General features: G+C 38.9%; 1 protein-coding gene across 1 annotated transcript in view; it reads right to left on the reverse strand.

The window, feature by feature from the left end:
* Positions 1-71,688: 71,688 nt before the first annotated feature.
* LOC142163968 (uncharacterized) overlaps positions 71,689-72,089 on the reverse strand; it is a 2,390-nt gene continuing 1,989 nt past the window's right edge. The window contains exon 3 of the mRNA XM_075221124.1: positions 71,689-72,089. This exon is cut by the window's right edge and continues 64 nt beyond it. Within this exon, the coding sequence (XP_075077225.1) occupies positions 71,689-72,089 (401 nt within the window).

Consider the following 72,089-nt stretch of genomic DNA (forward strand, 5'->3'; position numbering starts at 1 on the left):
TTTTCCTAATACAGGTTCGATGAATATTGGAATTCTCATGCTATCTACGAAAAAGCTGAAATTAAATAAAAAGATGAAAGCAGTTTCTTAGGCACAATTGTGTACTATAATTTTTCGTATGCAATTTTGAACAGTTGCGTATGATAATTTTTCATAAGCACAAGCGCGCCTAAACAAAGTGGATGGCCTAAAGTCAAACTTAATATTATTCTAGAAGCGATATTGTTGTGTTTTAAAAGGACGTGAGGCGGGGCATTTTGCTTGATACGGGGCGAGCCATAAGCCTCGAGACATGGGGTGTAAGTGTCACGACCCAAAATTCCACCATAGGTGTCGTGATGGTACCTAGTCTCTAAGACTAGGTAAACCGATTGCTAACAACGATTAAACCAGTTTTAACAATGAGAATTTGAAACAGAGTTTAATATGAATACTGAACAAAGCGAAATACGTCTACGCAGCAATAATCATAACAACCTCCCAAGGCTAGGTAATACAGAGTCAAGAACCCTACCTGAATACATGGAAAGATCTCAAAGATCGAAATAAAATACTATTCAAATAACAAACTGACAGTACAATAAAAGGAAAAGACTCCAAGAGATTGCGACGACCAAGCACCTCTACCTTGAATCCTCATGATCAATAAGCTAACTTTACCTGAGTCTGATATCTCCAATACCTGGATCAGCATAAAAATGTGCAGAAGTGTAGTATGAGTATCCCACAGTCAGTACCTAGTAAGTAATAAAACTAACTTTTGTGGAGTAATGATGAGGTACAAGTCAAGGCACCTACTAGTCAAATTAACATGTGTAGTATAGAATTATAAAGCTAATAATGAGAGCAGGAATATGTCAACAACAACAAGGATCAACATGTGATATAAAAAGTAAAGTAATAAGATGTCATGCCCCGAATCTGGGCCTGGACGTAACACGGCACCCGGTGCCTGACTACATGCTACCGAACGAACCAACTGGCTGGATGAATAAACATGTGATATCATAACATATTGAATATGGAAGATAAACTAACACATGTTGATATACTGAAAGTCTGGATGATATAAATCAAAGTGCAGAAATATTAATACAATTCTGAAATATATTTGTAACCACATAGCTTAATATGAAAAGCTTGCGACTCTGTCTAGCTGTTACTCTAGTCTATGAAGCCTATAATGAAGTACTGAAAATACTGATTGTTTGATAATATTAAAGACTGTAGGGTAATGATAATGCCCGAAATAACTAGGGATCACCAAATAGCTGGTACTAGAATCCTAGTGCTCTGAATCGTCAACCAGTAAATTATTACTTGCATCGTGAGATGCAAGCCCCGGGCAAAAGGGACGTTAGTACATTTGAATTGCACTGGTATGTAAAGCAACTGAAAGAAAGAACTATAAATGCTGAAACTGATACTGAACTGATAATTTAGAATTGATAATTGATAACTGAAATGATAACTGATAATTGATAATTGATAACTAAACTGAACAAAGGAAGTAAGGATATGAATACTCCCTCTTCTGAATGATGAACAACATGTTTATCTAAATAAATAAATTGCAGCCTCAGACCTAATATATATATATATATATATATATATATATATATATATATATATATATATATATATATATATATGCATGTGTGTGTTGTTTGTGTGTGTGCGCGTGCATAAATTGTGGCCTCGGGCCCAAGAATACGTATACATAACTGCGGCCCCAGGCCCAAATATGGATAAAGCACAAACTGTGGCCTCAGGCCCAAAGATGCATAGAACATAAATTGCGGCCTCGGGCCCAAAGATGCATAAAGCATTAACTGCGGCCTCAGGCCAAATACAGGTGTCCAACATTTAGGGATTTAAAATTAGGAACTGAGAATCATATTGGAATACATGATAGTGAAATACTGAATCACACTGAGTTACATGATACTGGAATAATGGATCATACTGAGTTACATAATACTGTAATACTGAATAGGACTAGACTGAGACATGTGTTCTTGAACTGATTATGAACACTGGAACTTCAACTGTTTATGGAATATTGAGTAATCTATACTAAGACTCGGGGGCATCAAACCCAAGTCTATATTGAATACGCGCTGAGCTCACAACATTCAGAATGAAAGTCATGAACGAGTTATGAAGCTAAAGAATAGAAGTTCTACAACTATTCAAGGAACTAGGCTAAACTATATTTCTGAGGCAATTAGTAACGTCGTAAAAGAAATGTAGTGTAGGGAGAATCATTAACATTCCCAAACATAGAAAGTTAGCCTCACATACCTTAACTTCCTGCTCTTGAGCGTAATACAACATTCGGCAACCGTTTCAATTTTAATCTATATTAATACAAGTCAAAGGGATTCCATATTCTAATAATATTCATATTTTGGTCACTTAGGCATTTTATCAAACACTTGGTGAGAATAAATCTTTATAGTCCTTATTAATGGTGTCTCTATACCCAATAACTCATTATCTTGCTCCTAGATAAATTCTAAAGCCTCAAATGGTTATAATCAACATCATTCTTTTTCACCCATAAGGTAAACAACACCCTTAACCAATAATCAACAATCAACAACTCAAACCTATAACCGTTCATGCTTTTCTATCAAACCCATCAACTCATATCTCATGAACTAGAGTCTGTAATCATTAATCCAATGCTAGAATCAATTAGAGGGTGAAAACATTACCTTTTTGAAGTTCAATCCCCTTGAATTCGAGTTCTAGGGTACCTTCTCTCAACAATGATGTCCCAATCGAATATCTAATGATATAAAGGGTTTACCCATGTTAATAAGATATTGGAAAATTGAAATTAACTTAGAATCACCATTAGAACTTACCTTGGATGGTGGAGGAACCCTTATGGAGTTATGTTTTTGAGAGCTCCCCTTTCTAGAGCAAGTTTTTGTGTTTTGGTGGTTCGGGGGACGAAGTAGGGCTTTAAAATGACCCCCAAGTGCGCCCCCCGCGCACCTGAAGGCCTGACCGCGCACCTAGCCGCACAAAATGGTAGTAACACTGCCACAAGTGCGTGGCCGCGCACTGGGCGCATATATGGCGCACTGTTAGGTAAAACTCATATAACGTTTGCAAAGAGATCCGTTTGGGTTCCACAATATATCATTGGAAAGATATTTTAAAGGTCTACAACTTTTGTGTTTTTAGTTTTCCCAAATTCCTTATAAAATTTCATTATATTCTGCTTAAATACAGATCTTTCATAAACTTAGCCGATTTTGTCGAATCTTATGCACCTCTCTCTCCATCTTAATTCTAAAAAACTATTTTCACCCATACTCATCCCGTTAGGACTTCATATGCCTAAAATATTAAATTAATACCCATTTAACATATTTACACCTAATTTAAATGTACTGGGTGTTACATTATCTCCCTGGGATCATTCGTCCTCGAATGGTTGCCTTGATTGTAACTTATTCTAACTCAGGACCTTAAACGGGCCTAGTGGAAACATGAACTTTCATTAACACTTGCATACTAAACTAAATGAATACATGATTACTGAACTATTGAGATACTTAACTGAGTGATTACTACATTGACTGAATATTGGTCTACCATGGATACGTGAATACTGAACTAACATGGATATATGAATATTAATCTGGCACGAATATTTGAGTATGGAACTAACATCAATATAAGAGTACTAAGCTGGCATTAATATCTAAGTATTGGACTGACATGAGTAGCTGAGTATTGAATTGATATGAGTATCTAAGTACTGAACTGACATGAGTATCTGAGTACTGAACATACATGAGTATCTGAGTACTGAACTGACATAAGTATCTAAGTACTGGAAACTTGAATGTCTTAACATGACACTTGCAATACTGGCTATACCACCGCTAATTCTAGTGGAAACTCCAACTCATTAGCTAATTGACCGATCCTTCGTAAGATTCTTTATGGCCCAATATAGTAGGGACTATGCTTCCCCTTCTTCCTAAATCTCATAAAGCCTTTTATAAGCGAAAATTTCAAAAACACCCAATCATCAACTTTAAACTCTAGGTCTCTATGCTGCATACTCGAATAGGACTTTTGGTGGCTCTGAGTCGTCTTTAAATGCTCTTGAATCAACTTAACTTTCTCCATTGTCTGATAGACCAAATTTGGTCCCAAAAACTCTGCTTCATCAACTTTGAACCAACCAATTGGCGATCTACACATTAGCCAATACAGAGTCTCGCATGGTGCCATCTTGATACTAGAATGGTAGGTGTTATTATTAGAAAACTCAATGAGAGATATGTGATCATCCCAATTTCCTTTAAAAATCAAGGATATCCTCAAGAGTTTGAATAATGCGCTCTGTTTGTCCATCTTTCCGAGGATGGAAAACTTGTGCCTACTCCTTTCTAAAATGACTTCTAAAATTTTATTGTAAATTGAGCACCACAGTCCGAAATGATGGATCACAGAGTCTGATGCAATCAGACGATTTCCTGAATGTATAACTTGGTATAATCTTCTGTTGAATCTGTAGTCTTTACTGGCAAGAAATGTGCTGACTTGGTAAGTCGATTTACTATCACCCTATCAAATTATGCTTTCAAGATGAGCAAGAGAATCATGTTATAAATTCCATATTTACCATCTCCACTGAAAATATATGTAAACTATAGTAAAACAATGGGCTTTCTGTTGCTTCACTTTCATTTGCTGATACTTCAAACACTTGGTCACAAAGTCTGTGACGTTCTCTCTCTCTCTCTCTCTCTCTATCTCTCTCTCTCTCTCTCTTTATTTGTGTGTGTTTCATTCCACCAATAAGTCTCCTTGAGATCATGATACATCTTTGGGGAACCTGGGTGGATAGAATACCTGGAATTATGGTCTTCTAACATCTTCCTCTCTCACTAAGTCCATCTATGGTTGGAACACACAATCTATTGTGGTACCTCAAAGTACTATCATCCCCCCTTGTTTAAAATCCACCATCTTATGCATGTGAATCCCCTCTTTCAGCTACAACAAGTAGGTATCATCAAACTATTTCTCCTTCACTTCGGCTACTAAGGAGGAACAAGTCATATTCTAGACAACAATGCTACTATCTTTGGAGTACGCAAATTGAACTCCTAGCTGGGCTAAGCAGTGAACTTCTTTCACCATAGTTCTCGTGCAATGGTACTACCCTTGTGATACATAACTGGGCATGATTTTATGGTTTTTATATCCCATGCTAACTATGTGGGTTTCAAATCTCCAACTGGACTTACTGACAATTTTCACATCTCTCCCTTAGAACAAAGGTTAAGGTCGTGTACATGCGGATCCTTCTCTTTTGTTAGGATCCGAACAACTTTTCTTGTCTTCTACAATATTTTGCACTTTATATCAATGAGAACTCATCTTTCAACTTACTTCTGAGCAATATTTCTTACTAGGAAAAATTAAAGTACTTATATAAATGGAAGGCTAATGTATTCACAACTATCAAACACATACTTAATGATTTAACTCTGCTCACTCTATCAATCTTGGGGAAACCTTTTTTCGGTAACTCTTAAAGGCTATTCTTCTGTAGTTTGCACTCTTACTGCTAGCTGATTTTCCTTTCTTCCAATGTCACTATACTTCGTGTTTAACTTAAACTCTTTGGGTTCAAATACATGTTCGGCATTCCAAACTCTCATCCACTCACTAGAGTTAACCTGGCTAAATGAATCAAATTGTGCCTCTACCAGCTCTGCTGAAACTGCTAATTTACTATATTTACTCAAAACTTACTTACTATCCTTTTACTAACCACCTGCTAGCATCATGTCTTCTTATTTTACTTTGAATGACTAAAGTGAAACATAAGGTTACTCCTAACTTTCCTCACCATCTTACCCGATTCTACGGTCGCATACTATGTTTTTTTGAACTGTATGCATGGATCACACTTAGGGAATTCATCCGTCTTAAACGAAATTAGAATATCTAACCCCAAACTTTATATACACTTCAAAATTATATCAGACTATAAATATCTAGGGCAAACACTTAGTCACATAATGTAAGGGAGAACTGTCATATATTTTATCTCACAATAATAGCTATCTCATATAGTAACTTACAAACATGGTACTTCTAGTTCTAATTTGAATAAATATGAGCAACTTAAAATCATTCCCTGAAATTCACTATTGGCTACTCTTGGTTCTTATTGCATACATCATATCTTCTAGTCATTTGTATGAGTTGTACGAAATCACATGTTTGGTAATAACAAATGTTTCTGACTCCTAGGTACTTTACACTTAGGCTCTTTTATGTCCAAAACTATAGTGACCAATGTTAGGGTCTAACATCTGAACTATCATCATCCAACTTGTGGCTCCATTTCCAAGAATTAAATGAAGTTTTTCTAGGAGGTAAAACACATATGAATACACTACCATGCACAAACGTATCCTTCAAAGTATACCATTATCTGATAAATCACTTCTTGTGCCATCCGGTGAGTCTTGGTCTTAATCCAGACCTAAAATATGCGAAGGTTTTGCTATAATCACTGTTACTTACATTTTCTTTGAGAACCCATATGCATCACTGTATACTCACAAGTCACCAGAAAATTTGATACACTGAAAATTGGATATTTTGTGACTACATAACTGAATACTGCGTACTGAATAACCATAAACTTGCTAACTGAAAGACTGTATAACTAGTAACTAAGGTAAACTGATAACCATAAGACATAATAACTGCTTTTGCACTTTCTGATAGGGTTATGCTCTAATCTATACTACTATCCATTGCATCCCACTTTTAACATCCTCTCAAGTCTCATATTTACCAACTTGTACTCCGTAATTATATCCCAATGGGAAATTATCCTCTCTAGGACCTTAGGTTTCTCCTGTGCATTACTTGGGCATTCAATACGTCTGGAATTCGATAGGAAGAGAAGGTTACCTATTGCTCTAAGCTTCATGGTACGATCTAGAGCAGAAAGAAATGAGATAATCCTGGATGTTTTGGTGGTTAATCATTTATATGAGTGGCCGACGCACATATATAAAGGAAACTCCACTGGACACGGCTTCATAGACACACTAAGACTCTTGAACCTAGTTCTCTGATACCAACATTTGTCTCGCCCCATACCTGGGCCTGGACGTAACACGGCACCCGGTGCCTAACTACATGTGACCGGGCAAAACAACTGGCTGGCTGAATTAACATGTGATATCATAACATACTGAATGCGAATGATAAACTAACACATGCTGATATACTGAAAGTCTGGATGATATAAATCAAAATGCAGAAATACTAATACAATTCTGAAATATATTTGTAGCCAACATAGCTTAATATGAAAAGCCTGCGACTCTGTCGAGCTGTTACTCTAGTCTATGAAGCCTCTAATGAAGTATTGAAAACACTGACTGTCTGACAATACTGAAGACTGTAGGGTAATGATAATGCCCTGAAAGAACTGGGGATTGCCAAATACCTGGCACGAGAATCCTAGCGCTCTGAATTGTCAACCTATAAATTATTACCTGCATCGCGAGATGAAGGCCCCGGCCAAAAGAAACGTCAGTACATTTGAATTGCACTGTTATATAAAGCAACTAAAAGAAAGAACCATATATGCTAAAATTGATACTGAGCTGATAATTGAGAATTGATAATTGATAACTGAAATGGTAACTATTGAAACTGAAACTTAACTGATAACTGATAACTGAACTAAACAAAGGAAGTAAGAATATGAATACACCCTCTTCTGAATGATGAACAACCCGTTTATCTGAATAAAGAAAATGCGCCCTTAGGACCAATATATATATATATATATATATATGCACAACTTCAGTCTCGAGCCCAAGTATACGTATACATAACTGCGGCCTCAGGCCCAAAGATGCATAGAACATAAATTGTGACCTCAGGCCCAAAGATGCATAAAGTATTAACTGCGACCTCAGGCCCAAATATAGGTGTTCAACATTCAGGGATTTAAAATTAGGAACTAAGAATCATACTACAATATATGATAGTGAAATACTGAATCAAACTGAGTTACATGATACAGGAATAGTGGATCACACTGAGTTACATAATACTGGAATACTGAATAGGACTAGTCTGCGACATGTATTCTTGAACTGATTATAAATACTGAAACATCAATTATTTATGGCATACTAAGTAATCTATACTAAGACTCAGGGGCATCAAACCCAAGTCTATTCTGAATACGCACTGAGCTCACAACGTTCAGAATGAAAGTCATGAATGAGTTATGAAGCTAAAGAATAGAAGTTTTACAACTATTCAAGGAGCTAGGCTAAACTATATTTCTGAGGCAATTAGTAACGTCATAAAAGAAACGTAGTGTAGGTAGAATCATTAACGTTCCCAAACATAGAGAGTTAGCCTCACATACCGTAACTTCCTGCTCTTGAGCGTAATACAACATTCGCCAACCCTTTCGACTTTAATCTATATCAATACAAGTCAAAGGGATTCCATAATAGCAATAATACTCATGTTTTGGTCACTTAGGCATTTTATCAAACACTTGGTGAGAATAAAGCTTCATAGTCCTTATATATGGTGTCTCTACACCCAATAACCCATTCTCTTGCTCCTTGTTAGATTCTAATGTCTCAAATGATTATAATCAACATCATTCTTTATCACCCATAAGGTAAACAACACCCTTAACCAATAATCAACAATCAACAACTCAAACCTATAACCGTTCATGCTTTTCTATCAAACCTATCAACTCATATCTCATGAACTAGAGTCTATAATCATTAATCCAATGTTAGAATCAATTAGGGAGTGAAGACATTACCTTTTTGAAGTTCAATCCCATTGAATTCGAGTTCTAGGGTTCCTTCTCTCGACAATGATGTCCCAATCGAATATCTAATGATATAGAGGGTATACCCATGTTAATAAAATGTTGGGAAATTGAAATTAACTTAGAATCACTATTAGAACTTACCTTGGACGGTGGAGGTCCCTTAAGGAGTTAGGTTTTTGAGAGCTCCCCTTTCTAAAGCAAGTTTTTGTGTTTTGGGGGTGTGGGGGACGAAGTAGGGCTTTAAAATGACCCCCCAGGTGTGCCCCCACCCCCCCCCCCCCGCGCACCTAAAGGCTTGATTACGCACAATGGTAGTAAAACTCCCACAAGTGTGCGGCCATGCACGGGGTGCGCACTGGGCGCGCATATTGCGCACTATTCTGTAAAACACATATAACTTTTTGCACAGAGATCCATTTGGGCTCCACAATATAATGTTGGAAAGTTAATCAAAGGACTACAACTATTGCATTTTGAGTTTTCCCAAATTTCTTACACAATTTCACTAAATCCTGCTGAAAGATAGATCTGTCGTAAACTTAGTCGATTTTGTCGAATCTTATGCATCTCACTCTCCATCTTAATTCTAAAACATCTATTTTCACCCATACTCATCCCGCTAGGACTTCATATGTCTAAAATATTAAATTAATACTCACAGCAAGGATCAACATGTGATATAAACAGTAAAGTAATAAGAACACCATGAAAGTACCATTGAAACCAAATAAGGAAAAACCAATAACAACCAATTAATCAAGCTGTTCTAACACAAGTTTCGCAACAAAAATTTCTCCGAGATACCTCATCTCATAATCACAAGTCATGGTCAACCCACAAATCATATGCACACGACACCTGGTGCCCACAGCTCTAATCACAACTGCACGGACAACTCACGTGCCAACATCTCAATCCACCCAGCATGCTCACAATCATAATCCTCCCAACATGGTCACAAGCTCACTATCATAATCTACCTGGCATGGTCACAGGCTCAATATCATATGAATGCAGATAATACAAGAATACATGGGCATGATCAATAAATTCTACATTTCATACTCCTGAACTAGTATAAGTGGCATGCTACTGTGTATGATTGTGCGAGTATACTATTACAGCCCAAGAATAATATCAAAGACATCGAGTAGCTCATTGAAAGAAACATAACAAGTTACGTAAAGTGTATAACATACACGAGTAGAGTCACACTAACATATGAATATCGTCAACATAATACCCCTAGTCCATCACACATCATCTCTAACATTGTCACCCTTATCTCTCTGATAGCCACCCGTATCACTCCACTCTGACATTATCATTAGCCACATGCATCACTTTGATAGGAACCCATATCACTCTTTATAATAGCTACCTTATCACTTTGCATAATAGCCAACCTTATTGCTCTGCCCAGACAATAACACAGTAGCCGCCCATATCACTCCGTACAATCAACAATAGTGAATTGCAACCCTTACGCTCCGCATAACAACAACATTGAGATGCCACCCTTATGCTCCGCATAACAACAACCAATCCACACAACAATTCACATGTGCTAACATCACAACAACACAACATATCAACTTGTACCACAAGTACCCATAGGCCACAACCTTTCCAAAAGAACCAACAATATCAATATTTCCACAACAAATAGCCCACGACTCAAAAACAATGTGTATAGAATCTCAATAACAACAAAATAAATAGTAAAGTAACTGATCAATGAACAACACCCCCTTTAAACACAACTGCAATTAAAATAGATTAATGACTTTCAATAACTTCAACTTCAGTTAATTTCTTAAGGATAAACTCGATAATAAAGGTATTTCCATGAAATGGCAAACTTTGAATTCTAGTGTATGAAATAGGATAATAAGGAAAGAGATGGCACAAACTAGAAACTATGTCTAAATGCATGAAAATAAGCCGGCAACAAAATGATATCATGTAACAACAATTTCAATTAAGAGTAACTCAACAATAAAGGAAGCCACGTAATAATAAAAGAGGTAACAACTTCAAAAAAAGCATAGAAGAGTAAATTTTACGGGTAAAGGATGTGAAATGTAACAACAACTTCAAATAAAGCATGTGAAAGTAAACATGACAAATAAAAGATATAGCATGTGCTAACAACTCCAATTAAATATATAAAATAAGCCAAAGAGTCTAACTGGTCAATTTTTACATATAATCCCGAGTACGCACTCATCACCTTATGTACACAGCTTTCACATAACACAAATAGCACAAAAACTTAAATCCCAAGGGGTAGTTCCCCCACAAAAAGATAGGCAAGATACTTACCTCAAAGAAGTTAAACCGATAATTAAAATGACCTTCACGTGTGGAACAACCTCCGGTTGGCTCAAATCTAGCCAAAATAACTTTATCTTATAAATTAAAACTATAGGAAACAATTCCAGACAATAAAGCTTCGATCTTTAATGAAAACTAAAAGGTCAACTCAAAAAGTCAACTTTGGGCCTGCACCTCAGTGTCACGCCGCAACCTCAGGAGGCACGACCGGCGCTCAATTGAGTGAATCCAACTGAGCAAGGCTTATTTACTTCCTACCCAACTCAATATGAATAAGGAAGCCATGCTTTCATTTATTTAGACGAGGAAAGATACCACATTCAACGTTGTTAGTTCATTTTATATCACAACGTTATGCGGTAGTTAAGTTCCAAGATTCCATACAATTACACTTTAGAGAAGCATGAGTTAGAATTACAACATAGTTTGCAGACCCATCCAACAACCGTACATCACCCACACATATGTCTACGGAGCCTCTAAAGATGTAAAAGACAAGTATGACAATGCGGGCAACAAGGCCCCGGCTATACATCAAAAGTGGAAGTCCACAACCAAAGATGTGCAATATAACCCCTTGAAGGAGAAAGGGGCTCACCAAGACTTTGAGAAGAAGGTACTCCGCTATGCGCGATCGACACTATCCGCAATGGAGCCACCTACATTCATTTAAAAATGTAGCGCCCATGGCAAAATGGACATTAGTACCATGGAATAGTACTAGTATGTATAACTAAACACCATCTAGTTAGAAAGAACTTTCATACCAAACATAAGGAAAGCACAAGTATAACTCAAAAGCTTTAAATGATCACAACGTTATCAATGTAGAAAAATTATAAAATTTTCACATTATGTTTCCATAGCCTTTAGTTTGGGGAATTTCATATTGTTCATCATTGTTCGCTATACCACCGCTAGCTTGAGCGGAGTCCGATCTCGACTCAATCGACTAGGATGCCTCATTTGAGACATACACTTCAATCACAATCTCATTTTCCCCTTTTTATCTAGGGTTCAATAGCAACACAATACCACCATGTGTGTGGCATGGCGTCCGATCTCGGCCCGATCGGCTAGGCTGCCTTACCAAGGTGTTTCCCTTTTCCATTAATCATCTCAATTCAATCTTTGTATCACATATATCATTTTATTGGCACTTGGGGCCACAACTATCACGTCATATATTTGGCACTAGGCCACATTTCACATCATTCCTATTTTCAATGTTAGATTTATAATTTAGGATAATATGTGCACACAAGAGCAAATAAAGTTGTAAGTGTAGATGAGACTTCACATAGAGGACACAACATATATAACTTCAATCTCAATTTAAGGTCTAAGCATTTCAGTACATGATTCATATTCCTGACACCCTTTCAAGTTAATAAGAATAGCACATTTATCATATTGAGACACATCTTCCACGCATATAAAGTCGCAACCCCAAATTCATGTGAAACAACACTCCATACAACAATTCAACTCTAATCTTACCATAATTACGCAAACACCGGCGGAGCTCGATTTCTAAAAGGCGGAGTTTTAGCCATACATACCTCAACTAACTTTCCTTAATCCTATAATATTCTAGAATGTTCGCACTTCAATCTATTTAAGCAATATAGCACAATTGAACCCATAATCAGGAAAAGATCATAGTCTAAGCTCACTTGAGCATTTTATCAAGCATTCAGTGTTCATTAAGGCCTTATGGTCCTTTTATGCAAGATCACACTTAGCCCATTCACCATGCGTCTCTATTTATAATTTCCCCATATCTTCTAAGAACACATGCATGCAATGCAATCACCCTTATCCCTATGAATTTCCTTACTAATGATCCCTTATAGCTATGTATAAAATTAAGAGCTGAGGTGATTAAGTCTTACCTCCTGGGATGAAGGTTTTGGGGCTCCACTTGATTATCTTCAATGTTTTTAACCTCTCTTAGACCCTCCCTCTCACTTTAAAAGCACCAGGAAAATAGGCTCAAAATGAGCTATTGCACAGAATATAACGACAGGGGGTCGGGTTTAAAATTTAGAAATCTGGAGCCCCGACTCAGATCTGCGATCGCATATGCGATCGCCCGCAGAATGGACCACAAAAATGCTCTATAAACCTGAACAATCTGCCTGGGTATGCGACCAGAATGCGATTCGCATACCCACTCTGCGGTCGCAAAATGCACTGCAGAACTGCTCCTTGCAGAAGTTCCAGGGGGTTTATGTGACGACTATACGGCCCACATATCGATTATGCGATCGCATATTTGGTCGCATAGTTGACCTCAAAATTAACCTTCACACTGCCTGACTCTGCGGTGACTATGCGGTCCGCATAGCTATTATGAAACCGCAGAATTGAACTTGTCTTGAAAACACTATTATGTAACTTTTTAATGCATAAATCAATCCAAAGGGTCCGAACTGCGGCTCGTAAGCTCACTGCAAAGAATTTTTATGAATTTCTAACACATGATCCTAACTTGGCACCGCAAGACTCGGGTTTTTGAGTAGAAATTTCACGGGGCCTTACATCCTCCCCCACTTAAGATCATTCGTCCTCGACTGAAGATCAAGGTCCATTTATTAGCAATCTTTATGCAACTTCAGCTTTTCACAACATGAAACTTATCCACAACCCAAAATTTGGCTAACTCCCTAATTTCCAAATATTTTGCCAGAGTTTCCTTTGTAACTAGGCCTATCCACCTGTCAGAGAGGCCTAGAAACATATCCTAACAGTAGGTACACCTTCCATAGACATAACATAACTCGTACAATACTAACCATGGCCGCATAAGCAATATATAACCAAAATAGGACAGTCTTACATAGATCAAATTAAAAGATAATAGTTCATAGGGGCTAAATGCATAAAAGCTATTACATGACTATTCAAACAATTATGGGTACTTCTTTTTAATTTCATCCTTGGCTTCCTAAGTGGCTTCCTCAACTTGCTGGTTCCGCCATAACACTTTCACGGAGGCAATTTCCTTATTTCTTAATTTCCGCCCTTGCCTATCAAGAATGGCAACTGGAACTTCTTCATATGATAGTTCTTCATTAACCTCAATAGTTTCAACTGGAACAATAGTGGACGGATCTCCTACTACCTTCTTCAACATAGCTACATGGAAGACCGGATGCACCAAATCGCATACCTCGGACTTAATTTCCCTTTCTTTCAAAATCGCATGATACCCTTCATTGGGGAAACCTTCAGAAATACCCAATCATCTTCTTTGAAATCCAAATCTCTGCGATGAACGCCCGAGTAAGACTTTTGACGACTTTGAGCAATTTCAACCTCTCTTTAATAATCTTGTCTTTCTCTATAGCCTGGTGCACGAGGTCCGACCCTATCAATTCAGCTTCTTCAACATCGAACATCTCCTAACATACAATGCCTCGAATGGTGCCATCTGGATACTAGCATGAAAGCTGTTATTTTAGGAAAATTCTATGAGCGGCAAATGGTCAACCCAGCTACATTGAAATCAAAAGTACAAGCACGCAACATATCCTCAAGCGTTTGAATCGTCAGCTCTGCTTGCCCGATAGTTTTAGGGTGAAAAGCTATGCTAAGATTTATCTACGTGCCCAAACCTTGCTAAAATTTCTTCCAAAAGTTGGTTGTGAACTGAGCCACTCGATCTGAGATGATTGAGATTGGAGTGCCATGTAACCTGACTATTTCTTTGATATACAACTGTGCATATTGTTCCGATGTGTCAGTAGATTTAACTGGCAAGAAGTACGCTGATTTTGTGAGTCGATCCATGATCACCCAAATTGAGTCGAACTTGCGCGGAGTGCGTGGTAACCCTACCACAAAATCCATGTTAATCATCTCCCATTTCCACATTGGAATTTTTATGTTGTGAGCCAATCCCCCGGGTTGTTGATGTTCAGCCTTCACCTGTTGACAGTTCGGACATCCAGCCACAAAGTCCGCCACATCCCTTTTTCATGTTATTCTACCAGTAAACCTCCTTGAGATCACAATATATTTTTGTAGAACCTGGGTGCACGAAATACCTGGAAGTGTGAGCTTCTGCCATGATACTTTCCCGAATACCGTCAATATTAGGAACACATAGGAGGTCTTGGTACCATAGGGTACCATCATTCATGCCAAAGGAAAAAGTTGTGGTCTTCTGTTTATGAATCCCCTCCTTCAGTTGTGCTAACAACGGATCGTTGAATTGCTTCTCTTTCACCTCCGCCACAAGCGATGATTCAGCCCTATTCTGTACAGTTACCCCTTCTTCATCAGAGTCCGCAAGGCAAACTCCCAAACTAGCCAACTAGTGAACCTCCCTGACCAACAGCCTTTGATATGCCTCCAAATGAGCCAAACTTACCTTATATTTTCGACTAAGAGCATCTGCCACAACATTAGGCTTTCCCGGGTGATAGAGAATATCAAAGTCATAGTCCTTGAGTAACTCTAGCCATCTTCTTTGCCTCAGATTCAACTCCTTCTGCTTGAAAATATATGGAAGGATCTTATGATCCGTAAATACATCCACATGGATCCCATACAAATAATATCGTCAAATATTTAGTGCAAACACCACTGTTGCCAGCTCTAAGTCATGGGTTGGATAGTTCTTTTCATGATTCTTGAGTTGTCTAGAAGCATAGGCTATAACCTTGCCGTGTTGCATTAACACACACTCAAGCCCGATCCTCGAAGCATTGCAATACACCACAAATCCCTCCGTACCCTTTGGTAGGGCTAATACCGGTGTTGTTGTCAACCTTGATTTCAATTCTTGGAAACTCCTTTCACAAGCATGGGACAATTTGAATTTAACTACTTTCTACGTCAATTTAGTCAATAGAGAGGCAAGAGTAGAAAAACCCTCCACAAATCTCCTGTAGTACCCAGCCAAACCTAAGAAACTACGAATCTCTGTTTGAGTGGTAGGCCTAGGCCAATTCTTCACTGCTGCAATCTTTTGAGGATCAACCTTAACTCCCTCCCTAGAAACGACATGGCCCAAGAATGTGATGGATTCAAGCCAAAATTCACATTTTGAAAATTTTGCATACAATTGATGTTGTTAAAGGGTCTGCAGAACTGCCCTGAGATGGTCAGCATGGTCCTCCCAACTTCTGGAATACACAAGAATATTGTCAATGAACACTATCACAAAGGAGTTTAGAAAAGTCTTGAAGACTCGATTCATAAGATCCATGAAGGCAGCCGGGGCATTTGTTAGCCCAAAAGACATCACCATAAATTCAAGGTGCCCATACCGAGTTCTGAAATCTATTTTTGGAATATCCTGCTCTCTTATATTCAATTGATGGTACCCAGACCACAAGTCAATCTTTGAGAAACACGTAGCACCTTGCAATTGATCAAAGAAGTCATCTATTCTTGGTAGAGGGGTATTTGTTTTTGATTGTGACTTTGTTGAGTTTCCGATAGTCAATACACATCTGCAGCGACCCATCTTTCTTTCTTACAAACAAGACCAGTGTGCCCCACGATGACACACTCGGCCGGATGAAACCCTTTTATAGAAAATACTTCAATTGCTCCTTTAGCTCTTTCAGTTCAGCCGGTGCCGTTCTGTATGGTAGAATTGATATAGGCTGTCTGCCTAGCATCACATCGATCCCAAAATCAATCTCCCTATCTGGTGGAATCCTAGGGAGCTCATTTGGAAAGACATCCGGAAATTCATTCACAATTGGTACAGATTCAAGGCAAGGCGCCTCGGCATTGGTGTTCGTTACCCGAACTAAATGATAGATACACCCCTTCTTGATCATCTTCGCAGCCTTAAGGTAGGAAATAAACCGACCCTTAGGCACTATATTATCTCCCTTCCATTCAACAACGGGCTGATTAGGAAATTCAAGCCTCATAGTTCTAGTCCGAAAACCAAGCTTGGCAAAGCATGAATAAAGCCAATCCATTCCAATTATTACATCAAAGTCGACCATCACTAACTCAATAAGGTTGGTCGTGGTATCCCTACCCCGTACCATAACAACACAACATCTATAAACTCGAGCAGCCGTAATAGACTCACCAACCGGAGTAGACACTGAAAATGGCTCATGAAGTTGATTTGGTTCTATCCCGAATTCCATTGCAACAAAAGTGGTAACATAGGACAAGGTGGAACCGTGGTCAATAAGTGCATACACATCATGAGATTGGACAATCAGAATACCTATTACAACATCTGGAGAAGCCTCTGCAGTCTGGCAACCACTCATAACATAGAACCGACTGGGTCCTCCTGAACTCTGCGCACCACATCTAGCTGCACCATGCCCTGCGGGTGCTGGGGTACCTCGAGCTGGAGAGGGGGATGAAGATGTAGCAGCTGCTGGACTGGATGACTGAGTTGTGCCCTTACCCGCTCCCCGGTGGGATACACGACAATGTCTCTGAATATGACCCCCCGTCCCACATCCGTAACATATAGGTAACTCCAAATAACAAGCCCCTAAGTGCATCTTCCCGCACCTGGGCACGGGGACCTCTACTGCTGGGACCTCTCTCCTGACCGACCCCGTTGATGGGATCCCCTATTTCCCTGACCAGGACTAAAATGACTCCACTGTTGCGGCTGGGCCCTGATGGCGGTGCACTAGCTAAATACTGTGCAACAGACTAGGACGGCCCTGATGATCCTCCCCTAAAAGCTGATCTTCCCCACCTAGTGACTCGCCAATATTGCCCGTAGACCGGGGCGTTACTGTTACCCTCTCTCTCCATCTTGTTCTTCATTTTACGGTTCTATGTGGCTTGAGCGAATGTTACCATCTTCCCATAATTCATATCAGAATTCAGTGCAGCCGTAGAAGCCTCATTAATAGTCAAAGAATTAAGGCCCTAAACAAACCGCCGCACACTGGCCTCCATTGTGGGCAACATATGAATTGCATACTTGGACAGGTGAGTAAACTCCATGTGGTACTCCCACACACTTCTGTTACATTGCTTCAGATTTTCAAACTCAGCGGCACGGGTTGCCCTTGTCTCATCAGGCAGGAAATGATCTATAAAGGCATCAGTAAACTCGCTCCACCTTGCCGGAGGGCGCCCCTCCTCACGGGAATCTTCCCATAACTCATTCAGATGGTAGGCAGCCAACTCTACTCCCTCTGTCTCAGTTGCACGAATAACTCTGATGGTATTGTGCATCTTATTAATAAAATCCTGAGGTTCTTCTTCTAGATTGGCACCTGTAAACACTGGAGGGTCTAACTGGAGAAATATGTTCACCATGAAACTAGTAGAATCCCATTGCTGGCTGGATGAACTAAGCGCAACATTTGACCTCTGGGCCGGAGAGGCCACTAGCTGGGTCAATATCTGAATAGCTCCCCTAAGATCCCCATCAGAAATACCAGAACTAGAAGTTGGGGCTGGAGGCGGAACAGAAGTATCAATAGGAGGGATAGTGGTACCCTCCGCAGGTGTAGGAAGTGGGGTAGTCTGTTGTAGAATAGTAGAATCAGGCAGGGTGATAGCAGGGAAGCTACCCTCACCCGCAGTATCAAGTAGTGAATCATCAGCCACTCCTGAGGTGGCATTGGGTTCTTGGCCAATTCTCGATTTCTTCTTAGGTGCTATTTACTAAAAGATAGAACAATGCACTAATTGGAGAGGGAACAGTTTCACCGCACGATACAGAATATCAAAGAAGGGTGTTATTCCTCCAGCTTATAGATGTGGTTGACTACTCACAGATAAGAAGAACTCTACCAGATACGGCTCCGAGACATCCTAGGACACTTCAAAACCTTTGGCTCTGATACCAAGTTTGTCACGCCCCAACCTTGGGAGGCGCGACCGGCGCTCAATCGAGTGAACCCAACTGAGCAAGCCTTATCAAACACTTCCTACCCAACTCAATATGAATAAGGAAACCATGCTTTCATTTATTTAGACGAGGAAAGATAGCACATTCATCGAGTTTAGTTCATTTTATGTCACAACGTTAAGCCGTAGTAAAGTTCCAAGATTCCATACAATTACACTTTAGAGAAGCAAGAGTTAGAATTACAACATAGTTCACAGACCCATCCAACACTCACACATCACCCACACATATGTCTACGGAGCCTCTAAAGATTTAAAAGACAAGTATGGCAATGCCGGCAACAAGGCCCCGGCTATACCTCAAAAGTGGAAGTCCACAACCAAAGATGTGCAATATAACCCCTTGAAGGAGAAAGGGGCGCACCAAGACTTTGAGAAGAAGGTACTCCACTATGCGCGATCGACACTATCCGCAATGGAGCCGCCTACATTCATTAAATGTAGCGCCCCCAGCAAAAGGGACATTAGTACCATGGAATAGTACTAGTATGTATAACTAAACACTATCTAGTTAGAAAGAACTTTCATACCAAACATAAGGAAAGCACAAGTATAACTCAAAAGCTTTAAATGATCACAACGTTATCAATGTAGAAAAATCATACAATTTTCGCATTATGTTTCCATAGCCTTTAGTTTGGGGCATTTCATACTATTCATCATTGTTCGCTATACCACCGCTAACTTGAGCGGAGTCCGATCTCGACCCGATCGGCTAGGTTTCCTCATTTGAGACATACACTTCAATCACAATCTCATTTTTCCCTTTTTATCTAGGGTTCAATATCAACACAATACCACCATGTGTGCGGCATGGCGTCCGATCTCGACCCAATCGGCTAGGCCGCCTTACCAAGGTGTTTCCCTTTTCCATCAATCATCTCAATTCAATATTTGTATCACATATATCATTTCATAGTGCACTTGGGGCCACAACTATCACATCATATATTTGGCACTAGGCCATATTTCACATCATTCCCAATTTCAATGTTAGATTGGTAATTTAGGATAATATGTGCACACAAGAGCAAATAAAGTTGTAAGTGTAGATGAGACTTCACATAGAGGACACAACATATACAACTTCAATCTCAATTTAAGGTCTAAGTATTTCAGTACATGATTCATATTCCTGGCACCCTTTCAAGTTAACAAGAATAGCACATTTATCATATTGAGACACATCTTCCACGCATATAAAGTCGCAACCCCAAATTCATGTGAAACAACAATCCATACAACAATTCTACTCTAATCTTACCATAATTACGCAAACACCAACGGAGCTCGATTTCTAAAAAATGGGGTTTTAGCCATACATACCTCTACTAAGCTTTCCTTAATCCTATAACATTCCGGAATGTCCGCACTTCAATCTATTTAAGCAATTTAGCACAATTGAACCCATAATCAGGAAAAGATCATAATCTAAGCTCACTTGAGCATTTTATCAAGCATTGAGTGCTCATTAAGGCCTTATGGTCCTTTTATGCAAGATTATACTTAGCCCATTCCCCATGCTTCTCTATTTATAATTTCCCCATATCTTCTAAGAACACATGCATGCAATCACCCTTTTCCCCATGAATTTCCTCACTAATGATCCCTTATAGCTATATATAAAATTAAGAGCTGAGGTGATGATGTCTTACCTCCTGGGATGAAGGTTTTAGGGCTCCACTTGATTATCTTCAATGTTTTTAACAAGGATTTGTGGAGCACTTTTGATGAAAGGCACTTCCCCTCTATTAGAAGCTCCTTCTCACTCTAAAAGCACCAAAAATATGCTCAAAATGAGCTATTGCACAGAATATAACGACAGGGGTCGAGTTTAAAATTTAGAAATCTGGAGCCCCGACTCAGATCTACGATCGCAAAATTGATATGCGGCCCACAGAATGGACCGCAAAAATGCTCCCAAAATCCTGAACAATCTGCCTGGGTATGCGACCACCATGTGGTCTGCATACCCGCTCTGAGGTCGCAAAATGCACTGCAGAACTGCTCCTTGCAGAAGTTCCAGGGGGATTATGCGATGACTATGCGGCCCACATATCGATTATGCGATCGCATATTTGATCGCATAGTTGACCTCAAAATTAACCTTCACACTGCCTGACTCTGCGGTGACTATGCGGTCCGCATAGCTATTATGCGACCGCAGAATTGAACTTTTCTGGAAAACACTATTCTTTAACTTTTTAATGCACAGATCAATCCAAAAGGTCCGAACCGTGGATCGCGAGCTCGCTGCAAAGAATTTTTATGAATTTCTAACACGTGATCTTAACTTGGCACCGCAAGACTCGGGTTTTTGAGTAGAAATTTCATGGGGCCTTACATCCTCCCCTACTTAAGATCATTTGTTCTCGAATGAGGATCAAGGTCACAACATGAAACATATCCACAGCCCAAAATTTGGCTAACTCCCTAAATTTCCAAAAATTTCGCCAGAGTTTCCTTTGTAACTAGGCCTATCCACCTGTCAGAGAGCCCCAGAAACATATCATAACAGCAAGTACACATTCTATAGATACAACATAACTCGTATAATACTAACCATGGCCACATAGGTAATATATAACCAAAACAGGACAGTCTTACATAGATCAAATCAAAAGATAATAGTGCATAGGGGCTAAATTCATAAAAGCTATTACATGACTATTCAAACAATTGTGGGTACTTCTTTTTCATTTCATCCTCGGCTTCCCAAGTGGCTTCCTCAACTTGCTGGTTCTGCCATAATACTTTCACGAAGGCAATTTCCTTATTTCTCAATTTCCGCACTTGCCTATCAAGAATGGCAACTGCAACTTCTTCATACAATAGTTCTTCATTAACCTCAATAGTTTCAACTAGCACAATAGTGGACGGATCTCCTACTACCCTCTTCTACATAGGCACATGAAAGACCAGATGCACCAATGACATCTTGGGTGGCAGCTCAAGCTTGTATGCCACCTGACCAATCCTTTGAATGATTTTGTACGGTCCGACATACCTCAGACTTAATTTCCCTTTCTTTCCAAGTCGCATGATACCCTTCATTGGGGAAACCTTCAGAAATACCCAATCATCTTCTTTGAACTCCAAATCTCTGCGACGAACGCCCGAATAAGACTTTTGACGACTTTGAGCAGTTTTCAACCTCTCTTTAATAATCTTGACTTTCTCCATAGCCTGGTGCACAAGGTCCGGCCCTATCAATTTAGCTTCTCCCACCTCGAACCACCCAATAGGAGACCTACATCTCCTACCACACAAAGCCTCGAGTGGTTCCATCTGGATACTAGCATGGAAGCTGTTATTGTAAGCAAATTCTATGAGTGGCAAATGGTCATCCCAGCTACCCTTGAAATCAAGAGTACAAGTAGGAAACATATCCTCAAGCGTTTGAATAGTCCGCTTTGCTTGCCCGTTAGTTGAGGGTGAAAAGCTATGCAAAGATTTATCTGCGTGCCCAAACCTTGCTGAAATTTCTTCCAAAAGTTGGCTGTGAACTGAGCCCCTCGATCTGAGATGATTGAGACTGGAGTGACATGTAACCTAACTATTTCTTTGGTATACAACTGTGCATATTGTTCCGATGTGTCGGTAGATTTAACTGGCAAGAAGTGTGCTAATTTTATGAATCGATCAACGATCATCCAAATTGAGTCGAACTTGCGCGGACTGTGCGGTAACCCTACCACAAATCCATGTTAATCATCTCCCATTTCCACATTGGAATTCTATGCTTTGAGCCAATCCCCCGGGTTGTTGATGTTCAGCCTTCACTTGCTGATAGTTCAGACATCTAGCCACATCCCTTTTCATGTTATTACACCAATAAACCTCCTTGAGATCACGATACATTTTTGAAGAACCTGGGTGCACGAAATACCTGGAAGTGTGAGCTTCTGCCATGATACTTTCCCGAAGACCGTCAATATTAGGAACACATAGGTAGTCTTGGTACCATAAGGTACCATCATTCCTGCCAAAGGAAAAAGCTGTGGTCTTGTGTTTATGAATCCCCTCCTTCAGTTGTGCTAACAACGGATTGTTGAGTTGCTTCTCTTTCACCTCCGCCACAAGCGATGATTCAGCCCTATTCTACACAGTTACACCTCCTTCATTAGAGTCCGCAAGGCGAACTCCCAAACTAGCCAACTATTGAACCTACTTGGCCAACAGCCTCTGATATGCCTCCAAATGAGCCAAACTTCCTATAGATTTTCAACTAAGAGCATCTGCCACAACATTAGCCTTTCCCGGGGGATAGAGAATATCAATGTTATAGTCCTTGAGTAACTCTATCCATCTTCTTTGCCTCATATTCAACTTCTTCTGCATAAAAATATATTGAAGGCTCTTATGATACATAAATACATCCACATAGACCCTATACAAATAATGTCGGCAAATCTTTAGCGTAAACACCACTGCTGCCAGCTCTAATCCATGGGTTAGATAGTTCTTTTTATGATTCTTGAGTTGTCTATAAGGATAGGTTATAAAATTGTTATGTTGCATTAACACACACCCAAGCCCGATCCTCGAAGCATCGCAATACACCACAAATCCCTCTGTACCCTTTGGCATGGCTAATACCGGTGTTGTTGTCAACCGTGATTTCAATTCTTGGAAACTCCTTTCACAAGCATCAGACCATTGGAATTTAACTGCTTTCTGCGTTAATTTAGTCAATGGAGAGGCAAGAGTAGAAAAACCCTCCACAAATCTCCTGTAGTACCCAGCCAAACCTAAGAAACTGCAAATCTCCGTTGGAGTGGTACGCCTAGGCCAATTCTTCACTGCTGCAATCTTTTGTGGATCAACCATAATTCCCTCCCCGAAAACGACATGGCCCAAGAATGTGACGGATTCAAGCAAAAATTCAAATTTTGAAAATTTTGCATACAATTAATGTTGTTGAAGGGTCTGCAGAACTGCCCTGAGATGGTCAACATGGTCCTCCTGACTTCGAGAATACACAAGAATATCATCAATGAACACTATCACAAAGGAGTCTAGAAAAGACTTGAAGACTCGATTTATAAGATCCGTAAAGGCTGCTGGGGCATTTGTTAGCCCAAAAGACATTACCATAAATTCAAAGTGCCCATACCGAGTTCTGAAATCTGTTTTTGGAATATCCTGCTCTCTGATATTCAATTGATGGTACCCATACCACAAGTCAATCTTTGAGAAACATGTAGCACCTTGCGATTGATCAAACAAGTCATATATTCTTAGTAGAGGGTATTTGTTTTTGATTGTGACTTTGTTGAGTTGTCGGTAGTCAATACACATCTGCAGCGACCCATCTTTCTTTCTTACAAACAAGACCGGTGTGCCCCACGGTGACACACTCGGCCGGATGAAACCCTTTTCTAGAAAATCCTTCAATTGTTCATTTAGCTCTTTCAGTTCCGCAGGTGCCATTCTGTAAGGTGGAATTGATATAGGATGTGTGCCTGGCATCACATCGATCCCAAAATTAATCTCCCTGTTTGGTGGAATCCCAGTGAGCTCATCTGGAAAGACATCCGAAAATTCAGTCACAACTGGTACAGACTCAAAGCTAGGCGCCTCGGCATTGGTGTCCGTTACCCAAACTAAATGATAGATACGCCCCTTCTTGATCATCTTCGCGGCCTTAAGGTAGGAAATAAACCGACCCTTAGGTACTACATTATCTCCCTTCCATTCAATAAAGGGCTCATTAGGAAATTCAAGCCTCATAGTTCTAGTTCGACAATCAAGCTTGGCAAAGCATGAATAAAGCCAATCCATTCCCATTATTACATCAAAGTCGACCATCACTAACTCAATAAGGTGGTAGTGGTATCCCTACCCCGTACCGTAACAACACAACCTCTATAAACTCGAGCAGCAGTAATAGACTCACCAATCGGAGTAGACACCGAAAATGGCTCATGAAGTTGATCTGGTTCTATCCCGAATTCCATTGCAACAAAAGGGGTAACATAGGACAAGGTGGAACCGGGGTCAATAAGTGCATACACATCATGAGATTGGACAATCAGAATACCTGTAACAACATCTGGAGAAGCCTCTACAGTCTGGCGACCACTCATAGCATAGAACCGGCTGGCACCTCCTGAACTCTATGCACCACCCCTAGCTGCACCACGCCCTGCGGGTGCTGGGGTACCTCGAGCTAGAGAGGGGGCTGTATTTGTAGCAGTTGCTGGACTAGATGATTGAGCTGTGCCCCTACCCGCTCCATAGCGGGATACGCGACAATATCTCTGAATATGACCCCTCATACCACATCCGTAGCATATAGGTAACTCCAAATAACAAGTCCCGGAGTATATCTTCCCACACCTAGGGCACCGGGACCTCTGCTACTGCTAGGACATCTCTCCAAACCGACCCCGCTGATGGGATCTCCTATTTCCTTTACCAGGCCTGAAATGACTCCACTGTTGTTGGCTGGGCCTTGATGGCGGTTCACTAGCTAAAGACGGTGCAATAGACTGGGACGGCCCTGATGATCCTCCCCTGAAAGCTGATCTTCCCCCACCTAGTGACTCACCCATGTTGCTCGTAGACCGGGCCTTGCTATTACCCTCTCTCTCCATCCTGTTCTTCAATTTACGGTTATCTATGGCCTGAACGAATGCTACCATCTTTCCATAATTCATACCATAATTTAATGCAGTCGTAGAAGCCTCATTAATAGTCAAAGAATTAAAGCCCTGAACAAACCGGCGCACCCTAGCCTCCATTGTGGGCAACATATGAATGGCATACTTGGACAGGTGAGCAAACTCCATGTGGTACTCCCACTCACTTCTTTTACCTTGCTTCAGATTTTCAAACTCAGTGGCACGGGTTGCCCTTGTATCATCGGGCAGGAAATGATCTATAAAGGCATCAAAACACTCGCTCCACCTCGCCGGAGGGCGCCCCTCCTCACAGGAATCTTCCCACAACTCATTCAGACGGTAGGCAGCCAACTCTACTCCCTCGGTATCAGTTGCACGCATAACCCTTAGGGTCTTGTGCATCTCATTAATAAAATCCTGAGGGTATTCTTCTAGATTGGCACCTGTAAACACTGGAGGGTCTAACTGGAGAAATCTGTTCACCCTAGAACTAGTAGAATCCCCTTGCTGGCTGGATGAACCAGGCGTAACATTTGACCTCTAGACCTGAGAGGCCACTAGATGGGTCAACATCTGAATAGCTCCCCTAAGATCCCCATCAGAATTACCAGAACCGGAAGTTGGGGCTAGAGGCAAAACAGAAGTATCAATGAGAGGGATAGTTGTACCCTCCGTAGGTGTAGGAACTGGGTAGTCTGCTCTGGAATAGAAGAATTAGGCAGGGTGATAGCAGGGCGGCTACCCTCACCTGTAGTATTAAGCAGTGAATCATCAGCCACTCCTGAGGTGGCATTGGCTTCTTGGCCAATTCTTGCTTTCTTCTTATGTGACATTTACTGAAAGATAGAATAATGCACTAATTAGAGAGGGAACAGTTTCATTGCACGATCCAGAATATCAAAGAAGGGTGTTATTCCTAAATGCCCAGTAGCCTCCAGCTTATAGATGTGGTCGACCACATACCGATAAGAAGGACTCTACCAGACACGGCTCTGAGATATCCTAGGAAACTTCAAAACCTTTGGCTCTGATACCAAGTTTGTCACGCCCCAACGTCAGGAGGCGCGACCGACGCTCAATCGAGTGAACCCAACTGAGCAAGCCTTATCAAACACTTCCTACCCAACTCAATATGAATAAGGAAACCATGCTTTCATTTATTTAGAAGAGGAAAGATAGCACATTGAATGTTGTTAGTTAATTTTATATCACAACGTTAAGCCATAGTTAAGTTCCAAGATTCCATACAATTACACTTTAAAGAATCAAGAATTAGAATTACAACAAAGTTCGCAAACCCATCCAACACCCGTACATCACCCACACTTATGTCTACAGAGCCTCTAAAGATGTAAAAGACAAGTATGACAATGCCGGCAACAAGGCTCCGACTATACCACAAAGTGGAAGTCCACAACCAAAGATGTGCAATATAACCCCTTGAAGGAGAAAGGGGATCACCAAGACTTTAAGAAGAAGGTACTCCGCTACGCACGATCGACACTATCCGCAATGGAGCCACCTAAATTCATTTCAAAATGTAGCGCCCCCGGCAAAAGGGACATTAGTACCATGGAATAGTACTAGTATGTATAACTAAACACCATCTAGTTAGAAAGAACTTTCATACCAAACATAAGGAAAGCACAAGTATAACTCAAAAGCTTTAAATGATCACAACATTATTAATGTAGAAGAATCATACAATTTTTGCATTATATCCATAGCCTTTAGTTTGGGGCATTTCATATTGTTCATCATTGTTCGCTATACCACCGCTAGCTTGAGCGGAGTCCGATCTCGACCCGATCGGCTAGGTTGCCTCATTTGAGACATACACTTCAATCACAATCTCATTTTCCCCTTTTTATCTGAGGTTCAATATCAACACAATGCTACTATGTGTGCGGCATGGCATCCGATCTCGGCCCGATCGGCTAGGCCGCCTTACCAAGGCATTTCCCTTTTCCATCAATCATCTCAATTCAATCTTTGTATCACATCTATCATTTCATAGGCACTTAGGGCCACAACTATCACGTCATATATTTGGCACTAGACCACATTTCACATCATTCTCAATTTCAATGTTAGATTGGTAATTTAGGATAATATGTGCACACAAGAGCAAATAAAGTTGTAAGTGTAGATGAGACTTCACATAGAGGACACAACATATACAACTTCAATCTCAATTTAAGGTCTAAGCATTTCAGTACATGATTCATATTCCTGGCATCCTTTCAAGTTAACAAGAATAAAACATTTATCATATTTAGACACATCTTCCATGCATATAAAGTCGCAACCCCAAATTCATGTGAAACAACAATTCAACTCTAATACTACCAAAATTACGCAAACACCGACGGAGCTCAATTTCTAAAAGACAGGATTTTAGCCATACATACCTCAACTGAGCTTTCCTTAATCCTATAACATTTCGGAATGTTCGCACTTCAATCTATTTAAGCAATATAATATTGAAACCATAATCAGGAAAAGATCATAATCTAAGCTCACTTGAGCATTTTATCAAGCATTGAGTGTTCATTAAGGCCTTATGGTCCTTTTATGCAAGATCACACTTAGCCCATTTCCCATGCGTCTCTATTTATAATTTCCACATATCTTCTAAGAACACATGCATGCAATGCAATCACCCTTATCCCCATGAATTTCCTCACTAATTATCCCTTATAGCTATGTATAAAATTAAGGGCTGAGGTGATGAAATCTTACCTCTTGGGATTAAGGTTTTGGGGCTCCACTTGATTATCTTTAATGTTTTAAACAAGGATTTGTGGAGCACTTTTGATGAAAGGCACTTCCCCTCTCTTAGACCCTCCCTCTCACTCTAAAAGCACCAAGAAATAGGCTCAAAATGAGTTATTGCACAGAATATAATGATAGGGGGTCGTTAAAATTTAGAAATCTGGTGCCCCGATTCAGATCTGCGATCGCAAAATTGATATGCGGCCCGCAGAATGGACCGCAAAAATGCTCCCAAAAACCTGAACAATCTTCCTAGGTATGCGACCAGAATGCAGTCCGCATACCCATTCTGCGGTCGCAAAATGCTCCGCAGGACTGCTCCTCGCAAAAGTTCCAGGGGGATTATGCGACGACTATGCGGCCCGCATATCGATTATGCGATTGCATATTTGGCCGCATAGTTGACCTCAAAATTAACCTTCACCTGCCTGACTCTGCGGTGACTATGCAGTCCGCATAGCTATTATGCGACCGCAGTGTTGCCGCAGAATTACACTTTTCTGGAAAACACTATTCTTTAACTTTTTAATGCACAGATCAATCCAAAGGGTCCAAACTGCGTTTTTTAAATTTCTAACACATGATCCTAACTTGGCACCGCAAGACTCGGGGTTTTGAGTAGAAATTTCATGGGGCCTTACACTTAGAACTCGATTAAACCCACAAATTCCGATAACCCATTCAATTACGAATCCAATCATACTAATTTCATCTAATTCCAAATCCGAATTGATGTTCAAAACATAATTATTCTATTTAGAAAAGTTTTGATAAAAACCCTCCAATTCTCAAATCAAAATATGTATTATTTCAACATGAACTTCTGGAATCATGTTGAAATATAAAAATTGAGATGAGATACTGACCCTCATGAAAATACGAGAAGAACACCACAAAAATCATCTCAATCAGAGCTCTAGAACTCAAGATATGCTCAAAATACCAAAAGAATGGAGTCTGATTTTTTACACACAGGCGTTTCCACTTTTGCGCCCAAAAAGCCGCACCTGTGCATTTCCAACTATCATTTCTGCCTTTGGGGACTATTTTTTGCACCTGCAGGGTCGCAGATGCGACTTCGCATTTGTGAAGAACCAACACCAACTCTCTTCTCAGACACTAAAATGAGCATAACTCCCTCATGCGATGTCCAAATTCGCCGATTCTTTTTGCTATGGCTACGGAATTACGATACAGATCCAATGCTTCAATCAAAACAGAAATTGGAGATCATTTTCTTAATGTGGTGTCATTTATTCTTGATGAAACGATGTTGAAACATAAAAAACGAGTGCAACACAATCCAAACCTATCTGAAACTCACCCGAACCACTCGGGACCCCTTCCGAACATACTAATAAGTCCCAAAACATAATACGAACCTACTCGAGGCCTTAAATCCCACATAACAATATCAAAACTAGGAATCATCGATCAAGATCAATCTTTTAAGTTCATAAACTTCTAACCAAGCGTCTGATTCAAGCCTAACAAATTCGAAATGAACCCAAATTTTGCATATAAGTTTCAAATGAGATATCGAACCTATTTCAACTCTCAGAAAAATAATCTGAAACCGATAACATCAACGTCAACTCCCGTTCAAACCTATGAACTTCCCAAACCTTCAAATTGCCAACTTTCGCCAAATATTATTGAAACCTTCTAGAAACATCCAAATGTAAATCCGGGTATGTGCCCAAGTCCAAAATCACCATACGAAGCTATTGGAATAGTCAAAACATCATTTCAAAGTCGTCTACATAAAAGTAAACTCCAGTCAACTCTTGCCACTTAAACTTCTAAAAGAAGAATCATTCTTCCAAATCAAACCTGAGTCATCCCAAAAACCAAACCTATCCACACACGCAAGTCAATATACACAATACGAAGTTGTTCGAGACCTTATGCCACCGAACAAAATGCTAATTCTCAAAACAACCGGTCGGATCGTTACATTCTCTCCCTCTTAAACAAACGTTTATCCTCGAATATGCCAAGAACCATTCCGAAGCCACAAAATCACTGTATGAACTCACCATACATATACTCGCGGGTGATCCCACGTCACCCCAATCCTCATAATCCCGACATCACCATCGCAACTGAAGATTATTCCTTCCACCCACACTGACGAGCCTTAGAACTAAAATTTTCACCATCCGATCATTTTCCAAAAACCCGATTCCCACATATACACGTTGTATCAATCTCAACCAGCTGCTATAGCTCATGAATACACCCACAAGGTATAACCACATGATGTAGCACATCACACATATATAATAACAACTCTGACCACGATATCTATCTATAACCAAATCCAGCACCTGTAAATAATCTCATTATAGCTAGGACAATGTTCCAAACCTTCACAACAATGACAACGATGCAAGAAACATGAAGATATCATAACCATTCACCCAAATCAACAAGTCACACCTAACGCCACATGGGCACATACCTCGCAAGCTAAACAAAAATAAGCACAACGCGAATATAGTTGAATATGGAAAGAGAAACGCATGAGAAAGCTATCAAAATTTTGCAACAGGTACAACTCCCTATCAGTACCATACTACGGATCCATTCCACAAGGTAGAATCAAATCATATGAACTAATCACAAGGATCTCATCCTAATATAACTCCATTGCGGCACGTATCCCGGTTCACACATATAAAACGACACAAAAATGCAAGGCTCACATTCTAAAATCTGAATCACAATTAGAATACACATAACACCAACCAATACCTTCCACTAACTCAATTCCGCAAACAAAATCACAACATATAACAAACTTCTCATACTGGTAGAGCACCTAAATCACAAATCGTAACCAAACCATCCAGAAATCACATCAAAACCTACCGTAATGAGTATCATAAAGTCCCTTCTAGTCTTATAGCTCTCAATAGTGAACAGAACAAAATTATTTACATGGGCTACCGCTATAGAATCTCTCAATAAAAGTACACACATATGCAGAGTACAAGAATCACGAAACTCGCCTGTATATGAAGCAAGATAGGAGGACTCACACCGATAAATCAAACCAGATCAAAATAAGACTAATTCTCATCAAAATAAGTCTGATGCTCCTTTATGACAAATTGAAACCGTAAATATAATGACACCATCTGGTGCAACGGCCTCAGCCAAACCATGAAAATCATATCAATGGGCTTGGACTCCCCTTCTAGGGCGCCCTCTACCCACCTTTCCTCTACCCCTAGCTGGCTGTGCAGGTGGAGTAGCAAATGGAATGGAGCCCATAGCCTGAGTGCTCTGATGAAATCCACCTCTCTCGAGTCTGGGAAAATCTCTCATGATGTCCCTAGTATCGCCACACTTATAACAACCTCTTTACGGACATGGCTACTTATATTGAGTCTATGCCGGATAACTGGAATAATCATTGTAGGAACCCTGTGCAGGTGGTGCACCAAAAGATGACTGCCCCATATGAATACCTTGAGGTCCCTGACTAACTGGAGCATCATGAGTAGTCTGAAGTGCATACTGGACTGGCTGATTGCCCAAGCCTCAGCCCTAATGGGTCATAGCAGAAGAGTAGAATCCACTGAATTTTCCAGAACCTCGAGGCCTCTTTGTCTTCTTATCCTCCCTCTCATAACCTCGGATACGCTTTAACCTTCTAGAAATCTCCACAACCTACTGAAATGGCTCAGTCTCTAACACTGACCCATGCTAAATCTAAGACTATAACTTAGCCCCTCAATAAATCTACAGACTCGCTCTCTGACTATAGGAACCAAAGTAGGTGCATGACAAGAAAATTCACTGAATTTGATGGCATACTATGACACCCTCATAGTGCCCTGACGCAGCTACTCGAACTCTATGCACCACGTATCCCAAAGAGTCTGAGGAACAAACTCCCACAAAAATATCTCTAAAAACTGAGCCCAAGTGGGTGCTGCTGCATCAGATGGTATACCCTCCTCATAAACCTGCCACTACTGATACGCTGCCCCTGACAGTCAAAACGTAGTAAATGCAACTCTGCTCATCTCTACAATACCCATGGTGCGGAGAATACGGTGACACTACTCTACAAAGCCTTGTGCATCCTCGGTTGTGCCACTGAAAGTAGGTGGACTATACCTCTTAGACCTATCAATCCTCTTCTGCTCCTCCTATGATGCCTCACGCCTAACCTTAAGCTAAACCAGAATAATAGGTTGTACCGGCACCACACCCGGAGTGTGACCAACTTGAGCATGCTACTCTGGTGTACGGTCGGTTTCTCCCCCAATTTGTGAAGTATTTGGTTCAACGGAGATCAATCCTACCTGAGCCAATGTACCAAACATGCTCAGGAAATGAGCTAAAGTCTCCTAAGGACCAGGGTAACGACAGACGTCTCTAGTGCCTGTCCCCCAACCGGAGCTACTGGAGGCTCCTCAACTACTGCTTTGGTAGGTGCTCTAGCTGCGGCGCGTGCCCCTCTTCGGCCTCTACCTTAGCCACAGCCTCTTGCAGCTCTAGCAGGGAGCGCGAGTGTTTGCTCGGCTGATCCAATAGTGTTGGTCCTTATCATCTGTGAGAGAATAGATATACAAAAGCTCAAATTTCGAAAACAACAAATCTGCATGACAGGAAAGAAAGAATTGGAGTTTTCTTAATAGTTCTGTAGCCTCTCGAATATAAGTATAGACGTCTCCGTACGGATCTGCAAGACTCTACTAAACTTGCTCGTGACTCGTAGAACCTATGAACCAAGATCTCTAATACTAACTTGTTACGACCCAAAATCCCATCACATGTGTCGTGATGGCACCTAGTCTCTAAGACTAGGTAAGTTGATTACTAATAATGATTAAGCCAGTTTTAACAATGAGAATTTGAAACATAGTTTAATATGAATATCGAACAAAGCGAAATAAGTCTACGCGACAATGATCATAACAACCTCTTAAGTCTAGGTAATACAGAGTCACGAACCTTAGCTGAATACATGGAAAGATCTCAAAGATAGAAATACAATACTATTCAAATAATAAGCTGATTGTACAATGAAAGGAAGGACTCTAATGGATTGCGACTACCAAGAAAATCCCCGCGATCAATAAGCTAACTCTGCCTGAGTCCGATAACTCCAATACCTGGATCTACACAAAAATGTGCAGAAGTGTAGTGTAAGTACACCACGATTGGTACCCAGTAAGTATCAAGACTAACCTCAGTGGAGTAGTGACGAGGTACAAGTCAAGACACCTACTAGTCAATTAACCTGTACAGTATAGAAGTATAAAGCAAATAATGAAAGCAGGAATCAGTAAATGCCAATAATGATCAACATGTAATATAAATAGTAAAGTAATAAGAACACCGTGAAAGTACCATAGAAACCAAATAAGGGAAAACCAATAACAACTAATTAATCAAGTCATTCTAACACAGGTTTCACAACGAAAGTTTCTCCAAGATACCTCATCTCATAATCATAAGTCACGAGTCTCAACCCATAAATCATATGCTCACGAAACTTGGTGCCCACATTTCTAATCACAAACGCACAGATAACTCACATGCCAACATCTCAATCCGCCTAGCATGATCAAAGGCTCACAATTATAATCCGCCCGACGTGGTCACAGGCTCACTATCACAATTTGCTCGGCATGGTCACAGGCTCTATATCACATGAATGCAGATAATACAAGAATACATGGGCATGATCAATAAATGTTATGTTTCGTACTCCTAAACTAGCATTAGTGGCATGCGACGGTGTATGCTTGTGCGAGTGTACTATTACAGCCCAAGTGAACAAGTAATATCAAAAACATCAGGTAGCTCATTGAAAGAAACACAACAATTCACGTAAGGTGTATAACATACATGAGTAGAATCACACTAACATACAAATATCGTCAACATAATACCCCTAGTCCATTACACATCATCCCCGACATTGTCACCCTTATCTCTCTAATAGCCACACGTATCACTCTGTCCTAACATTATCAGTAGCCACCCGTATCACTCCACTTAATAGCCGCATGTATCACTCCACAAAATAGTCACCCTTATCGCTCCGCATAATAGCCATCCTTATCGCTCCGCCCAGACAATAACACAATAGCTGCCCGTATCACTCCGCACAATCAACAACAGTGAATTTCCACCTTTATGCTCTGCATAACAATAACAGTGAGATGTCACCCTTATGCTCTGCATAAAACAACCAGCCACACAACAATTCACATGTGCTAACATCACAACAACACGATATATCAACTCGTACCACAAGTGCCCATTGGCCACAACCTTTCCAAAAGAACCAACAATATCAATATTTTCACAACAAATAGCCCATGGCTCAAACACAATATGTATAGAATCTTAATAACAACAAAATAAATGGGAAAGTAACTCAATAATGAACAACACCCCCTTTAAACACAACTACAATTAAAATACATTAATGACTTTCAATAACTTCAACTTTAATTAATTTGTTAAGTATAAACTCGATAATGAAGGTATTTCCATAAAATGGCAAACTTTGAATTCTAGTGTATGAAATAGGCTAATAAGGAAAGAGATGGCACGAACTAGAAACTACGTCTAAATTCATGAGAATAACCCGGCAACAAAATGATATCATATAACTACAATTTCAATTAAGAGTAACCCAAAAATATAGGAAGTCACGTAATTATAAAAGAGGTAACAACTTCAAATAAAGCATATAAGAGTAAACTTGACAAGTAAAGAATGTGACATGTAACAACAACTTCAAATAAAGCATTGAAAGTAAACATGACAAATAAAGGATATAACATCTGCTAACAATTCTAAATAAATGTATGAAAGAAGCCTACGAGTCTAAACCAGTCAATTTCCACATATAAGCCCGAGTATGCACTTGTCACCTCGCGTACACGACTTTCACATAACACAAATAGCACAACAACTCAAATCCTAAGGGGTAGTTCCCCCACACAAAGTTAGGCAACATACTTACCTCAAAGAAGCTAAACTGATACTCTAAAATTACCTTCTCCTGTGAAAAAACCTCTGGACCGCTCAAATCTAGCCAAAATAACTAAATATCATAAATAAAAATCATAGAAAATAATTATGGACAATAAAGATTCGATATTTAATGAAAACTAAAAGGTCAACCCAAAATGCCAACCCTGGACCCGCACCTTGAAACCTGATAAAACCCATAAATTTCAACAAACCATTCAATTAAGAGTCCAACCATACTAATTTCATCCAATTTTGACTCTGAATCGATGTTTAATACCCAATTATTCTCTTTAGAAAAGATTTTGATAAAAAACCCCTATTCTCAAATCAAAATATGGTTATTTCACAAATTAAATACTTGAATCATGTTAAAATACAAAAATTAAGGTTAGATACTAACCCCCATAAAAATACGAGAAGAACATGCGAAAATCACCTCAATCGGAGCTCTAAAACTCAAGATATACTTAAAATACCAAAAGATCACAATCTGATTTTTTTATACACAGATATTTCCGCTTTTGCGACCAAAAAGCCGCATATGCGCATTTTCAGCTGCCATTTCTGCTTTTCCGGACTATTTTTCGCACCTGCGGGATCGCAGATGCGGACCCAACTTCGCATCTCGATGCACTAGCACCAACTCTCTTCTCCGACACTAGAATGAGAGTAACTCTCTCATACGATGTCCAAATTCAATGATTCTTTTTGATATGGCTCCATAATTATGATACAAATCTAATGCTTCAATCAAATCTATCCGAAACTCACCCGTGCCCCTCGGGACCCTATTTGAACATACAAAAATAAGTCTCAAAATATAATAAAAACATACTCAAGGCCTTAAATACATCATAACAACATCAAAACCACGAATCATCGATCAAGATCAATCTCTTAAGTTCATAAATTTTAAACTTTGAACCAAGCGTCCGATTCTAGCCTAACCAATCCGGAATGAACCCAAATTTTGCATACAAGTTCCAAATGACATATCGAACCTATTCCAACTCTCAGAATAATAATCAGAATCTGATAACAACAAAGTCAACTCCCGATTAAACCTATAAACTTCCCAAACCTTCAAATTGCCAACTTTCGCCAAATAGTGTCGAAACTTTCTAGAAACATCCAAATGTAAATATGGACATATGCCCAAGTATAAAATTATCAGATGAAGTTATTGGAATCATCAAAATATCATTCCGAAGTCGTCTACACAAAAGTAAAACTCCGGTCAACTCTTGCCACTTAAGCTTCTAAAATAAGAATCATTCATCCAAATCAATCCTGAATCATCCGAAAACCAAATCCGGCCACACACGCAAGTTATGATACAGAATACGAAGTTGCTCGAGACCTTATGCTACTGAACAAAATGCTAATTCTCAAAATGATTGATCGGGTCGTTATAGTAAGCCCCACGAATCTTTAACTTTTTTAATGTACAAGTTAATAATATATCATTATAACATTAAAAAACATTTAAAGTTCAAGAAAACTAAAAGGATTAAAGAAATTTATAGAAAATAAAATATTTAGCATATTTTACAAGTATAAACAATGCCATATTGTTAAAGGTACTAGGAAATATAAACCAACTATAACGTCTTAACTTTAAATTAATCAAAAATCATATATAATTTCTTTAAAAAAATTATCAAACTTCATATTTTACCTCCTTAAAAGCAAATACACGATAAATTTTGTTAATAGTGTAATTTAAAATATTGATCTTTCATGAGTAAATGCAAAATTATTTTTAAATAGCAAAAGTAATAAATATATAATTTTGAGAGACATAGAACGAAGACATGAAGATCTGGCAAGTAAAGATAAAAATTTTGATTATCTTTTTCAAAAGAAAAATTCAAGTGATATTCACCTCACGATATTCTTAATTAGTAAATATGCAATACTAAGGTTCACTATTTGAGCTATTCACAATTTTCATATTCCTATAGATGAAAATAATTAATTTATTTATTTGTTAAAGAATTTTCAGAGCTAACATTGTTAATTAGTGAATTCGACACATGATTTGCATCATAACTCTTGGACCATCCCACGAGCGTTGGGCATGTTTAGGGTACATAGTTGGGTGCTTAGGGGTATAAGCCTCACAAAACTAAGCCCCACACATAAGGCTCAAGGCATTTTGATAGTGCCCCGTCCCGGAGCGAGCCACTAGGCGAGTCCCAAAAAAGCTTCTAAAATATTTTGTTGGTCTTAGGTAAGAATTTTAATTTTAATTCTGAAATATTTCGTTCCACATGTGCAACAATTTACATTTGTAATACTATTTTATAAGTGGTATGGGCATTTGAAAAAGAATCAAGCCTTTTTATTTGATTGAGTATATTGATTAAAATATTATCTTCTACTTGTGTTATTTCTCTTAACAATTTTTATTTAAAAAAAAATGTCTAAACCTTTAATATCATAGTGACTTTTATCGCATTGTTCTTTTAGATTCTTGATCTCAAATATTTATCATTAAATAGAAAATTAAACATACTTTATTCAAATCTATTGTGAAGTTTTCTTTTCCTTTTCTACTATTTTGTAACTAATTTTATTTTAAAATATTCAATTTTAAGAAAATTAATTTATAAATATACTAGGAGTGAAAATGGGGTCCCAAAATTTTTGGGGCCTAAAGGTAAAAATTGTACGGGGCGACCTAAATAGGTCGCCCCCCATTTAACCTATACCCACTTTTTAAAAAAGGTTTTAACTTGTGCCCATTTTTTAAATAACTTCAGGCCTCTTTGTCCTCCTCTTCATCCTCCTCCTTCTCCTTCTTCTTCTTCTTCTTCTTCTTCTTCTTCTTCTTCTTCTTCTTCTTCTTCTTCTTCTTCTTCTTCTTCAGGTGACAATGATTTTATATGATAGTTGTGAATATATTTTAATGTAGTTTTACAATGGAGAGTTGTTATGACGTTTTATTTTTTACTATTGCTTAGGGTTTCTTCTTCTTATTTTTCTTAATTGCAAAATAGGTTCGTTAGATTTATTGTTGTTTTGACAAATTGATGATTCAGGTTTGTTCCTGATGATATTTGGAGGCTATGTTTCAATTTTGAGCTCATTTGGAGTAGATTTAGGTATTAAATCGTATATTGGACTATTATAATTCGAAGAACAAATTTTCGTTTCTGGGCAATTTTTACTTCAGACTTATTGGCTTTAAGTGAATGAAAATATTTGTTGCACTTCAGACTTTTTGGCCTTAAGTGCATCTGAGTGCAATTTTTCACTTCAAACTTATTGGCCTTAAGTGTAGCAAAATATTTGTTGCACTTCAGACCTTTTGGCCTTAAGTGCATCTGATGTGCAATTTTCACTTTAGAGTTATTGGCATTAAGTGCATGAAATTATTGGTTATACTTCAAACCAATTTGGCCTTAAGTGCATCTGAAGTGCAAATTTTCACTTCAGACTTATTGGTCTTAAGTGATTGAAAACGTTTGTTGTACTTCAGACTTTTTGGCCTTAAGTGCATCTGAAGTGTAATTTTTCACTTCAAACTTATCGGCCTTAAGTGCATCTGAAGTGCAATTTTTCACTTCAGACTTATTAGCCTTGAGTGCATGAAACCATTGGTTGCACTTCAGGACTATTTAGCCTTAAGTGCATTTGAAGTGTAATTTTTTCACTTCAGGCATATTTTTTTAAACTTCAGACCCATAAGTCTGAAGTTGATCATAAAGTGGGTACACTTGCAAACTTTTTTACAAAGTGAATTTAAGTTTAATTGTGACCCCAAAACCGGGCATAGACGCAAAAGCCCCGGCCTAAAGCCATGACTTTATTGCTTTATCCAAAATTTTGGAGCCGAAAACCATAACTTTATTTGCTTTACCCAAGAGCCGGCATTGCATAAGCAGTTTTGATATTTAAAGAAATGACCAAATTATTATAACGACATCGACAACTTCAATTTCGGTGAAACGATGCCGGTTAGTCTACCTTTGTATATGCAACGTATACTGTGACACTCAGTATATCAAACATTGTGAGAACTGGCAAATGAATCTAATGGGACGATAAATAAATAACATGATGTCTTTTATACAATCTGAAAATGAAAACGACAACGAAAACGAAAATGAAAATGAAAAGCGGAAAAGTTGAAGAAAAATAAAAAGAGCACATGCCCAATGTCTTGATATTTAAGACGGATAACGAATATTTCAATATTCTATCAACGGGAAGAAGCTTTCTACACAAGTAGAAATACTAGAAATACAGTTCTATGCAGGAATTCCCTCAATTACAAATTCTCTCCAACTCTTTTTTTAATGACATCATAACAAACACATCTGAGAACATCTGGCTTGATTTTCATAAAAAATAGATACACCCTATCACATGACATACAAATTTTGCGATAATTAAAAAAAAAATCTATGCTTTTCAATTGAAAAGGAAAGTGAATAGTTTGTTTCTCCCATTCTCCTTGATTTTTTGTTGTGATGACCTGATAGGTCATTTTTAGTTTAAGTTTTTATTTCTGTGTTCCGAGACCTCAAATAGCTCCATTTAGCCTTCCTCAATTTTGCGTGCACTGTACGTATTTTTTTACGGAGAATTTTTATCTGAAAAATTGAAGAAAATGTGAAATTTATTCTTAAAATTATTTGAGTTGACTACATCCAATATCTTGTGTAAACGGACCCGGATCACTATATTGACGGTCCCAGTAGTTCCATATCGTGATTTCGGACTTGGGCGTACGCCCGGAATCAAATTCGGAAGTCCCTAACTTGATTTAACGTAATTTGTTGAAAACTAGTAATTTGAATGTTTAAAGAATTCCTACATTTAACCGTAGGTTGACTTTATTGCTACCGGGTTCGGATTTTGATTACGAAACTTAGTAAAGGTTCATTTCACCATTAATGACTTGTCTGCAAAATTTGGTGCAAAACGAAATTGATTTGACGTGATTCGGACGTCCGGTTGTAAATTTGAAAATTCTTAAGTTCCTTTCAAAATTGCATTCATTTTGATGTCTGATTCGTAGTTCTAGGTTTTATTTTGGTTTTTTGATCGCACAAACGAGTTTGTATGATGTTATTATACTTGTGTGCATGTTTGGTTTGGAGCCCGAGAGGCTCGGGTGAGTTTTGGATAGGCTATAGATCGATTTTGGACTTAGAAGGTTGCTGGTTTTTCACTATAGCTGATATATGTTGCATTGTGCTTCACGATTGCGAAGGGGAACTTGGGGCTTGGGTGGTTTTCTTCTACGCGAACACGGGGAACTAGTCGCAAACGCAAAGCATTGGGGGGCTTACACTTCGCGAGCGTGACCACCCTCTCGCGAACGCAAAGGTTTATGGGATTCTGGAGGGAGTTGGTCAGTAGCTCTACACGAACGAGAGCCTAGTCTCACCACATAGATTGGGGTAAGTATTTTCTACTCGATTTTTATTATATTCTGTTATTCCATCTTCGTTTTTGGCATTTAGTTGATGATTCAAAAAAGAAATTGGGGGGTTTTGTCTAAACTTTCCTAAAGTGAATTTTTGAGTTTTGAACATCGATTCGGAATCGAAATTGAGTGAAATTAGTATGGTTAGACTCGTAATTGAGGATTGTCCGATTTTGTGAGTTTTGTCGAGTTCTGAGGTGCGAGCCCGGGTTTGACTTTTTGGTTGACTTTGAGCATTCGATTAAAGATTCGACCTTTATCGTTTGAGTTTGCTTCCTATGGTATAATTTGATGATTTCTAGTTGCTTTTGGATAGTTTCAAGCTGTTCAGCGGGATGGCGCTTCTAATGTATCGATTTGACTTGTTTGAGGTAAGTGACTTGCCTAACTTCGTTCGAGAAATTTTTCCTACTGATTGATATTGTTTGCTGCATGCGGAGGTGATGCATATATGAGGTGATGAGCTTATATGTATTTGTCAGGGTTAATCATGCTCGTGGGTAGATTTGTGCCTTGTTGGAATATGTGACCTTCTTGCTTCATGTTTTACTTAACTTCTAGATTAATATGAATATGAAGTTAAATGCGAAAAACCATGAGTTAGCTTATTAAAAATTGATTAAAATTTGACGGATTTTTGTGAAACTATTAATGTGTTAAATTTGGTCATCACTATACTTAATCACAACTACATCGCTACAATTGTTATTCTTGAGATATTGGATCCTATACTTGAGTTGAAGATCATTTTTTGAGATTGGTTGAGATACTTGAACAATGAGGTTCTTGAGGTTTGTTGAATTCTTATTTGCTTGAAAGTTGTGATTTATGTTTATTTGGAATATTCGCTTAATCACTCTCCTTGATGTTATTCATACTTCGTACCTTGCTTGTTATTGTTATACATGTGCTTGGTGAGGAAGAGTGTAAAGCATGAAGGGTGATAACATGCCATGTGAGTTAAGCACAAAGGGTGATGACATGCCATTTCATTCACATTATCATGTGAGGATTAGAGTAAAGCATGAAGGATGATGTCGTGCCATTATTTTTATATTATCAAGTGTTCATGGAATGAAGGGCGTTTTCGTACAGGCAAGGATGAGAGACATGCATTATATTATGATATCTTTTTCTTGTGTGTACATTCATGCCTTTATCCTTAGCTGTTACTGTTGCACCTATGTTTTCTATGTGACTTGTCGTTGTTGTTTTGTCTGTGTTCTCTACCTCAATTGTTGTTGTATTATCCATATCTTCTATCTGTTTAACTTGCAAGTATCATGCTTTCCTTCTTGTTTCTCATATCTATATCTACGTCGTTTCTCATTTTTTGCACTTTCGTATAAGCCTTCTACCATGTTAGTTATTCATGTTTTCTATTTGTTTAGCTTATAAAGATTATGCTTTCCTTTTTGTTTGTCATATCTACATCTATGTCAATTCTCATTTGTTGCACTTTCGTATAAGCCTTCTATTTTGTTTAGCTTATAAAGATCATGCTTTTCCTATTGTTTGCTATATCTACATCAAAGCCCTACCATGTTATTTAGTGAAATTTATGTTCTTCTAACTTAATTGATGTCTTTACTTCTATGCCTTCTACCTAGTCTGTTATCGTTGTCTATATGCATTGCCTTGTTCGTTATTACTACCTATGTATATCCCACTTTGTCGTTATTTTTATTCGAATTTCTTTCACCTTGTTGGTACTATTATATGTATGCTCGGTAAGGATAAGATAAATGCATGAACAATGTTGTTGTGCCATTTGTTTTGATATCTTGAGTTCATTTCTCACACTATGAAATCTGGAGTTACTATTGTGGTTCGATGGTCATCGCTTTAAGGAAAGGATTGGTTGTGATATTGAGAAGTATTGACCGTAATTTCTTCTAGTAATCATTTACTACTTCACATATTTGCTCTTGTACTCTTCTCTGTTATATTTCTATTTTAAATCTACTATACAGGTTATATCAGTGAGTATCTTTTAACTAAAAAGCCTCATCACTACTTCACCGAGGTTAGTCAAGATACTTATTAAGTACATGGGGCTGGTTGTAGTCATACTATACTTCTGCACCTTGCGTGCAGATCTTGGAGCTGATGTTGTTGTGCATGGCAAGAGCTGGCATTGAAGATGTGTTCTTTGCCCGGGAATGACTACCATTTGTCCTTGGTAGTTTTGGATTTGAGTTCTGTTTATGTATAATTCAAATAGATATTGTGTTTTTTCATTATATCGGTTCTGTAAATCTATATCGTAGTCGCTTGTGACTTGTACTACCAGTCCTTGGGAAGTTGTATAAATTTCAGTTGTTTCACTTATTGGCTTCATGTTAATCCTAGCAAAATTGTGTTGACTGATTTGGCTTACCTAGAGGGTTGGGTTAATTGCCATCATGATTAGGTGGATTTTGGGTCATGATAAGTTGGTATCAGAGCAATAAGTTCGTAGGTTCTACGAGTCATGTGTAAGTGTCTAGTAGAGTTTTGTGGATTGGTATGATGACATCCATACCTATCTTTGAGAGGCTATTGGGAATTTAGGAAACTTCCCTTCTTTCCTTCCTCATCGTGCGGCTTTGTTTCATCTTGGCGCCTATATCTTTGATTTCTTTCTATTCACTCGTATGCGAGGTTGCGCACTCGGTATCAGTTATGCACTAACGGTTGTGATGCTACGGATGGATTATGAAAGGCTATGGATGCTTGATCATCATCGTGATGTGCGGTCTAGTCTTGGGCACATATGTAGCAATAGATCTCTCAGTCGTTCATTTGTGGTACAAAGCAGATTCTGGCATCTAGTTGGTAAGCACAAACTTGGGAAGACTGGTGGGTGGCCTAGTTATTGTGAGTATGGTGGGTTCATGGTAAGGTGTTTTATGAGTACAGTCGGGGGGTTATCTCCTGAGTGATGAGTTTGGATCTTGTGTTTCCTATGCGGTTTCCATTCGGTGGAATCCATATATTATCATTTTAGAGCATATGGGGAAACTTTTCTTGACTATTGCAAGGATTGGGTGTGCGCTTGGCAGATTCTTCGGAGTGTTCTACGACCAGTATTACCTGAGCCTATAAAGTATTCAGCTGATTCACAGTGCAGGATCGGGGTAGCTATGAAGATATGGTACTATGGATTACCGACGGTGTGTTCTATGGCTTCGAGATAAATGGCGGAGTCTGTTAATAACAATCAGATTGCAGGATCATACGTTGTATCAGCTTCTGGGCTTAGGGATTATTTGGTTGTTTCTTTCAATAGTTAGGTGCTGGTGAAGCTCGAGTTGCCCCGTGCGTATTAGCTGTGTATTGAAGATCAGAGTAAGGTGAGTGGTTATCGAAAAGGTTCTGATAAGTTACAGATCATATATGGCATCTAAGGACTCCTAAATCTATGAGGTAATAGGGCTTGAGCTCGGTAGTGAATGGTGACCAGATATGCGGTATTTCTATGTCAAGAATGTTTCTACATGGCAATATTAGAGAGAAGCAAGAAACAACTTCGGATTCACAGAAGGTTCCTTTAGAGCTAGCATATCAGATTGAGTTACTTTCGGGTTGGCAGTCTGCGTGACTCGGTTGAGTTAGAGGAGATCAGTTCTGATGACTTGATTATGTGTCAATGAGTTTCAAAGAATTTACCATGGTTATGGCCACGGCCTAGTGTTGATGTTTTCTACAGGTATAGAAGATATATTGTGTGTGGTGATGTTCTCCTGTATTGAGTTAAATGAAAGGTTCTCGGTTGATAAGGAGCTTTCTTGTGGTTCAAAGTTGAATATGAGATTTTCCTATTTTCACGAATTAGCATGTTAGTGGTGGTGCACCGTGTGGGGTTGAAAGTTGCGAGTTCAAGGTTGTGGTTTAGTTTTGAAGGGAATGATATGAGTTCTTGATGGCATGTACGATTTCAAATGTTTAAGAGAATACTGGCACTATTTGATGTCGCCAAAGGAGAGTGCACATGTTGGCAGGTGCATTGTGTTTTGACTTGTGGGTATTTTTCTGTAAGATGATGGAGTATGAGTGATGTATCAGCCATTTGAGTAGCAGTTTTGAGATCTGATATGTAGATTCTAGTATTCATGAGGCGTAGAGATTGGATGTTCTCGTAGGCAGACTATTCCTTGATTGTGAATTGTGAAGAAATGTTGAGAATTGGATAATTGATGGTATGTGTTATGGAAAGGTTATATGGACTTTTGAAAGTTTATTTACTTCTTTGGGAATGATCGGAATCTAGTTTGGGGATTATTTGTGAGCCTAACGAGAATGTGTACTCTGTATCAGATTTGATTTGCTTGCTCTTGTGCGACTGTTACCACAGGTAATAATCGGGCAGAATGGATGTTATTCACGCCTTGGTGTATGTTATGTGTTTCTATCTTATTCTACGATGGGTTGTGACGGTTACGTGATTATTCGCATGCATATTATAATTCCGTTTAGGCGTTACGGCATTGTGAGCAAGATGACCCTCATAATGTTGATTTACTTATTGCACCATAGTTGTGCTTGTCTTTCTTAGTATTGTATATACCTAATCATCTTCCCACAGTTATATTTGTGCACTCTATCGTGCTTGCTGTTGACGCACATGTGATCAGTGAGCCCGAGCATTATAGCTCAATAGGTACCCCTATATGGATTGGGTTGTGCGCCGCAACGGTACTATGATGAGATGTAACTCCTTATGCTTATTTCGTGTGTTTTGCTTTTACTTTGTCAAAAATAGTTCATCGAAAAATGTTAATATTACCCCCACCTGCTTAACTTGCTTAGTAGCCTTCTTATTTAACTTTCTTACTAGTATCTATAATGATTGAATTATTACTTATTTGGTGTACAGAACCGTGTTGTGTGGGGCTCCATATGGTTTTTGGTGAGGCTTGTCCATTGGGATACTTGTATTGGCGGAGATGAGGTTTCTAGACCTGAGATTTGCATTATCGTATTAGGATGAGGAATATTTAGGAGAATGATACCATATTTTTGCTCAAAATTTGGGCAATGGTCCTTGTCGGATGATTGAGCGTCTTGACTTGTTGATCTAATGAATGGTTATGAGATTCTACATGTTTCTTTCATCACCGACAGTGAACATGGGATTTGAATGAGGTTTTATTTGGTGTGAGGTTTACTAACAGTTCCAGATTTGTCTTTTGGGCAGCTACTGTGAACGAAAATTATTGCTACGAGTATGTGAGTTATGTGGTATATCATGTGATTATATCTTGGATTATAGTTATGGCTTGATATAGCTTGTTCAGACTTATACAGTGTATAGATGTGAGATTCAGGTCTCGTAATGAATTTTGGATGTTGGAAACTAGGTTCCATTGTTTAAGGACTAGGTTGAAGGAAGAATCTTCGGTTATGTTGAGTTGGAAGACTTATATGGATTGGGGTGGCGTGGGATCACCCACGAGTATGTGTATAATGAGCTCATGCAGTGATTTGATGGCTATGGAATGACTCTTAAAACGTTCGAGGATGAACATATATTTAAGTGGTGGAGGATGTAACAACCCAACCGACCGTTTTGAGCATTTTCATTTTGTTAAGTTGTTTGAAGTTTTGAGTAGCTTCATATGATGTATTATGACTTGTGAAAATTGTCGGTTTTGATTTTTCAAGTGACTCATGATTGATTTGAAAGAATGAATCTCATGTTAGAAGCTTTAAGTTGGAAGAGTTGAGCAAGTTTAACTTTTGTGTATTTGACCCCAGATCGGAGTTTTGATGGTTCTGTTAGGTCCGGATGGTGATTTTGGACTTGGGCATATCCCGGATTTTCATTTGGATGTTTCTTGAAGATTTTGGTGTTAATTGGCGAAAGTTAGAAATTTGAAGGTTTGGAATGTTCATAAGTTTGACCAGGAGTTGACTTTGATGATATCGGGTTTGAATTGTGGTTTCGGAAACTGTAATAGCTTCATTATGTTATTTGGAACTTGTGTGCAAAATTTGAGGCATTCCAAGTTTATTTGATATGGTTTGGCACGAGTTTTGAAAGTTGAAAGTTCAAAGGTTCATTAAGTTTGATTTGAGGTGCGATTCGTGGTTTTGACGTTATTATATATAATTTGAGGCCTCATGTAGGTTCGTGTTATATTTAGAAACTTGTTGATATATTCGGACGCGGTCACGAGGGGCTCGGGTGAGTCTCCAACGTGGTTCACGTCATTTCATATGGTTTTTACATAGCTAGTTGTGGTCACGAGGGGCTCGGGTGAGTCTCTGACGTGGTTCACATCATTTCAGATGGTTTTTACATAGCTGGTTGTTGGTGTGTCTGCAGAGCATCATGATCGCGAAGCAGGGAACGCGACTGCATAGAGTAATTATGGAGCTGGGTACCTTCTTCTTCGCATTCGAGAATATTTGACCATGTTCGTGTCGCTTGCTGGAGCTTGAGCATCGCGTTCGCGCAAGTGGTTATGTGTTCGCGTAGTGTAGAGCTAGGTTGGGAAGTTCTTCATGATTTCTTCATCGTGTTTGAGCTGGAGCATCCGCGTTTGCATTGGTCTGTGTAGATGTTCATCGCGATCGCGAGCATGGGGTCGCGGTCGTGTAGATATTCTTCGAGGCTGAGCATTTTGTACTTCGTGACCGCAAACCTGGTCCTGCGACCGCGAAGAGTATGCCTGGGCAGTGTTTATAAAGTACTCTAATTCGATGGTTTTAGACATTTTGTCATATTTTGAGCTATGGAGCTCGGATTTGGGCGGTTTTGGAGGAGATTTTTACCACATGGATTAGGGTAAGTGTTTTCTACTCGATTTTGATTATATTCTGTGATATCATCTTCGTCTTTGGCATTTGGTTGATGATTTCAAAAGAAAAATTAGGGGTTTTATCTAACTTTCCTACAGTTTAAATTTGGTTACCCGAAGCTCCAAAAGGATAAGTTGCGTTGGAATTGATAAAGTTCAAGTGAATTTTTGAGTTTTGAACATTGATTCGGAGTCAAAATTGAGTGAAATTAGTATGGTTGGACTCATAATTGAATGGGTTATTAGATCTTATGAGTATTGTCGGGTTCCGAGTTGCGAGCTCGGGTTTGACTTTTTGGTTGACTTTGAGTATTCGATTAAAGATTCGACATTTATATTTTGGGTTTGCTTCCTATGGAATTATTTGATGATTTCAAGTTGCTTTTGGCTAGTTTCGAGCTGTTCGGAGGTTGATTTGAGCGGGGATGGCACTTCTAGTATATCAATTTGACTTATTTGATGTAAGTGTCTTGCCTAACTTTGTTGGGAGAGTTTTTCTTACTAATTGATATTGTTTGCTACATGCGGGGGTGATGCATGAGGTGACAAGCGTATATGTATGTGACAGGGTTAATCATGCTCGAGGATAGATTATGCGATTATTTGTGCCTTGTTGGAATATGTGACCTTCTTGCTTCATGTTTTACTTTATTTTTAGATTAATATGAATATTATTTTAAATGCAAAAAACCATGATTTAACTTATTAAAACTAGATTAAAATTTGACGGATTTTTGTGAAACTATTAATGTGCTAAATTCAGTCATCACTATATTTAATCACAAATACATCGCTACGAGCGTTATTTTTGAGATATTGGATTCTATACTTGAGTTGAAGATTATTTTTTTGAGATTTGTTGAGATACTTGAACAATGAGGTTCTTGAGCTTTGTTGAATTGTTATTGGCTTGAAAGCTGTGATTTATGTTCATTTGGAATATTCGCTTAATCACTTTCCTTGATGTTATTCATGTTTCCTACTTTGCTTGTTATTATTATATATGTGCTTGGTGAGGAAGAGCGTAAAGAAGGAAGGGTGATGCCATGTCATTTCATATATATTACGGAAAAGGGCCTGAATTACTCCAAAACTATCAGATTTGGTCTAAAATTGCCCCCATCCACCTGTAGAGCTAAAATTGACCTCCACGTTAATGCTTGGGCTCACAACTGCCCCTATTGTTAACAGCTCATATTTGGTTAATAAATAATAATATTTTAAATGACGTGACATTAAACTATTGCTGATTTAAAACCCACCCAAAATATATCCAACCCACTCATTCTACCTAACCTATCAGACCTTACCCATTAAACTCAGTCAATATTTTCTAAAACCAAAAGAAGGTCTAGTATGTTCATGAAGATGTTGTCGATTTACTTACATTTTGAATACTAGTTTTGAACAGTATATTTGTAAAGGGTTTTGTAGTGTGAATCCTTTGTACGGCCTATACAATTGTTTACTATGGCTTCTTAGGAGAACATAAGTTTGATATATGCCTTTTCTCTAGGAAATGCAATGGCTGGAACGATGCCTATCTTAGTTTCTTACTAATGGATGTTGTAGCTTTTCGGCAATTTTAATTGTCACAAGAATATGTCTTTCAGTTAAAAGATTTTTACAAAATATAATCTTTGTAGTTTGGAGATTCTTAGAAAAATCGTGGAACATAGGAATGAATGAACCTAGAAAAGTGATCCATTGTATCAAGGTTGGAATAGCTCTAAGTGTTGTGTCGTTGTTTCAAGAACATAGCTTAAAAAAACCTACTTAAACTTTCAAGAACATAGCTTAATCAAGGCTAAAAATTTCAAGAAAATTGCAGGTGCAATACTTTACAAATGCTTAAGTAGAGCTACTAGAACTTTTTGAACCAAAGAGAAGTGTACAAGGAGTAAAAAACTGCTCGTACTTATAATTACACTTGCAATCTGGAAGCTACAATCAAATACACAGACTTCAACCAACTGTAATAAACTTAAATAATATCAACAGATGATTCAAATCAGGGAATTCGCAGAAAATATCGACCGAGTTAAATGGGTAAGGTCTGATGGGTCGGGTAGAATGGGTGGGTTGGACATATTTTGGGTAGATTTTAAATCAGCCAATAGTTTAATGCCACATCATTTAAAATATTATTATTTATTAACCTAATATGAGCTGTTAACAATAGGGGAAATTGTGAGCCCAAACATTAATGGGGAGATTATTTTTAGCTCTATAGGTAGATGGGAGACAATTTTAGACCAAATCTGATAGTTTAAGGGCAATTCAGGCCCTTTTCCGTATATATTGCCATGAGAGGAATAGTGTAAAGTATTAAGGGTAATGTCGTGCCATATGAGTTAAGCATGAAGGGTGATGTCGTACCATTTTATTTACATTATCATGTGAGGATGGGAGTAAAAGCACGAAGGATGATGTCGTGCCATTATTTTTATATTATCTTGTATTCATGGTAAGAAGGGTGTTTCTGTGCAGGCGATGACGAGAGACATGTATTATATTGTGATTTCTTTTCTCTGTGTATACATCCATGCATTTATCCTGAGCTCCTACTGTTGCACCTATGTTTTCTATGTGACTTGCGTTGTTGTTCTATTTGCGTCCTCTACCTCAATTGTTGTTGTATTTTCCATGCGTTTTATCTGTTTAAGTTGCAAATATCATGCTTTCCTTCTTGTTTGTCATATCTACATCTATGTCGTTTCTCATTTGTTGCACTTTCGTATAAGCCTTCTACCATGTTAGTTATTCATGTTTTCTAGTTGTTTAGCTTATAACGATTATGCTTTCCTTCTTGTTTGTCATATCTACATCTATGTTGTTTCTTATTTGTTGCACTTTCGTATAAGCCTTCTATTTTGTTTAGCTTATAAAGATCATGCTTTTCCTCTTGTTTGTTATATCTACATCTAAGCCTTCTACCATGTTAGTTAGTGAAATTTATGTTTTTCTATCTTAATTGATGTCATTACTTCTATGCCTTCTACCTAGTCTGTTATCGTTGTCAATATGTACTGCCTTGTTTGTTATTACTACATGTGTATCTCCCACTTTATCGTTACTATTATTGCCATTTCTTTCACCTGCTTGGTACTGTTATATGTATGCTCCATAAGGATGAGATAAATGCACGAAGGGTGTTGCTGTGCCATTTGATTTGATATCTTGGGTTTATTTATCACACTATGAAAGCTGAACTTACTACCGTGGTTTGATGGTCATCGCTTTAAGGAAAGGATTGTTTGTGATATTGAAAAATATTGACCGTAATTTCTTCTAGCAATCATTTACTGGTTCACATATTTGTTCTTGTACTCTTCTCTGTTATATTTCAAGTATGGTTTCTATTTTAAATTTATTGCACATGGTATATCAGTGAGTATCTTTTAACTAAAAAGTCACGTCACTACTTCACCGAGATTATTCAAGATACTTATTGGGTACATGAGATCGGTTTTACTCATACTACAGTTTTGCACATTGCGTGCAGATGTTGGAGTTGATGCTGTTGCGCATGGCAGGAGCTGTCATTAAAGATGTATCCCTTGCCCGGGTATGACTACTGTTTGTCCTTGGTAGCTTTAGATTTGAGTTCTGTTTATGTATAATTCAAACAAATATGTTTTTTTATCATATCGGTTTTGTAAATCTAAATCATAGTTGCTCGTGACATGTACTACCAGTCCTTGGAAAGTTGTATAAATTTCAGTTATTTCACTTATTGGCTTTATGTTAATCCCAGTTAAATTGTGTTGACTTGTAACGACTCGGCCGATCGTTTTTAGAATTTGCACTTCGCTCTCTAGTTCTCGGGCATGACTAACCGTGTATGATTTATTATGACTTATGTAAATCGTCGGTTGTGGATTCTAGGTGAATCGGAATAGATATGAAAGAATGGTTCTCAGCTTGAAACTTTAAATTTGAAAGGTTTGACCTAGTCTTGACTTCTTAGAATTTGATGTCGGATTTGGATTTTTATGATTTGGTTAGCTCCATCCGGTGATTTTGGACTTAGGAGAGTGTTCGGAATGTAATTTGGAGGTCCGTAGTAGATTTAGGCCTGAATTGGCGAAATTGGAAATTTCGCATCTTCCAGTCGGCAGTGCAAATCTTGATATCAGGGTCGGAATGAAATTTCTAGAAAATTGGAGTAGGTCTGTTATGTCATTTGTGAAGTGTGTGAAAAATTTCATGTCATTCGGATGAGGTTTGATATGTTTTTGGATCGGTAGCGGAATTCGGAAGTCTTTGAAATCCTTAGGCTTGAATCTGAGGGTGATTTGGTGTTTTAGTGTCGTTTTGAATGTTCCAAGGGTTGGTATGAATTTGAATGATGATATATGACTTGTTAGTATTTTTGATTGAGGTCCCGGAGGCCTCAGGATGAATTCGGAAGGTTTTCGGAAAGATGGGAATTGGAATTGAGCAGTTTCAGCTGCTATTGTCTGTCATAACCGCACTTGTGGATTGGGGACCACAGGTGCGAGCCGCAGGAGTGTAAAGAAGATCGCAGAAGCGGTGCTGGTCGCAAAAGAGAAGATTTTGACCGCATTTGCGAGATCGCAGGTGCGAGACCTGGGTCGCAGGTGCGCTGTCTGAAGGGATAAGTGTATTTGAAGGTAATCTAGAAGGAACTTGGATAAATAAGATATCTTTGTAGTAGGTCAGATCAGTATGGTAAGCGATATGATTAGTTCTTTGGGTGCTTATGAGGTAATGAGTTTCTATAGGTGTTTCATAGCAATGCTCTTGAGTTTTGGTTACCTGTACAACTTGGTTGAGTTAAAAGGATTCGGTCCTAACGGTTTGGTTTTGTGCAAGTGGAATTCCGAGAGTTCTTGATGACTTCTACCATGGTTGGAGGTGTACATTTTCTAATGACAGGAGGAGCATGGGATGTATAGTGATTTTCTCCTAGATGGGATCAAATGGAAAAGTTCTTGGCTGGTTGAGTACGTAGTTGCTTGTAGCTCGGAGTGGATTATGAAATTCTCATATTTATCATAGGTTGGTATGGTTTATGCGGTATGTAGTATGGAGTTGAGGTTTACATGTGTAATGTCACGGTTCAGTTTGGAAAGAGAAGGTCATGAATTCTTAGGCAGCATGGACAGTTTCGGATAACTAGGTAAATGATATTACTAATTGGTATGATTTGATGAGAATATACATTCAGAAAGGGACGAAATGTTTAAGTTATGGATATTTCATTGGTATTGCGGCACTCTCTTGTTTGATCGATTGCTGGAGTTTAGATTTTTGCCTTGTGGCACAGAAAAATTTCAAAAGTATTCCTCGTAGGATGATCGTGTAATCGGAGAAATGTGGACATTCAGGCGGTGGAGTGGAGGCCAGAGATGGTGATTCATATGTTCTATGGATTTGGAGACTGAGAGTTTTCATGAGTAGATTGTTGCGTGGTGGTGGATTGTGAAAATGTAGCTAAGGTTAGTCAGAGGGTAGTATGTGTTGTTTCAGTCACTGTGGACTTTTGGAGGGTTATTTATCTATTATGGGTGACCAGAGTTGATTTGGGGTTCATTGGTAGGCCCAACATGGGTGTGTGTTCTACACCGGGTCGGATTTGTTGACTCCGAACTACTATTATTGAGGAATGTGCCATTCAATTGTTGTTGAGCTTATTCATTTTCTAGAGTGATCTATGATGTTACTCTTCTGTGTTATGAGGAGTTGTGATTCGTTAGTTATATGCACATATGGTGCGGTTCAATTTGAGCTTTATAACGGAATTTAAGAGAGATGAGTATTTGGGTATTGCACGATTGATTGGACATTGGGTATGTTCTTTCGGGCCGGTGTGTCATTGTGTCATTTTCTTATCCATGGTTATGGGGATTCACTCTTAGTACTAGACATCAAATTGCGCGTGGTTGTTGATTTTGAGCATGGTAACTTGAGGTGTTTCGTGTGGACCAGTGTTTGGATAGGCTGGCGCATTGCAGCAAAGTTATGTGGAGGTATGATCCTTCGGGGTAGATTCGTGTGTTCTAGTTCTACGATGTGTGATGAGTTCTTAGCATCATGTTGTGGTGGTACTAGTAAGCTTGCAGTTCAACTCTCCCATTTGATTCACTTTCCATGATTTGAGTACATTTGGACTGTTGCTCATTGGTGCACGGGTTGCACGGGTTGTGACTTGATATTTTATCGATGTGTCATGTCACTGAGTAGTCGTATTGTTTGAGAAGAGGTCATTGGGATCTCGAATGAATACTATCAGATTTGGTTTCAGCATGTTGGAAGGATAATAACGGGATTCAGCTTAGAAGTTTACTATGGTCCTTGCCAAAGGAGAGGAAGCTTCGTGAATTGTTGATCTGAGGAATATTTATGACTTTTTGCGTGTTTCATTCATCATTGGCAGTATACGAAAGTGTTGGAATGAGGCTTTATATTTAAGAGGTTTATTATCGATATTCGGTTGTTTTGAGCAATTGTTGTGATTAGAGGTTATCGCTACGAGTGTTTAAGTTATGTGGTATATCATGTAATTGCATCTAGGATTCCAAATATGGTCTGTTATAGCTTGTTCGGACTTATTCAGAGTATAGATGTGATATTCTGATCTTATAAATAATTTCGGAAGTGGAAATTTGGTTCTATGGTTTATGAGCTTGGTTGGATTGCGAATTTTCAGTTATGTTGTGCTATCGGACCTATATGGGATGGGTGGGATCAACCCCGAGTATGTGCCTGGTAAGGTTATACAACGATTTGTTGGCTTTTGGAACAACTCTGGACACGTTCGAGGACGAACGTATGTTTAACTGGGGGAGGATGTAACGACCCGACCGGTCATTTTGAGCATTTGCACTTCGCTTTCCAATTCTCGGGCATGACTAACCCTGTATGATGTATTATGACTTATGTAAATCGTCGGTTGTGGATTGCAGGTGAATCAGAATAGATATGGAAGAATGGTTCTTAGCTTGAAGCTTTAAATTTGAAAGGTTTGGCCTAATCTTGACTTCTTAGTATTTGATACCGGATTTGGATTTTTATGATTTGATTAACTCTATCGGGTGATTTTGGACATATGAGTGTGTTCGGAATGTAATTTGGAGGTCCGTAGTAGATTTAGGCTTGAATTGGTGAAATTGGAAATTTGGCATTTTCCAGTCAGTAGTGGAAATCTTGATATCGGGGTTGGAATGGAATTTCCAGAAAATTGAAGTAGGTCCGTTATGTCATTTGTGACATGTGTGCAAAATTTCAAGCCATTCGGATGAGGTTTAATAGGTGTTTGGATCGGTTGAGGAATTCAGAAGTTTTTGAAATCCTTAGGCTTGAATCCGAGGGTGATTTAGTTTTTTGATGTTGTTTTGAATGTTCCGAGGGTTGGTATGAATTTGAATGATGATATATGACTTGTTCGTATTTTTGGTTGAGGTCCCGGAGGCCTATGGATGAATTCGGAAGGTTTTCGGAAAGATGGGAATTGGAATTGAGCAGCTTCAGCTGCTTTTGTCTATCATAACCGCACTTGCGGATTGGGGACCACAGGAGCATAAAGAAAACCGCAGAAGCGGTGCTGGTCGCAGAAGCGAAGATATTGATCGCATCAGCGAGACTGCAGGTACGAGACCTGGGTCGTAGGTGCGGTGTCTAAAGGGATAAGTGGATTTTGCAGGTGCGGATTTTTGGGCGCAGAAGCAGCCCGCAGGTGCGAAATTTTGTCCGCAGATGCGAAAATCGCTGGGTAGAAAGTATATGAGTTCCTCTTCACGAAATTTAGCCTATTCCACCATTTTTGAAGTCGAGACTGAAGCTTTTGGAAGGTTTTGAAGAGGAAATCAAGGGGATTCCTATTGAGGTAAGATTTTTGAACTTAATACTCGTATCTATGGTGAATTTAAGTTGATTAAACATGGAAATTAAAGAGATTAGGGGTGAATAATTGGAAAATTAGGGCTTGAAATTGGAGTGTTAAAATTGGGGATTTAAGGGGACATTTTGATTTTTTTGGTATGTATAAACTCGTGAAAGGATAAGGAGTTTAGTGTTGTGATTTCTATCGGATTCCGAGACGTGGGCCCGGTGGGGGGGGGGGGGGGGTGGTTTGACCAATTTTGGGATTCAAAGTTTAATTTGATAATTTTTGCATGGGCCTTGTCCCTTTGGCTTGTATTGATGTTATGATTCTGATTTTGGATAGATTCGGGATGATTTGAGGCCGAGTCGAGAGACAAGGGCATTGCGGAGTAGATTTTCGTCCAGTTTGAGGTAAGTAATGATTGTAAATCATGTCCTGAGGGTATGAAACTCCGAATTTCACGTTGTTTCACTATATTGAGGTGACGCACACGCTAGATGACGATCGTGGCGTCGTGTACCGTTGGAGATTGTGACTTGGTCCGTCCCGTAGCGACTCTTAAGTTGCGTATTTGACTGAAAACTATTTGATACACTTGTATTTGATATAGCGCTTGGGCTGTAGGAGCCCCTCCGGAGTCTGCACACCCCTAGTGATCGCAGTCGACTATATATTTATGGATCGGGCTGCACGCCGCAGCTGTTATTATAAGGTACTTATTGAGCGTGAGTGCTGAGTGCGAGCGCTGATTGATGAGAGTTGGGTCTCGAGTGACTGAGAGTCTTGCACGAGGGGCTGTATATATATATTAAAAGTGGGAAGTTGTTAAGTCAAAAGTGAAATCACACATTTACCCTTCTAAATTTAAACCCTAAATACCTTAATTAATAAAAAAAATTAAATGCCTACAAACAACCCCAACCCAACCGTCTGGTATTCCTCGCCAAAAGTCACAACTTTTCACTTAAAATTTATCTTCTCGCGTCCAATTACTATTTTTTATTATTATTCATGGAGTAAGTTGTGTCTTCTTATAAAGTGATTGCTTTTGTAAAGTATCTATGACAGGATTAAATTTCGATGAAAGTTTCAGGTCGAGCGCTAATTAATCTCCAGTGCGTCAACTCCAAAGCCAATTACAAAAGTCCAGTGTTTCACTGAATGACGAATTTTCAGAATATTTTGCTTTTATAGCTAGACTCCTAAGATTGACAGGAAATAGTCTAAACAAGTATTAAACAGTCGTGCCTCAATGTAAAGTAATCAAGAAAAGCGTGCTTCTTAGATAACTATTTATCAAGTTCGATGACGGAATAAGGTTGGACAACCTGAAGACTATGGATCAGAAGGAAAATAATAATGCTTCAAATTAAATAATGCTGGTCAGAATATACCCTTTTCTTCAAATTAAATAATGTGTGCTTCATCTGTCTTCTTGCTTCATTGGGGCCAGATATGTGATTGTATTTATTAATGGAGGCTTAATTTTAGTATAACTAAAATTTGATTTTCATTTGAGTTACTTCATATACTTGGTAAAGTTTTGTGTATGCATGTACCCTCTTTTGACAGTGAGAGTTTGGCGTCGTCTTTTATTAATTACTCTGGATAAGTGCTGCTTTTGACAAGAATGTGAAAGAACTAGATATCCACGTGATTAAACAATTTAATATTAAAGGAGATGGTTTGTATAGAAGAATAATTTTCTGCTCATGATCAGAAAAGTTTAACTTTTCATATATGATAAAGTGGAATGTCTTACAATTTTAATGGCTTTCGCTAATAACTATAATGGTTTGTAATTTCTTGAGATGATTAATCGAGAAAAAGAACTTGTTTCCTATTGATGGAGAAGTCGTTCGAGGCATTTCATAACCAAAAGACAACTTATCTGAAATACTTTTTAAAATGAGATACCTCTGATAAATTCTTTTGTTCGCATTTCACAGGAAAAATTGTAATCTAAATAAATATATTCATCAAGGTATTTGCATGGCATGTGTGCATGTGTGTCTTTAAAATAAAAAAATAATGTGAGGTATTGTCATTGGTTTACTGAAAGATAATTCCTTATATATTAATAGTAGGGGCTATGGTGATGATAATAAAAAAGAAAAAGAAAACAAAATGTCAGTATGGCAAGGTCTAAAAGAAGTTCTCATATGGCCAATGCTTTTCTCGTGAATAGTATTGTGGAAGTTAATTTCCATTAGAACAGTTGCATACATACAGAAAGGCGCAACTTCGGCCTTTCATGTTTGATATATCTTGTTTAATTTTTGGAGAACACCCCCCCCCCCTCCCCCTCCGGCTTTTCAACATGAGGCAACAACTTTTGAATTTAATTGTGAAAGAACAATATCAAAGAAGTGAATTCAGAAGAAAGCATCAAAGTAGTAAAAATATCGGTCTCTACTTTATTACGGTATTCATTCTTTAATTTTCTTCTCTTTGTGAACTTGCTGAAAATCTAATTTATGTGTGATCAAAAGATAAAAATGTTACAAGTTTAACTATAAGGATGTATTAAGTAAGATACGTTTCATTACATGTTTGTATCTTAAAAGATTAGAAAAAAAGTTACATATATCTAATTAAACTTCGATAGTTTACCTTCGCAAGTTCAAATATTGAATCATCTCAGTCTCGACAAATAAATCACAATATTCGATCCTGAATGATCATTCATAAAAACTTGTACTTTATTATTTCGTATATAATAATTTACTCATAGCTTTATTTTAATAACATTCATAATGAGTGCTGAGTGTGAGTGCTGATTGATTAGAGTTGAGTCTCGAATGACTGAGAGTATTGCCCGAGGGGCTATATATATATGAGTGATGCTTTGCCCGAGGGGCTTATTTTTATGAAATTACTATATTCACTCCTCTTTATACTGAGCCTCTGTTGAAAATGTTGAACAAATGCTTTTAAACAGCTTTCATTGAAACTGGAGTTTTTACGAGATGTTCGGAATTTAATCACTGATTTGGCTTTGTTATTTCCATTGAGATTTTTATGTTATGAGATGTATAGAAGTGATCGAGAGGTTTTGCCCAAGGGGCTGTATACGAACTATGTTTTGCCCGAGGGGCCGATTATGATTTTCATCACTTTTAACCATTGTTTTACCACTTGTTCAAACTCTATTGAAAGATGTTTTAAAAGGTTTTTACTGAGACCGGATTTTAAATGGGATGATTTAACTCATATTCTGATTAAAAGCATGTTGTGCTTACTGAGTTTATCATGATGTGGATCATATGTGTTTCCTACCGCTCAGTCTCTATTTACTTTTATTACTTACTGATTTGGCGTACTCACATTACTTCTTGCACCTTGTATGCACGTTCAGGTATTTCTGAGCTCGGTGACAGATTCATGAGTTAGCAAGGTTGTTGCCTGGCGATCGCAACCTTGCTTTTCTCCCTCCTTATTCTCCCTTAGTGTTTTTTTTTTGTGATTTTCCCGGCCATATTGGTCTTGATGTTGTCAGACAGTTGTAGTAAATGCTCATGACTAGTGACACCCAGATGTCGGGCATTCTTTCCGCACTGTTGTTTTGTTTTAAACACTTTATAAAGGCTTATTGTTAAAAAGTTTTGATTTTATCCTAAGAATGAAAAATATTGATTTATTTTGAAAATGTGTCGGCCGGCCTAGTTCCATGATAGGCGTCATCACGACCGAGACGGTTTTGGATCGTGACATGACTGTATATCTTATATGGATTAAGATCCAATCCAAATAAGATAATGAGTGGAGTCATTTAGGACCATTATAAATCCCTTTGGAAACTCTTGTATAACTTATTAGGAATAAATGTGTCCTCAACTGTAGATTATGAGCTGTAATATAAGAGAATTAATTATAATGACTAAGCATTGAAATTATTTTTCTCATGGGTATTATTGAAATGAAATTACAAAGACAAAGTTTCTCATGAGCAAATAATAACATTAGCAAAGTTACCTTACTATGGGGGAGAACAAGATACAGTATCTAAGGGCTTGGGATTAGAGACCTCATCACTATGATATTCATCATAAAACATCTTGAAATCACATTCAAATCCTGGTACTCCATCTCTACATTTGCGCTCTACCTCATCATGAGACGAATAATAGTCGCCTGCTGACTCCCTCATATAGTCAAAGCACTGCCAAACACAATCTTCTTCTACTGATGGAGGATATGTTTTACAATTTACTAATTTCATAGAGTACATTATGAAGAAAAACACACAGATCTGCTACAATAGCATTATTCGGTTACAAGCCATCCTTGTATTTATACTTCCTGCAAGGATAAATTAATATGTTTCCATTACCTGCGTTAAAAAATTTCATAAGCCACTTAGATATTATATGGAACTTAAAAAGCAATACCACATTCAAGAATATCTTCTCAAATTAATATTTATTTAAAATTATATTGATGCTCTCGTTTTCTCGAAATATAATATCTTTTCTATCAAGTGAACTCCATTTTGGTTCCACTGGCATCTCAAATTGTTTTTATTTGCTCGTGCCCAAATATCATCGTCGCTCTCGCTTCTTCAGTTGTTTTGACTTTTTCATAATTTTAAATATACCTTGACGTTGTTGACACAACAATTTTACTATTGCATCTGTATGCCAAATATCAGTGCGCAAATATTTCTCCAACGCTCTTTCTGTATATGAAATGAAATAAGTTCTGCCATTACCCATTAGAAGACATTTGTAACCTAAAAATTTGAAGTGTAAAAGAACGGAAATTGCTGAAATAATAGAGCACAGATATTAAGAAGAAAAAGGCAGAGAATAACAAACAAATACACACAAGGATAATAAAAAATTCCTGCTTACCCCTTTCTTTTAATAGCACAACAATGCTATACCTTCTCCCAAGACAAGGTTGTAGGTATGAATAGAGAGAGCAATTAATAGTATTTAGATCTGTAACGTACGTTGTGGATGAACAAACATTTCATTGATTTTATTAAGAGCTGAAAAAGCTCATATGTTCGAATGAACTGATATGTCTCTCTTCACTAAATCGTTTCAGTAGAAACATTAATGAAGTCTCATTAATTAATTAATTAATTATTAAGAAAATATTGGTTGACAATTCATTAATCGTCTTATCAAAGCTTACGACCTCTTGCTAGAGGAGAAACCTTTCCTGGGATGACTGATAAATTATCAATCCAGTTCTTTGTAAACGATATTTTATTAACGATGCTACAGCTTAGTTCAATTTGAATACAGCAAAAGCTTTAAGGACAGTAGTGTGTTAAGCTAGCGAGCGACCCTTAATTTATGTTAAGGACATTAACTGTAAGCTTGTCAGAGAAAAGAAATGACAATTGGAATCTAAAAGAAGTTTGTTTTTCAATCAGATCACTAAATAGTACTTGATCGGTTTTACATAACTGAAAGAGAATCTAGGCTCACGATGTTCACTAACTTAGCTTGCAATCTCTAGCACAAGGGTATGGGTCTATATGTTGAAACCCTGCTTTCTCAAAGAACCAATCTGCAACAGCTTCACCAATTGTCTACGTACACAGATAAATGTTTTAAAAAATCTGTTATTAACTCATCAAAATTAAGAATGATAGGCACATAATAAATTTAAAAAACAGAAAAAGTTGCATATTTTGATTATACTTTATATGGATAAGAAAATTGCCTTATTCTTGGAGAGTTAGCACTGAACCAATACCTCGTCCCTTGAATTTGACCATGGGAATAACAAGAGGTTATGAAATAACCCCTTGTAAAAGAAGGGGCTAGTCCCAAGAATGCCGTCAAGAACTCCACCCCAAAACCTATATATTCCAAAAATAAAAAAATTGAAACAAAAATAACTAAAGGAGAAAAAGAGCCATTAATTAAACTGTTGGAAGATATGTATTAACTAATCCAACCTTTAATAATTATACGCTGGCTAAATGTGCAGTTACTTATTTGACTCTTGCAATCCTTCCAGACAAGTTGAGGATCGAGGTATTCGGGGACCAAAATGTTCCTAACCTGGAATTAGTAATTTGAATCTGTTCGCAACAAATTTTGATAAGGCGAAAAATAAACTGCAACAAAAATAATATAAAAAAAAGAAATATTATTGATAAATATTTGTGAGTACAATTCTATGTATCCCTTGATTTTCCTCTCTAAAATTCTCCGTGATTCGAGGGCTTGAGAAGCGTCTTTCTCGAATGTAGGATGATGCGGACCTCCTTGTAATGTATTTAATCGCCAAGTACGTCGAGCAGCACTTTGTTGTTACGGGTTGATCTCCGGGAAGAACTCCGTTGATCACTCTTTTGTTGAAGAACTAAGCACTTGATGATTGATCTCTCTGTTTGTGGATGTCTTCACCAATTGCGGAGTGTTCTTCTCCAACTCTGAATGTCCCCTGAGAGTTATGTAACCCCTCTATTTATAGTTGTAGAGGATGGACAGTCCAGCTACATAAGAACTCTCTTCCTTGATTCTGATTGGCCCATGCCATTTTAGCCATTTGGCAACCTGTGGTTGGTTCTTGCTTTTTGACTTGGATTGCCACATCATTTAACACGTGGCATCATCTTGTTGGCTTTGAGTTTGACAGGACATGTCATGTCACTTGACACATGGCATGAGTCTGGGCATTAAGATGAAATGGATCTTGGGCTTGAAAATAATAAAATGGACTAATTTAACTTGTAAAGCCCAAATTAATTATTTAACCCAATTGAATTTAATCCAAATTTTGTATGGATTAGACCCAATATTTTATATGTCTACAAATGCCCCCTACTTCAAGATTTGTCCAAAGTGTAAACTTGATCGGAAGCGAAGACAAATACTTGAAGTATCGGTGAAGCATCAAACTTAGGCCTCGAGTTAAGTTAGAGCTTCTGAAGGAAATATCCCCCGATTAATTTGAACTTCATAAACTTGGCAACGTGTCTTGGAGACATTAAGGGTACTTCATAGTTGAACAAGAATAAAGCTAAGCTAAACCGTAATGATGAAGCTTGTATTTGTAACCCCATCATATTCATTATTGACGTAAAATTACTGTCCAACATGAATTTGGTTGGCAATTTACATTCTTTGCAAAAGTAAACTTCTTTGCTACTGATAATTAAGGATACCATCGAAGTCCTTCAGATGACAGCCACGCATATACTTGATTTCTTTTCCACATTGGAAACGAATTGATGTTGCCGCCTTACCGGTAAATTCTTCTATCCAACACCGTGAATAATTCTTGTGGACAGCCAATATTCGCTACTATATATACCACGATGTTCTTCAATTGTGAACCTAAACTTGCAACATTTACAAGTTGCTTCGAGTCAGCCTTTGACGATTAGAAAATACTAGAAGGTAATTTCTTCTTCTGCGTATGTTTTAGTTTTTCTTTTTTCAGTTTTTTTTTAGGCTCGGAGATGATATACATGGCGAGTTCTCAAATATTCATCATGAGAAGAAGGGATGATCACCACTCCCCTTTTGTAGGTTCATGAAGCGTATGATCCATCGAGATTTGACGGAGAATTGCACGTCACAATGCTCACTATCCGCATTGAAGCATCGTGTCATTGACACTGATACTTGTTGCTGAATCAAAGCTTTGTGTCATTGGCACCAATCAATCATGTGGGATCTACAGCTTTGTATCACTGGCATCGTGTCTGTAGAAGCAAAAACGTCGTGCTATGGCACTGATATCCATTAATCGAGCTAATCGTCGTGCTACTCGCACCGTATCTGCAAACACGTCATCTTGTTAGCATCGATGGCTCCAAAATCTTTTCTTATTTTTGCAGGTTTTCAAGAGAGTACAACAACAACTTGGTACATCCTTTCTTGCAGCTTGACGAGAGACGTATTCCTAAGCGAGCTTGATCGATGATACGCTCAAATTACACTTTAATGAATAGTGTAAGGCGATCAGTGTCAAATATAATAACTCAACAAGGTTGGGGTCGAATCCCACAGGGAATAGGTGTGAAAAGATTACTCTTATAGTGTGTTGCTCGACTAAAGTCGTATTTCTATTCGGTTAACAGTAACAAGAGAATGGTTTTATAGTAACAAGAGTATGAATTGAGTTTGTTTGGAAGTATCAACTAATTGGAATATTTATAGAGTAATTAATTGGATTAAAGAAACCAAGGTTGTGTCCCCTTTAATGGAGTGTAATGCTTATCAGTGTTAATATGATATATTTCTAATGGAAGGTTCTTTTGATATGCAAATGATGTCTAAGTGACTACCCAATATTTTCCAATAGTTGAGTAGTATTTCCTCTTTATAATTTTCTCAAATATAAAAGAGTTGCAATTTAGAACCATCAATATATGCCAAGTAAAACCCACTTATTCCTAAGCGATTCTATTAAAAAAGGTTTAAAGCCTTGAGTCATTGATATTTACTTCTACCAAATTCTAACCCATTTTCCCAAGCAAAGCAAGAATTTAATGGCACTTGTTAATGTTTGCAACCACCAACATTAAATGAAGAATGAGAAGTAAATAAATATCAACCAACCATTATATATATATTCAATGTTAAACACCCATTAGCATAACACCCATTTAGGGTCCACAACCTTAGTATTTAGTTAGCTACTCATACTACAATACAAAAACCAAAGAGTATTTAATGTCATAAAAGCTTACAAAATAGAGAATCTTCACCCAAAAGCTTCCAAAAGTGAGGAATATTAATATCTTGGAATGTGGTTCAAACACTAGACAAGATGAGCCCACAAAGACATCATAAAACTATTTATAGTGGACTCAAAATCGGGACAGAAAATGGACAAAAATGCCCTTTCAGGTCTGATATGCGATCGCATTCTTGTCGCAGAGCATGTATGCGGTCCGCATCTTAAACATCCTCATCGCAGACTGGAACCCTAGTTTACAGGTCTTCTTCGCATTCCAATTATGCGGATCGCATTGCAGAAATGCGATCGCATTTTGCATCGCATCTTCGTCCTTCAGTGACCTTCATGGTTGGTTTGCGGTTCACTTTGCGCCTCGCATGTTGGTTCTGCGGTCGCATAATGGACCGAATTCTTGACTTGAGATTTAACCTAGATCTCTGCTTTTGTCTGCGATTTGACGTGCATTCTGCGGCTCGCATGTCTGATCTGCGATCGCATAGTGTATTGCAGACCATCATTTTTGCTACATTTTGCTCTTTTCTTGTCTTTTTGCTTCCATTTTCATATTCTTGGGTTCTCAGTCCTTATGTACTATAGAAACAACAAAACTACATAAGTAACAGAGATAATTGCATTAAAACAAGCTAAAATCTAAGCAATTAGTATTGAAATGTGCCAAAATTCTCCGGCACATCAACACCCCCAACTTAAACTCTTGCTTGTCCTCAAGCAACTAAAACAAACTTAGCCTATTCTAGACTTTATTTACAAAACATGAAACGATAATGACTACGGGTGGTGTTCATTGCTAGTACTTCAAGCATGCATCTATAATTGTTTTACCCTTCCTGAACTGATAGTATATACAAGGAAAACTAATCAACTTGTGAACCTTGAGCCTCAGACATTGCGACAAAATGTTACCCTCAGCTGAGTGCAATTGCATTTGACTCAAAAGCTCAACTTTTGTTTAACTCCACAGTTCATGTACCCTCACTAGAAAGAATGTCCCAAAATCACAATATTTATAAGGACAACAAAAAGGGACAGTTTACAAATACACTCACTCTCAGAAAGAACTTCAAGTGTTACAAGATTTCATACCATAAGCTTGCCCTTATTTTAACTCACCGCTTATTCAAGAATGGTCGGTTGGAGGTCTCATAAGGACTTTTTAAGCTTGTAATGTAGGTTTCGGGAAGGGTTGGATAGACATTTGGGTACAAGTGACTTCACCCTCCTGGAACACTACTCACAATTTTCCATTTTTTTTTACTTTGCTTCTTTTCAAACCCTCATAGCCTCATTTGCGTCTAGTTTCCAATATAGAACCACCTTACATACCTCTTCTAATTTTATTCAAGGCTCCATACTTTATATACATACACATATTTTCTCTTTTTTTTTGTACACAAATCTTTCTCTTGTTTTTTTTTTCTCTTTTGGAGCTTGAATAATCTAAAACAAACACTTTTGAGGCATGTGGTCCTAACTCAACGTACAACCTTACCAATCTCCACTGCGACACCACCCCCAACTTAGGTTTTTAGCCTCGTTCTCAATGTTCAAGGAGGGACGGGTTCAAGAGAGGGGATTATTTTACAAAAAAAAGGGAGAGGTTTGTAATGAGTTGGCCAAATAAAGGGCTTAAAGGCTCAAATTGGGTACTAGTGATATTATTTATGTACAGGTCGTCTTGAAAGGCTACAGAGTTCTAGAAAATAAGACAAAGAATGCCTAAGATCATCCCTCCAACCAAATATACTATCATTAGCATTAAAAAACCAACCGGACAAGTTTTAGATGATAGAAGTAAACACGAGAGTTATATACACACAGAGAACTCACACACACATGGTACACGAACTGTTTCATTCACATAATTTGACTCTTTCGAGTCAACACTTGGCAACTCAAGGATTTCATCATAGACAAATGTATAACTCTAGGTCGCCATAGAGTCACAGAGCGAGCCTCAAGTTCACAAAGTTGATCACAAAGACTAATTCCCTTAAGAAAGTTGTCAATCTATCCATCATCGGGAAAAGTCGACAAAAATAATATTTCTTTTGCTATGTGCAGACACACATGCTTGATACTAGGCAATTACACCAAACCGGTCAAAATGATTCATTCTACGATCATGGTTCAACTATTACACCCTTGGAAAAGAACCGGGAGAAGAAAAACCTAGAGGAATTGATTCCTAATCACTATCTACTTGTTTTGTTGTTTTTCTTTTATATGGACAACGGTATCATATTTACACAACACTATTATGAACACAAAACAAACACTAATATTAACATCATCACGAATTTCATAACACAACTCATGTACCGAAGTCATACTAATATATACAGAACACAAAATATACATAAGTACAAGAGTCTGATTGTAACATAAAGATTTGCATATGTACAGCAGTTTCCAATATCACAAAAATATCTACAATGCTACCCTCCACCCCCAACTAAAACCATGCATTGTCCCCAATGCATAAAAACAGAGAGATGAGTTTGAGCGGGGCTCCCTAAGGCACACTAAGTGCTATGGGAGTCAGTAGTTGGCTGAGGAGGGGTCACCCTCGGATGTGGAAGCTGGGACCGATGAGAGCTCGGTCTGAGGAGTGACCTCTCCCGACGGAGTAATGCTCTCAGGCTAGTCCGAAGCAGGAGTTGGAGTTGGAGCTGGAGCTGGTGCTGTAGCCTGTGAGGTGCTACTCTCGCCCACTGATGGCGGGGTGACTCATGAAGCTATAGGGCTGGCCATGTCTACTAGAGACCGCTGGATCACTGTCTGCATATCTACTTGTTCCACTTCTGCAATAGCAGCCTCCTCAATAATAGCATCCTCGACAAAGGCATCCGCAATCTGCTTTCCTTTATCCTGAGGGCCATCATCGCTTGAATATCCAGAACTTTCCTCATCCTCGCTCCCATCTTCCTCCTCATCTTCTAATTTACCAGAACCTCCGGACTCCTCCCCAGAATGGATCACAATATGGGCTGGAGGGGCTTTAGGCTGGGAAGCTCCGGCTGTAGGAGGGGCAGTATCAGTCATCAATGCAGTGAAGTCAAGACCTAAGTCCGGAGGTGCTGTGCCTGTCACCTGATCACCATCTGTGGGAAGGAGGGATGATAGATCGAACTCCAAGTTCTGCATCTTTTGGAGCTCGGTCTTCATAGAAGCAACCTCCTTCTTGAGTCCAGGCAACCCACTAACTTCACCCCGCTCTATCTTCTCCACCCTCAACTCAAGTTGCTTTAGACGATCCTCATATTTTGACTGTTGCTGTTGGAAGGCCATCACTGAGGATTGCATGGGCGTCAGGGCTTGTTTGATTAGATTTGGCAATGTCTTCAAAAGCTGATCTACTTTGGCATTGGCATGCTGAGCCAGTAGACCAAGCTTCGAGATAGCAGGAATGGTGATGGCAGGCTGGACAGTAGTGGACTGAGAAGCAGGCTCGGAAGTGGAAGTGGGGGCCACTGTAACCTGAGGAGTCACTGGTTTTTGGGAGTCACTATGCTCTAGATCAATCGGATCTTGGACCTGAACCTGTGATGGGGCAGCAACAACAGTGATACGAGGATATCCATGATACGTGTGATATCAATATCCCTCATTTCCTTTCCAGTTTTATCAGTTGGCAGGATGGGAACTTTCACAGCTTTACACAGAGCTGTGATCAAGCAAGGGAAAGGAAGTGAGGTTGCATGCTGCATTGCTCGAATCCCTATTTCTTGGAAGATCAACGCTCCCACATCTATCTTGATACCAGTCATGATGCAAGCAATCAGAAGGGCCTTCTCGATGGCTATTTCAGTTTCATTTTGAGTTGGTACCAATTGAGAAATGACAAGACTGAGCCAGTAGCGACCCTCTCTCATGAGATCTTCCTTATATATCTTGTGCTGAGGATCGACCCAAGCGGGAGTCCCTTTTTCTATCACTGAGGCAATCCATCCACATTCATTCTCCTTACATGGTCGGTGAAAACTTTGTTGCGTTAGTGGTATTTCGTCTTGGAGGCCCCATAGGATGCATAGAATTCCCTCACAAGGGTCTCATTGTACTCCGTGGGTGGCTCAGTGAAGTTCTCCCATCTCCGTGTTTTTATGTTTTCCAGGATATGGGGGTATTTGTCTTTGAGCCCATTCAAGCTCAATTGTTTCTCGCCCAGGATTTTGCGCTTTGTGAGCCCTTTTCTAAAAACCTCCCTGGACCCATCAACCCTAAATCGGAGCTGGAAATATTCACCTCATTTCTTCTCTCTTCAGCCTCTATATTGATTGAGGGCCTGAGCTCCTCCGCCTCAGACTGGGAGGGGCTCGACACGTTGTCCTCTATCTGCAATCGCTTACTGGTGGAAACCCGCCTTGATGTAGAGGATGAGCATCTCTTTTGACCCATATCTGCACAATGGTGAAGAGTGAGTGACATCATTAACAATATGGAGAAGATACAGACGAATCAAAAGCAAGAAAGAAAATGCGATCTGGTATGCGATCGTAAAACCATAATGCAAACCGCAGACTTGTCGCAGATCTTGTAGTCTCAACTGCTGGTCTCATTCTGCGGTGAGTTATGCGGTCGCATAACCACTATGCGGACCGCATAACCATCGCAGAATTGACATGGCTATATGGTTCAAAACTGAAATCTCTGTATCACTCTGCGGTGAATTTGCGGTCCGCATGTCAAATCTGCGATCGCAAAGACACCGCATTTCATCATCTTCTTCAGAAGATTTAGGGTTTAGTTGTGCGGCCAAAATGCGGGCTGCAGATGCCTTTTTCTACACAGGTCACCCAAGCTTTTAACAATGGCGGTCCTATTTCATTATACCCCGTACCCCAAATTATTTTCAACCCAAATGCATCTACACTACAGAGAAGCAACTACACAAGCATCTAAACACATTTTTTGCACAGGATTTAAACGAAAAATCTCTGAACCTACAGTGGAAATCAAAGATAAAATGAGAGAGAAACGGGTACATACCAGCAGAGTTTGATGATTGGGAAAATGAGTGTGACAAATGGACTCCTTTGGTTGCACACAATTTGAGCTTGATTTGGTTCGAAGTCCGTTCGTGTTCTCCCCCCCCCCCTTTTTTGTTTTGTTTTAAGTGAGTGAGAGACGAGAGGGTTATGCGGACTTACCTTGTCGATTCTGTGATAGATAGGACACCGCATAACATATAGTGCGACCGCATGTGTGTTATGCGATGAGGTTAAGGACCAAGCTGAAGGGAGGCAAATGCGGTGCAAAATGCGGTCGCATAAATTAAATGCGGATCGCATAATTCACCACCTCACCACATTTTCAAACACAATTTTAACCCAAATCTCTGCTTAGGTTTGCGGTCAGAGTGCGGTTCGCATAGCTAAAATGCGACCGCATTTGTACAGCAGAATTCACCTAGGGGCTTTTCTTCCACTTTTTATGCATTCGTACAAATTGTTGTGATCTTTTGAACCCCCTGCACTCTGACACACACTTTAAATTTCTCAAATAAATCTATCTATCAAAAACTAAAAATTCATAGAACAAAAGAGTGTTACCACACATGGGTTGCCTCCCATGAAGCGCTTGATTTAACATCGCGACACGACGAAGTTGAAGTTCCTTTGGTTTCACTCAATGGTCGGGCATGGACCATCTTTAAGAGCCAGCTGCTCCACCAAATGTTTTTCTCCATCAGTACCCAAGTAGTGCTTGATGCATTGGCCATTTACCTTGAATGTCCGGGACCCATCTGTTGATTCTAATTCCACCGCTCCATAAGGAGAGGCATTGACCACTTTGAATGGACTGGACCATTTTGATTCAAGCTTGCCCGCAAACAATTTGAGCCTTGAGTTAAAGAGCAAGACAAAATCACCCGTCTTGAACTCTCTTTTCAAAATCTTCTTGTCATGGAAAAACTTCATCCGTTCTTTGTACACAACTGCACTTTCATAAGAATGGAACCGGAATTCCTCCATTTCATTGAGTTGTGTTAACCTCAAATTTGCAGCTTCAGCCCAATCTAAGTTCATCCTTTTCAACGCCCACATAGCTTTGTGTTCCAATTCTACGGGTAGATGACATGCTTTACCAAAGACTAGCCGATAAGAAGAAGTACCAATAGGGGTTTTGTAGGCCGTGCGGTATGCCCACAATGCATCATCTAGCTTCCTTGACCAGTCAGTCCTATTTGCGTTCACAGATTTTGCTAGAATGCTCTTGATCTCCCGGTTGGAAACCTCAACTTGACCACTTGACTGCGGATGATAAGGTGTGGCCACCTTGTGCTTTATGCCATACTTCTCAAGCAGCCCCGATAATGCCTTGTTACAAAAATGAGATCCACCGTCACTAAGGATGGCTCTAGGAGTGCCAAACTGAGTGAATATGTTTTTTTTCAAAAAGGCGGTCACACTCCTTGCCTCATTGTTTGGTAAGGCAACTGCTTCAACCCATTTGGACACGTAGTCCACAGCTACCAAGATGTATTTCATCCCGCAAGAACTTACAAAGGGGCCCATGAAGTTGATTCCCCACACGTCAAATATCTCTATCTCCATCACAAAGTGCATTGGCATTTCATGCCTCTTGGAGATTGAACCTTGTCGTTGACATTGGTCGCAAGCCTTGACCATTTGATTGGCATCATGGTAGATGGAAGGCCAATAATACCCAAATTCAAGAACTTTAGCTGCCGTCCGATTTCCTCCATGATGACCCCCAACCGGTGCGTCATGGCATGCTTTGAGAATTGGCATAACCTCTTCTTCAGGAACACACCTTTTGATAATATTATCAGCACAAACACGGAAAAAGTATGGTTCCTTCCAATAGTATTGCCGGTAGTCTCTCAAAAACTTCTTTCTTTGATAAGATTCCAATCCGTACGGGATAAGGTCACTAACCAAGTAGTTAGCAATATCGGCATACCAAGGAGCAAAAGTGCTAGATAATGCCAATATGTACTCATCAGGGAATGCATCGTTGATTTCAAGATCTCTCTGTGGTCTCCCTGCTTCCTCAAGCCTTGACAAATGATCTGCCACTTGATTTTGAGTTCCCTTGCGATCTTTGACTTCGAAGTCAAATTCTTGCAACAACAAGACCCATCGAATTAATCGAGGCTTTGCGTCCTTCTTTGCCATGAGATATCGAAGAGCCGCATGATCAGTGTATACCACCACCTTGGACCCCAACAAATAAGCCCGAAATTTTACAAAAGCATACACAATAGCAAGAAGCTCTTGCTCAGTTACCGTGTAGTTCATTTGTTCCCCATTGAGAGTTTTACTTGCATAGTACACCGGGTGGAGAACTTTGTTGTGACGTTGGCCAAGCATTTCTCCAATGGCTACACCACTGGCGTCACACATGAGCTCGAAAGGAAGTGACCAATCGGGCGTGACAATAATGGGTGATGTGGTGAGCCTTTGCTTTAACTCCTAAAAAGCTTTAAGACAGTCCTCATCAAACACAAACTTGGCATCCTTTTCGAGGAGTTTGCACATGGGGTTAGCAATCTTGGAGAAGTCCTTGATGAAGCGCCTGTAAAACCCGGCATGCCCTAGAAAACTTCTAACACCTTTCACGGAGGTCGGTGGAGGAAGCTTAGAAATAATCTCTATCTTTGCCCGGTCGACTTCAATACCATGCTTTGAAATTTTGTGCCCAAGCACAATGCCTTCGTCAACCATGAAGTGACACTTCTCCCAATTTAGCACAAGGTTGGTCTCTTTGCATCGCTTAAGCACTTGTCTAAGATTGTTAAGACAGTGCTCAAATGAATCACCAACCACCGAGAAATGAACCATGAAGACTTCAAGAAAGTCCTCAACCATGTCGG

This window comes from Nicotiana tabacum, chromosome 1 (assembly GCF_000715075.1).
Source record: "Nicotiana tabacum cultivar K326 chromosome 1, ASM71507v2, whole genome shotgun sequence".
Lineage (NCBI taxonomy): Eukaryota > Viridiplantae > Streptophyta > Magnoliopsida > Solanales > Solanaceae > Nicotiana > Nicotiana tabacum.